Raw genomic sequence first — 72,089 nt, 5'->3', positions numbered from 1 at the left:
AGAAGTACTTCTCCAAAACAATGACATTGCTCTAAGTACTATTCATGATGCAATTGATGAGAGAACATTTGAGCAAATCAAGAATATTGAGATGGCTCATGAGGCTTGGAAGAAGTTGAAAGAATCATTTGAAGGCACTCAAGCCATGAAGGGTGCAAAGGCTTACATTCTCAAGGAGAAGTTTGCAAGCTTCAAGATGAAGGAGGATGAGAGTGTGCCGAAGATGTTTCATAGGCTTCAAGTGCTTGTCAATGATCTCAAAGCACTTGGAGAAGAGGTGAAGGACAAGAACTTCTCCCACAAGTTCTTGAGATGATTGCCTTCAAGATTTGGTATATTGGTCACTATTCTAGTGAGAAGCAGTTTGGACACCATGACACCAAACCAAGTATTGGGAGATATAATGACCGATGATACTTATAGAGATGATGATGAGAAGGAAGAAAAGAAGGAGAAGAAAGATGAGAAGAAGGATGAGAAGAAGAAGAGTATGGCATTCAAAGCCACATCATCTAAGGGCAAAGCAAAGCAAGAAACATCAAGTGGAGAAGATGAATCATGGGATGATGATGATGATGAGAAGATGGCTCTATTTGTCAAGAGATTTAGCAAGTTCATGGTGAAGAAGGGCTACCATGCTAGAAGAAAGAAGTCTTCATCCAAGAACAAAGAAGAGTCAAGAAGGTGCTTCAAGTGTGGAAGCAAAGATCATCTTGTTGCTCAATGCCCATACAATAGTGACAATGATGATGACAAGAAGAAGAACAAGAAGAAGGACAAGGAAAAGAAAGAGAAGAAGGACAAGATGGCCTTCAAGAAGAAGAAGGGTGGTTCATATGTAGTCACTTGGGATAGTGATGCTTCCTCAAGTGATGATGATGATAATAGTGATGATCATAAGACCACCAAGAAGAAGGTTCTTGCAAGCATTGCCATCAATGAGAAGCCTTCTCTCTTCGAATCTTCATTATGCTTCATGGCTAAGGCCACTAAGGTACAATCTTATGATGATGAAAGTGATGAAGAACATGTTGATGATAATGAACATGAAAATGAAAATGATAGTGATAGTGATAATGATGAACCCACTAAAGATGAATTATTTGACATGTTAGAAGATGCTAGAGAACACTTTGATATCAAGAGAAGGGAATGCAAAAGCTTGCGTAAGGAACTAAAAGACCTTAAGCAAGTCTTTGATGAGCTCAATGCATCTCATAAGAGGCTAGAGGAAGCCAATGAGAAGCTTGGCAAAGCTCACAAAAAGCTTGAAAAGGCTCATTCCTCTTTGCTTGATGAGCAAAATAAAAAGAAGCATGTTGAAACTTTCACTATAGGTTTAACTTGTGAAATAATTAATGAATCACTATCTATGCCTATCATTGTTGCTACTAACCCTTCTTGTAGCACTTTCACTTCTACCTCATCTAGTAGTGATGGTCCCACTTGTGATACCTCACTAGTGATTGAGAATGAGAACCTCAAGAAGGAGGTCACTAAGCTCACTCACACCTTAGCTAAGGCTTATGGTGGTGAGGACTGCTTGCTTATATGCTTGGGTAGCCAAAGAGCTTCTCTCTACAAAGAGGGATTGGGCTACACCCCCAAGAACGGCAAGGTGGCATTTGCTCTTCATAAGACTAGTTTTATGAAGAACAATGGTCGGTTTTGCACTAGTTGCAAGCAAGTTGGTCACAAAGAGCAAGAATGCAAAAACAAGAGCAAAAATGCTAATGTATCCTCTATTAAGCTTGATTCATGCTATATGCTTACTAGGGGTACAAATGGTATAAAGGCTAAGTTCATTGGTAAACCATGGATGGGCTCAAAGAAGAAAGCCATTTGGGTACCAAAGAGCCTAGTGACTAACCTTCAAGGACCCAAGCAAGTTTGGGTACCCAAAAAAAATTGATCTTCTTTTGTAGGTTAATTACAAAGCCGGAAGAAGGCATTAGGTTCTTGATAGTGGGTGCACTCAACATATGACCGGTGATGCAAGAATGTTCAACACAATCAACACCAATGGCAATGATGGTTATGATAGTATCACATTTGGTGACAATGGCAAAGGCAAGGTCAAAGAGCTTGGTAAGATTACAATATCCAATGACATGAGCATATCCAATGTGTTGCTAGTAGAAAGCTTGAACTTTAATTTGCTATCTATGGCACAATTGTGTGATCTTGGATTCAAATGCATATTTGGGGTAGATGATGTAGAGATCATAAGTGTAGATAGGCTCTAACTTGATCTTCAAAGGCTTTAGATATGAGAATCTATACTTGGTTGATTTCAATGCTAGTGAAGCTAAATTATCTACATGCTTGTTCACTAAGTCTAGCATGGGTTGGTTATGGCATAGAAGGCTTGGTCATGTTGGAATGAAACAATTGAATAGATTGATTAAGCATGACTTAGTTAAAGGCTTGAAAGATGTTGTGTTTGAAAAGGATAAGCTTTGTAGCTCTTGTCAAGCCGGCAAACAAGTTGGAAACACCCATCCTAAGAAAAGCATGATGAGCACTAGTAAAGCATTTGAGTTATTGCACATGGATTTGTTTGGGCCAACACAATACACTAGTATCGATGGTAACAAATATGGATTTGTGATAGTGGATGACTTACACTAGATACACATGGGTATTCTTTCTAGTGGACAAAAGTGATGTGTTTGCAACATTCAAATCATTTGTCAAGGGCATTCACAATGAGTTTGAAACAACCATCAAGAGAGTTAGAAGTGACAATGGTAGTGAGTTCAAGAATACTAGAATTGATGAGTTGTGTGATGAATTTGGAATTAGACATCAATTCTCAGCCAAGTACACACCTCAATCAAATGGCCTTGTTGAGAGGAAGAATAGAACACTTATTGATATGGCAAGGTCTATGCTTAGTGAGTACAATGTGAGTCAATCCTTTTGGGCCGAAGCTATCAACACGGCTTGCTATTGTAGCAACCGCCTCTATTGTCATCGATTGAAAGAAAAGACACCATATGAGCTCTTGAATGGTAGAAAGCCCAATATTGCATATTTTTGAGTCTTTGGTTGCAAATGCTATATCTTGAAGAAAGGCACTAAGATTGGGCAAGTTTGACAAGAAATGTGATGAAGGATTCCTACTTGGTTATTCCACTACAAGCAAAGCATATAGAGTTTGGAATTTGGATAGTGGTACTCTTGAGGAAGTTCATGATGTTGAATTTGATGAAACCTAAGGGTTCACAAGTAGAAGATGAGAACTTGGAAGATGTTAGAGGCATTCAACTTTCAAATGCCATGAAGAACATGGATATTGGTGAATTGAGGCCTAGGCAAGTGAATGATGATGAAGATGATCAAGTGCAAGTGCTCTCTAACTCAAATGTGCAAGATGATACAAATCAAGTTAGTGCAAGTGGATCTCATGACAATGAATCAAGATCAAGTGGCTAGTACATCATCTCAACCCAATGATCTAGCAAGTGCAAGCAATCAAGTTCCATTGCTCCAACCAACAAGTATTGCAAGAGATCATCCTTTGGATACAATCATTGGTGATATTTCAAGAGGTGTGCAAACAAGATCAAGATTGGCATCATTTTATGAACACTTCTCATTTGTGTCATCCATTGAACCAAAGAAGATAGATGAAGCATTAAAGGATGTTGATTGGGTGAATGCTATGCATGAAGAATTGAATAACTTCACAAGAAATCAAGTATGGGAGTTGGTAGAAAGACCAAAGGGACACAATGTGATTGGAACCAAATAGGGTCTTTAGAAACAAGCAAGATCAAGATGGGATAGTAGTAAGGAACAAAGCAAGATTGGTAGCACAAGGCTATACACAAGTTGAAGGTCTTGACTTTGGAGAAACATATGCCTCAGTTGCTAGATTGGAAGCAATAAGAATCTTGCTAGCCTATGCTTGTGCCCACAACATCAAGCTCTATCAAATGGATGTTAAGAGTGCATTTCTCAATGGTTACATCAATGAAGAAGTATATGTTGAGCAACCTCCCGGTTTTGAAGATGACTAAGAAGCCCAACCATGTATACAAGTTGAAGAAGGCATTGTATGGCTTGAAGCAAGCACCTAGAGCATGGTATGAGAGATTGAGGGATTTCCTACTCTCTAAAGGGTTCACAATGGGCAAGGTTGACACCACTCTATTCATCAAGAAGATTGGAAAAGATCTATTTGTTTGCAAATCTATGTAGATGATATCATATTTGGATCAACAAATCAAGAATTTTGTGATGAGTTTGGAAAGATGATGGCTAATGAGTTTGAAATGTCCATGATTGGAGAGTTGAGTTACTTCCTTGGTCTTCAAATCAAGCAATTAAAGAATGGTACATTTGTGAGTCAAGGCAAGTACATCAAGGACATGATCAAGAAGTTTGGCATGATTGATAGCAAAGTCATTAGCACACCAATGGGAACCAATGGCAACTTGGATAGTGATGCAAGTGGAAATATGGTGGATCAAAAGTTGTATCGGTCTATGATTGGAAGCCTACTCTATGTGACCGCATCAAGGCCGGATGTCATGTTTAGTGTATGCATGTGTGCAAGATTTCAAGCCTCACCAAGAGAAAGTCATTTGAAGGCTACAAAGAGAATATTGAGGTACTTGAAGCATACACCAAATGTTGGTTTGTGGTATCCCAAAGGAGCAAAGTTTGAGCTAGTTGGTTACTCCGACTCAGATTATGTAGGGATGCAAGGTTGAAAGGAAGAGCACCTCGGGCACATGTCAATTGTTGGGAAGATCACTTGTCTCATGGTCATCAAAGAAGCAAAATAGTGTTGCATTATCAACCGCCGAAGCCGAATACATATCCACCGGTAGTTGTTGTGCACAAGTACTTTGGATGAAGGCCACTTTGAGTGACTTTGGAATCAAGTTCAAGAAAGTGCCATTGCTATGTGACAATGAGAGTGCAATCAAGCTAACCAACAATCCAGGTTCAACATGCAAGAACAAAGCACATTGATGTCCGCCACCATTTCATAAGAGATCACCAACAAAAAGGGGACATTTGCATTGAGAGTGTAGGCACCGAAGATCAACTTGCCGATATATTCACCAAGCCATTGGATGAGAAAAGGTTTTGCAAGCTAAGGAATGAGTTGAAGCATATTGGATTTCTCAAATATGTGTTGATACACCCCCACTCATATGACATGCCTCTTCTTCGAGCAATCCAAGGTAAAAGTTGATTGGCATGGCATACATCCTTGCTAAGGACATGTTTAGTGCATCTAGTCATATTTTCAATCTTATTAGGACCTTTCAAGTGGTTCTATTTTATTAGGCTCATTCATGAAAATCATATGAATTTGATGTTTATATGGTATCACTATTGCTTCTATGCTTGACTTGATCTAGTGATAGCATATGACATGTTTATGGGCTTGTAAACCTAGTGTTTGATCTAGAAAATGAGCTCTAAGTGTTTAACTCAACATGGTACAAGATAACCCTTATTTGGAGGTGTGAAGAAGCTTGTCCTTGGATCAAACTGAGTTAAATATCTTTGGCATATATTCTAGTTTGAACCAAATTTGGGACAATGATCCTCACCCCATTGATTGACATTGATAATCTCGATCCTACAAGTAATACTATCTATATTTAGAACCTTTGTGGTCATTGATGACAAAGGGGGAGAGAAACAAAGATAGTAGTAAAAATAGTGAAAAATGGGGAGAAATATCATAAAGGGAGAGAAACATAAAGATATCTTGATATATGAGAGAAATGAACAAAGGAAAGGGATCAATTAAAATTTTGAGGACACAAGTAGGGGGAGCAAGCTCATGAACTTGTATGGTGCATTTGAATATGCATTTCATATGTTTGCTTGCATGGCACAAGTATTAAATTTAAACATCCATGCTTATGTGATGAATGTTAGTTGTAAGATTGAATGATGAAAATGAAATCACTAGATAACTTTTATTTCCAAGTAAGTCTTTACAAGTGGTATCTTTCTAAAGTATGTTTCCAAGTGATATTGAGCTAACCATGGCGCTAAGGATGGTATATTGGTGCACTCCGATTAGTATCACGCTTCAAAGGTCCATCTCTTATACCTTAGCATCATTTGGTAGACATTGACTCCTATATTTCCTATCTAAGCATATGTGCAAGCTTCAATCCAAACTCTTAGCACATATGTAGGGGGAGCAATTGCTACCATTTGGGGTTCATGAAACTTGTCCATATCCTTTTACACATGGTAAATATGCTTGGGCAAGCAACATGGATTCAATTGAATTTTAATTCATATCTTTGTATAAGGGTTGTCATCGATTACCAAAAAGGAGGAGATTGAAAGCTCTAGTTTGATTTTGGTGAATTGATGAAACCCTAAGTGCTAACCTAGTTTATCAAGTGATCATGAGATAGGTAGCACACTTCAAGTGGAGAAGCTAATGAAGATCATAGCATGATAATGGTGATGGCATGGTGATGATCAAGGGCTTAAACTTGAAAAGAAGAAGAGAAAAACAAAAAGCTCAAGGCAAAGGTATAATTTGTAGGAGCTATTTTATTTTAGTGATCAAGACACTTAGAAAGTATGATCACATTTAGGTTTGATAGCCATACTATTAAGAGGGGTGAAACTCGTATCGGAATGCGGTTATCAAAGTGCCACTAGATGCTCTAACTCATTGCATATGCATTTAGGATCTAGTGGAGTGCTAACACCCTTGAAAATGTTTGTGAAAATATGCTAACACATGTGCACAAGGTGATACACTTGGTGGTTAGCACATTTGAGCAAGAGAGAAGAAGACAGAGGAGATGCCAGCGTCGATCAAGTGACCGGACGCTAGATCTGAATGCACTGGACGCTGACTGCCTACGTCCGGTCGTGCTAACTTGGCGGTATAGTAGCTAGGGTATATCACCGGACGCTGAGCTGTGTCCGGTTAAGGTGGACCGGATGCGTCCAGATGAAGAAAAATAGATTTGGACCCTTACTATACTCGACTGGACGCTAAGACTCCAGCGTCCGGTCAGTTTTGCTAGAGCGTTCGTTCAGCACTTAGCCGTTGTGATCTGACAATTCAGTTTTAACTCAGAGTGACACGTGGCATAAATCAGTGGACCGGATGCTGAGTCTAGGGTCCAGTCAGTATGACCGGAGCATCCAGTCAGAGCACAGTGTGCCCAGTGAAGGGGTACAACGGCTCTATTTTATGGGGGCTTCTATTTAAGCCCCATGGCCAGCTATGGCCCATAACTTTGGCCATTTTCATTGATATAGCAACCTTGTGAGCTTAGCCAAAGCCCTCCCACTCATCTCCATCATTGATTCATCATCATAGTGAGATTGGGAGTGATCCAAGTGCATTACTTGAGTGATTGCATCTAGAGGCACTTGGTGTTCATGTTTCGCTGTGGATTTCACTTGTTACTCTTGGTGGTTGCCACCACCTAGATGGCTTGGAGCAGCGAGGATCATTGAGTGGAGGGTGGTGATTGTCTCCGGCTCCGATCGTGGTGATTGTGAGGGGTTCTTGACCTTTCCCCGGTGGAGAGCCAAAAGGTACTCTAGTGGATTGCTCATGGCTTGTGTGATCCTCATCTTGTGTTGGTTGTGCGGCACCCTATTGAGGGTTTGGTGTGTGAAGCCAATTAGCGCGTGAACCTCCAAGTGAGTAAATCGCCACAACGAGGACTAGCTTGCCGGCAAGCAAGTGAACCTCGGTAAAAATCATTGTGTTCATCATTGATTCTGAGGTGATTGGTCTTCATTGTTATTCATCTTTGTGATTGATTCATTCTTTCATCTACACGGAGGTATAACCTTCTTGATCACTCTCTTTACTTTACCGCAAACTAGTTGACAAGCTCTTTAGTGTAGCTAGTTGTGAGAGCTTGCTTGCTTGGTTGGTGTGGCTCTTTAGTTAGCCTTTAAGAGCACACTAACATAGAATAGTGTCATAACTTTTGTGTGAATAGACACTATCTAAACTAGAATTGTGGTAGGTGGCTTGCATTTTGAGTAGGCTAGTGCAACACTTGCTTCGCCTCATAATTGTCTAACCTTTTGTTAAGTGTTGTTGTAGAAATTTTTTATTAGGCTATTCACCCCCTCTAGCCATTAGGACCTTTCAATCACACACCATGAGGTCTATGCGACTGAACCAGCCGCACCTGCCTTTCTCCGGTGGTCAGAGTCCACCATAACCTTTGATCGGGCCGACCACCCAGAGAGCATCCCACAACCGGGGAGATATCCGCTCGTGGTTGACTCGATCATTGGTACGAAGCGCCTCACCAAGGTACTGATGGATGAGGACAGTGGCCTCAGCATTCTGTACGTCGAGATGCTCGACGCCATGGGCATCGACCGAGCGTGTGTCTGGCTGACCGAAGCGCCTTTCCATGGTGTTGTGCCTAGAAAGCAGGCCTTGCCACTTAGGTAGCTCGATCTACCCATCACCTTCAGGGGTCCATCCAACTATAGGATAGAGACCCTCACCTTTGAAGTGGTTGGGTTCCATGGAACCTACCACACCATCCTGGACGACCATGCTATGCGAAGTTCATGGCCATCCCCAACTACACCTACCTCAAACTAAAGATGATAGGCCTAGGCGGGATCATCACCGTTGGCACCTCCTTTTAGCGCGCCAATGAGTGCGAGGTTGAGTGCTGTGATCACGCCGCAGCAATCATCGCCTCTGCAGAGCTCGCGGCCCTCAGGAAGGAGGTCGCCAAAGAAGCACCCAACCCCAAGCGGTCGATTGGGTCCTTCGAGCTAGTGGAGGGCTCCAAGGAGGTCCTCGTAGACCCTAGGAGCACCAAGGGCAAAATGGTGCGCATTGGTACGACACTTTCCTTCAAATAGGAAAGCACGCTCGTTGGCTTCCTCTGTGCCAACAGAGACATATTTGCGTGGAAACCTTCAGATATGCCAGGTATTCTGAGGGAAATCACTGAGCATGCCTTGAAGATCCACCTAGGCTCCAAACTAGTGAAACAACGCCTGCATCGCTTCGACGAGGGGAAACATAGGACTATCAGCAAGGAGATCGCAAAGCTTCTGGCGACCGGATTCATCATGGAAGTGTACCACCTAGAGTGGTTAGCCAATCCCATTCTTGTGCAAAAGAAGAGTGGGAAATGGAGGATGTGTGTTGACTACACAAGTCTCAACAAAGCATGCTCAAAGGAACCATTTCCTTTGCCGCACATAGACCAAATAGTTGACTCCACCTCGAGGGCGAAACCCTCTGCTTCCTTGATGCGTACTCTGGGTACCATCAAATCATGATGAAAAAGTCCGATCAGCTCGCGATATCTTTCATCACCCCCTTTGGATCATTCTGCTATGTCACAATGTTGTTTGGTCTGAAGAACGCTGGGCCACATACCAACATTTTTTGCTCAAATGTTTCAGGGACCTCATCGGATAGACCATTGAGGCCTACATTGATGACATCATGGTCAAATCCAAATAGGCTGACCACCTCGTAACCGATCTTGAGCAGACCTTTGCAAAACTCTGAGCAAACGGCATCAAACTCAATCCCAAGAAGTGTGTTTTTTGGGGTCCCAAGGGGCATGCTACTTGGTTTCATCATCTCTGAGCATGGCATCGAATCCAACCCAGAAAAGATCTCAGCCATCACAAGGATGGGCTCGATTCAGAATATAAAGGGGGTGCAACGAGTTATGGGGTGCAGCGCGACTTCTGAAGAAGGCCGACTATTTCGAATGGACATCTAAGGCCCAGAAAGCACTTAACATGGTCAAACTACTCCCGACGAAGGCCCTGATGCTAGTTCCTCCTACCAATGGAGAACCCCTTCTACTCTACATTGCAGCCACCATGCAAGTGGTCAGCGCTGCCTTGGTAGTGGAGCGGGAAGAGGAGGGGCACACCCTCAAAGTACAACGCCCTATGTACTTCATCAGCGAGGTCCTATCCAACTCAAAGACCCGCTATCCCCAAATCTAGATGCTTCTGTATGCCATCCTCATTACCAAGAGGAAGCTACGTCACTACTTTGAGTCACATCCAATGACGGTCGTGATGTCCTTCCCCCTCAACAAGGTCGTACAAAACCAGGATGCCACTAGAAGAATCACAAAATGGGCACTTGAGCTAATGAGTTAGGGCATTGCGTATGCCTCCCGGACAGCCATCAAGTCTCAAGTGTTAGCTGATTTCATCGCAGAATGGACCAAGGTCCAAATGCCTCTAGTGGTCGTCGATCAAGAGTACTAGACGATGTACTTCGATGGATCACTGATGAAGAAGGGCGCCGACATGGGGTTGGTCTTCATATCACCCCTCGGGGTATGCATGAGGTACATGGTTTGTCTCCATTTTCCCTCCTCCAACAATGTGGCTGAATATGAGGCGCTCATCAACGGCCTATGCATTGCCATTGTGTCGGTGTTTCGAACAAACACCAACTAGTAAATTTATAATTGTTGCGCGTTAGGCTCAGATGGTGTACTAAAGGACATAAGGTTTATACTGGTTCGGGCAGAATATCCCTATGTCTAGTTTACTGCTGCTCGTGTTATTAGTACCGAAAAAAGTTCATAGTAGGGGGTACAAATGGTCTAGAGAGGGACAGGTCCCAAGTCTTCGATGGAAAGGTCAAAAGGATGCCAAGAGCTCAGTTGCTGCTTGGCTGTGTGCTGTGTGTGGAATTGATCCATCAAAAGTCGATCCCCTTAGTGGGGCACCCTACCCTCCCTTTTATAGACTAAGGGGGGAGCAGGGGTTACATATGGGAGAAAGAGGAAAAAACCAAAGGTAGAGAAGGTTCTTCGAGGGTGCTGGGTCTTCCTTTTCCCTTGAGCCTATCCTGCTGACATGGCAGACCATGCTAGGGAAAGCATGTTTCATTGATCTTAATAGGGCCAGACTCTGACTTTGTCTCAACGAGTGGGCATGTCCCATCCTCCCCTGGTGGACGGTGCAGTGTGTTAGGGCGCCGAGCCATGACTCTACGTGGAGTAGATGGGGGAAATGACTATACACCTGTTACTATAGATGATGTGAGCTCCTCCTTGGATGGTAGTGGTTGTTGTATGCCTGTGTCAGTATCCATGGCCGAGGGCCAATGGCAGCGTCTACAACACTGTAGGACAAAAGTCAGCACCTACAACATTGTTTGGGCTCTGTTAGGTCAGAAAGGGCTTAAAGGGCCCATCCCATTGTATCCTAATGGTACCTTCCTATAGAAGTGTAGGGCATGGTCCTCGGTACTATGGTTGACTCAAATGTCCTATCGTACACTGTGCTTGTCATTATGAAGGAGCAGGGTGCAGTCGTCGGGCGAGGCGGAGCCCGCCCTCTAACATTAGGCAGGGCAGAGCTAGCCCTCAGACGTCAGATGAGGTGGAGCTAGCCCTTAGATGTTGGGCGAGGTAGAGACTACCCTCAGCCATCGGGTGAGGTGGAGCCCGCCCTCGGATGTCGGGCGAGGCGAAGCCAGCCCTCAGCCATCGGGCGAGGCAGAGCCTACCCTCAGCCATCGGGCAAGGCGGAGCCCGCCCTTGGACATCGGGCGAGGTGGAGTCTAGCCCTCGGGGGTCGGGCAAGGCGGAACCAAGCTTCCATTGTTCGGGCAAGAAGCGTAGTAGCATTCTTGTATGACCGGAAGCGTCAATGTTCGATGGTTATTAGTTCCACCTCATTAGGTACCTCAGTATTAGGTCCCCGACAGTAGCCCCCAAGCCCCCAGGTGATTCGGATAGAATCATCTAGGGGTGATTTGACTTGCCAGAGGGTGTGTACGAGCGCACCTGACGGGTGTAGCCCCCGAGCCCTGGGTGATTAAGGCAGAATCACCTAGGGGGTATTTCGTTTCGCCAGAGGGTGCATGCAAGCGCACCCGATGGGTGTAGCCCCTAAGCCCCCGGGTGATTTGGGCAGAGTTGCTCAGGGGGTATTTTTGTTTTGCCAGAGGGTGCGTGCGAGCGTACCCATCGGGTGTAGCCCCTGAGCCCCCAAGTGATTCGGATAGAATCACCCGGGAGTAATTTTGGACCCTTCACGGGTATGGTTGTGAGATTTGGTTTTTGTCAACTAGACAGTTTAAAGGAAACCCTAGTATTCCATTCATGGGGATTTCATCTAGGGTTAGCCTGGTTGGGATTCGATTATGGATCGAGGCTCCCTTGATGCTCGTGCACCTGAGTTCTGGCCACTCATGGGCCCATACCTCGTTGGGATGGCCGTCGAGACTGTTGGGCCAGCCCTTGAACTCCTGGGCCTAGGCAAGCTAGAGAAATGCTTTTTGACATATATCCCCTTTGTGGGAAAAGAGTCCTGGTTTGCTTGGGAAGGAGAAACGCCTGGCACGATTTTGGTGGGAAAGGATAGGGATCACGGGTGCATATCCCGCGATGTGTCATGGTGGTGTATCATGGTGGGCTCGGAGACCGAGGTGGGTGGTTGCTCTTCTCGCATCCATCGCCCTTATAAAACCATGAGGTTCGCCCCCAGGGTTCCGTACTTTGTCTCCTCGCCTTCACATCTATAACCTCCACCGCCAATCACTTATCCTCCCACACCCGCATCACAGTGGCCATCAAGCTCGTAGCCGCCATTAAGCTTGCATCCACCCCCTCCCAATCGTTTCAATGGAGCCATGGTGCAGATCCAACGTCACCCCTCTATGCCTAGAGGGCCTCATTCACCATGGCCTCCTTCGCCCGCTGACCGCCATCGAGGAGTGGCGGCTGCTCAATAATGAGGACGAGCCATCACCACCCGAAGGGTACATCGTGTCCTTCGGGGGCTGTTGGATTACTACTAGGTGGAGTTGCAGCACCTTACTCTCAATGGGGTCTAGCACATCACGACATTCGTTGCCCTGTGTGAGGGGTTCCTGGGGACTGCTCCCCACTTCGACCTGTGGAGGTATGTCTTTGCCGTGAACCTATCGAAGAAGCGGGTTGGGAAGCAAGAGTTGAGCATGCCGATGGGATGTGCTAGCATTCATCTCCGCAACAACCGGGTGAATGAATACCCATCCATGCATCTATCAACCTCCAATAAGGGGTGGCATTCGCTTTGGTTTTACGTCAAAGATGATGTTGCCACCACCTTGCTAGTGTTCTCCGGGCGCATCATCAAAGAGGTCCTGGGGCCATGGAAGTGGGGTGTCCTATACAAAGACAAGAAGAAGATCAAGGACCATCTCACCGCCCTCCAAATTTTGAAGGAGAGGGGCGTGAAGGGATTGGGGATCATTGACGCCTATCATATGTGGAGGGTGGCACCGCTAATGAGCCACACGCTCCCCCTATACCTGATGGCGCCCGAGGCATCGCTTGAAGGGATGATGCTTGTTGATGAAGCACTCCCCCCACTGAAGTGGCGCAACGCATCAAGGAGGCGATGGAGCCTTTGAAGGATAGTGCTGGCGTTATCCTTAACTTTGTGTATCCGGTGCTAGGGCATCCCCTAATGCGGCTAGAACCGGGGTTCATTGATTTCGTAAGTTCTCTTTCCCTATGCCTCCTTTTTACTTGAATTCCTGGCCCCTTGATGCTGACCTTAGGATAGCAGGACCAGCCAAGGAGACTCATCTTTGGGGATAGCCTGGCTCCACTGCTGAAGGATCGGATCTTGGCGACGGCGAATCGCACCGTGGCCGAGTGGGATAGGAGGACGAGGGAGCTCAAGAGGAAGAAGATGCTATGGAAGTAACAAGCATGGGAGCGAGGAGAGGAGACAAGCAATGATGATGACAATGAGGAGGAGTTTGATGAGGTAGTTGCCAATGTGGAGTGGGATGTCCTGGAGGGTGAGGATACGCTGACAGGTACCCACTCATCCACGTAGGGACCCTTCCCGTTCCATGTGGGGGAAGTGAGTCCATGAGGCCGATGAAGATGGGCCAAACCATCGGCCCATCCTTAGGACCGGTAGGAGCAGGCAGATCAGCCACCGTGCCCAGGGTGCTGGTGGAGGGGGGCGGTTCTACTACCATGCCCCACGAGCTAATAGGGGTGGGTTGATCTACTGCTGCGCCCATGGTGCTGATAGAGAGGGGTGGCTCCACTGCCGCACCCTCGGAGGCAAGGGAGACGAGCCCCCCTACCCAAGAGTAGGGGGTAGGCTCAAAATGGTCCTACCTAGATGAGTTGGAGCAAGAAACTAGGGGTTCATCCCCAAAACATTCCTACCACCCAACAGCGCTAGAGTAAGTCACCGATTCCCCTGTTTTCCTATTTTTATGTTTTTCTATTTGACCTTATGCCTTTTACCTCCTGCAGACTCTTGCGATGGGGCCGTTCTTTGGTGCTGGTGCCCAAGAAGAGCATTGCTCTTCAGGCGGGAGGGACATCGTCGCTCGATGTCGCTCCTATTTCGGGCAGGAGCAGCGCCGATGTTACGGTCTCATTGGCCGGTTAGACATCACTAGCGGTAGCGCCCGTGCCCTCAGCGGGTCAAGCGGGCACCAGGGCTGATGAAGCGCCCTCAAGGGTCGCCAAGCAGATGACGGTGGAGGTGACTCTGCCACCTACGTTGGAGCAGATGGAGCTACCGCCCGTGCTTGTGGCGCCCTCTGTGGTGGGCGCGGCACCACAAGTCAAGGCCCTGGCATCGCAAGCAGAGGTGGCCATGACCATGACAAGCCCAGCACAGCTAAACGTAGCCATAGTGGTGTCCGAGGGAGCAGCGCCATCCGTGCCACCGGTGGCCCAGGCGCCGGCGCCCAAGGTGGGCCGGATCGAGGAGGATGTGGCCATAGGGTCCCCAGGCACTATGACGGTGGTGGAGAGGATTAGTAGGGGGTCATCCTCAGCCCTAATGTTGGGGGGCAGCTATTCGCCCACGTGGGGTGAGCCACCGCTCTAGTGGATGGCTCCTCAAGACCCAATGTCGACTCTCTTCTCTCTCGATGATGCTGCTGAGAGCATGGAGCGGGAGAGTCTTGACATTGGATTCTCGGCTGTGATGGATGCCTTGAGCTAGGCCAGGGGCATCCTGCGTGACATCATCGTTCCCACTGGCCGGGTATCCGCTTGATCTTTCCTCTCGCTTTTTTCTTTCTTCATGTATTTTTGTATTTTCATATTTTTAATACTAGTCTTTTCTTCAGTCCCTCATTGCTCGTAGCTGGGAGAAGTCCCAGTTCCTCCATGAGCAGAAGGTGGAATGGCACCGCCTCACCGAGGAGGCCCGGCTACGTGGAGATGTGAGCACCCAGCTTGTTGCCGCCCAACGGCGAGAAGCCAAGGTGCGTTGGGACGCTAAGATCCATGGGATGTTCTAGGATTTGTCGGCGAGGGTGCAGTAGGACGAGGAGGTGGCCACCGGGGTCTGAAAGGAGCAAGACGAGCTGCTCTAGAAGGACGCTGAGGCCAGCCAGTGGGCCATTAAGCTCCTAGAAGAGCTGGAGAGGGAGCAGGACCTCAAGCTAGAAGCCGAGGAAAGGTTCACGGCCCTACAATAGAGGGTGAATCAAGATGACGAGGTGATTGCCTGGGTACGTAGGGAACAAGACGAGCTACGCTAGACTACAGAAAGACTCCGCTTGGAGCATGGCACGATCTGCGAGGAGCATGGCTAGGCCATCCAAGATTACGACGAGGCTCGTTAGGTGGCCAGCTCCCTCTGGGAGGATCTTGGAGCCACGGTGACCCAAGGCTAGAGGCCAAGGAAATCTCTACCAGGCTAGGCACGGAGTTTGTCGAGGTGCGGGGGATTCTTCAGGCCAAGAGTGATAAGCACGATCTTCTGCGCATCGTTGTTGGGGTGGTTTTCGATGACCTAGGGGTGGTGTGGCCAGAGGAAATCATCTCACTTGTGGCCAGTGCCGTAGATATCATGGCGTGGGTGTGCCAGCTTGAGGAGAACACCTTTCATGCTGGGATCACCCAAGCTTTCGCTGTTGCTCACTCTCATTATGATCAGGAAGTTAACTTGGAGGTAATGAGCCTTGGCTTCACGCTTGGCTATGACAACTCTGAGCTGGATGAGATTGAGAAAGCGGTGACTCCCATTGCGCGGAACCTGGCGAACAGGATGAAAGACATAGTTCTCCCTCTAAGGAAGTAGTTAGTTGAATAAGTTTGATAAACATCTATCTGTAATTTGTGGACAAGTGTTGATACTTTTGTGTCCGAAAACAGATTCGTTAATTTCATTTTGCAATTTTGTTTTATTCGTTTGAGCTTACTTTCTTCCCTTTTGCATTTGATAAAAAGGTTTATGAGATCCAATCTTTCCATTCATTAAGACTGTAGGGCTTGAGGTGTATAGGGGGGAAATTTTGATTATGCTGGTGAGCAAAGTTACCATAACCGTTGGGGCATGGGCTTTTGGTAGTCTTACCAGGCATGCTCGTTTATCTGTTCCCATAATCCTTGTTGCCAGTCTCAATGCGAGAAAAAGGTCTGATGTAATAATTGTTTCAAAAAAGGAGGTATTTGTACCTTTATCAGCCCCTGAGTGAGATCCGACCCCTTGCAGTCGCTAGAGCCAGATGTTACTAGAGACCGAAGCGAGGGTAGCAAACTTACTGTATTCACACGTACCCCTTACTTAGGTTTTTGGCGATCATTCTGTGACCATGTGTTTGGTCTCATTGCTGGCTCAGCCTTCCTCGAGCCCCCACATGTGGCAGGGATTCGGTCTAGGGTCGGCTCGATTTGTGACTATTGCCCCGTCCATGGTTTTTGCAACTAGAGGGGTTGAGGCGACGTCACTTGCCTCGATGGCTTGAGTGACGTGCTTGATGAGCTCGCTAATAGGGATGTTTGAATAGAATCCGATCCTATTGCTTTGCGACATGGTCGGCAAAGACCCTAGGTGGTGTTCTGGTGCTACTTGACCTGCCTTCCAACAGATTACCCCTCAATGGGGATTCTATGGGCTCGGCTAGAGGCTAGACTGAACTAGAAGGTTGAGATGACCCTATCCACCTCAATGTGGGTTGGGCAAAGGCTGTTGAGGCTCATCTGTGTTTTCTCCCCTGGCTCTTATTTGACACGGGGCAGCCTTGGATCCTTCGTGGGCTAGCCTTCAAACCTCGGTCTCTCGATCTCGGATTGAGCAGGTCGAGCCCCTGAGCCCCTTAGGGTCTGACAGGGGTTGACCATGTTTCGTGCATGACCCTATCCTTGGTTTTTGCAATTGGAGGGGCTGAGTTGACGACACTTGCCTCGACGGCTAGAGTGTCACGCTTAATGAGCTCGCTAATGGGTATGTTTGTGTGGAATCTGGGTCCATCATTCGCTGATGGGGTTGGTAGAGCCCTCATGTGGCATTCCACTACTTATTAACCCGCCTCCCGGTAGATACCTGAGCCGTTTGATAGGCTCATGTGGCCCATTGGCCTTTCCTTGATGGAGATTCTATGGGTTTGGCTCAAGGTTAGAATCAAACAAGAAAGGTCGAGATGTCCCTATCCACTTTTGAGCGGGGTCGAGCAAGGCTATTGGGGCTCATCTTGGTTTTTCTCCCCTGGCTCTGTTTGATGTGAGGCAGCCTCGAGCCCTTCATGGGCTAGCCTTTGAACCTCGGTCATTTGCTGCTCATATCGAATGAGGCGACTGCCGCTTCATGACGCGACATGAAGCGTTGAGATACAGCGATTGCATATGCAACGTTTTGGATGTATGGGTTTAATGTATGATTTAATTGAAATGAAAGCGGGGGTCGGTAATGTTACCTTGGTGGTATGAGCGATGAGAAGCTCTTTCTGGACAAGTCCATGCGGGGTTTGGGTCCGACATTTGCGACGGGGCCAGCGTGACTTACACGAGCATCACAATTTTTTGTTTCTATCTCTTGGCGATGATCCGAGCCGTTCGATTGACTTAGGTGACCTGACAGTTTCTCCTTGAAGGAGATTCGGCAGGCGGACCTCTCCAAACCCTTCTATAGAAGGCGGATGCTAACGCTTGAGGTACGGGGAACTATGAATTCAATTATGCTGGTGAACAAAAACACCTGCACACCATGTCTCTGGTCTTAAACGTATGGAGGGGTCAGGCAAAGAGGATGTCTAGACAAGTAGACACTCTTGGCAGCCCCCGAGTGATGTCTGTGCCCCTGCCGTTGCTGGGGTCGGAAGCTCGGTATTGAAATTAACACACAAAGTAAGTAAACAGAGGTGGTTATCTTTCGATGGCCATTCGTTCATCATTTTACCTAGGCCATTCGATCGACCTAGGAGGCCCATTGGGCCCCCTTGATGGGGGTTCCATCATCGGGTCATTCCGTGATTCTGCCTGGGGAAGCAAAGAGTCACCTGCATGCGGGTGCGCCCTAATTCCTGCGCCTAACACGCGGTAGTGGTGGGCCATGCCTAGGCAATTGTCCTGTATGACTAGGTGATGTCTCATTGACCAGAGCATGTCCCATCAGTCCAGGCGCATCCCCTCAGGTTCCCGTCAGCATCGATTTCCCATCTGCATTGAACAGGGGAAGGAAGTGAGTTTTTTGTCCCAACCTTTCGCCTTTCCTCAGCTGTTGCACCTCTTCCTTAAATAGGGAGGGGGAGAGGAGTTCTCATCCCATTCCTTCGCCTATTTTTGAGCTTCTACCTCTCCTCCTTTCTCCTTCTCGCCGAGCGTGTTTGTATGTCGCGGTGATTCCTAAGTGAGAAAGGGTAATGCGAGGGAGAGGAGAACTCATAGATCCATTCATGAATCTAGAGTGCGATGTCGAGCTAGAGGTCATTCGATGTTGATGAGATGGTGCTGGCTACCTTTGTCGAGAAGGGGCCACTACTACCAAAGGAGGAGGCGCTGAGCATCGTTGGCTTTGTCGTCGTCCGTGAGGCCTTCGTCGAAATGCAGTTGTACGAGAAGCTCTTCCGGTGGATCTTCTCCGGGCAGTTTCGTTGGTGGGGAAGCCGCCTAGGACTACATCGATGGGATGCTTCGCCTTTGTGGCCACCTAGATCGACTAGTTCATGAAGCTCGATGAGATGTTAGAGACATCCATCAGCCATGACGGCCTTTCCTCGATGAAAAGCGCCCCCCATCAAGACATCGTTGTCATGGTTGCGGCTGATCACAATGGCATAATCCCTGGATGCCCTGGCAGAGGTGCCACAGCTGTCGATGTGGTGCTCGACGTTGTAGACGACGGCACGCTCGAGGGTCCCATGGAGTGGTAGGACATCACTGATGGAGAGCATGGCGCGGCGACCGTAGTAGTACTCATAGTAGAACTGGTCAGAAATTGTAATCGAATAAGTTATGGGGGAGCCCCCGAGTGAACAGTCTTTTGTATTTATGAATATATCAGTCCTTTTTGTGATGAAATCACTTTGTAAGCGATGAATTTGTGCAAAAAATGAACAAGTTCTTAACTTTTGTTATGGCAAACAACTTTCTAGCTTTTATCCCTCTTTTTGTAAAAGAGGTTTGGTGCCTTCCGACCCTTCCCATAGTTAAGGTCGCAAAAAAACTCAGAGTGTGGGCGAGTCAATTCTGATCACGCTGGTGAGCAAGGAGGCCATAGCCACTGGGGCGTGGGTTTCCTGCTGTCCTACCAGTTATACTCAGATTTGGTTCCCAAAATTCTAGCCTTTAGGACTTACCATGAGAAAAGAGGGAAAACACAGAGAATGTTTGCACGATAACACCGAGAGTGTTTGTGAGATAAACATACTTATATCAGCCCCTAAGTGAGGTCTGACCCCTCACACTTTGCAAGGGGCGGATGTCACTAAAGATTAGGGATTTTTGATGACCAAAACTGACAAGAGAAGGTATGTGTTTATTTAAGGGTAAAAACAACATAGCTGCTCAATGTTCGAGCGTTAGTGAAGACCTCGCTGTCGATGGTTTTCAACTTATAGGTGCCTAGCCGGAGTACTTCCGTGATGACGTATGGCCCCTCCTAGGGTGGGGAGAGCTTTGTGGTGATCCTTGTTGCTCTGCACGAGGCAGAGAACCAGGTCCTCGATGTTGAAGGCTCGGTCTCGCACCCATCGGCTGTGGTACCATCGCAACGCCTGCTAGTACTTGGCTGAATGGAGGAGGGCGATCTCACGAGCTTTGTCTAGCTAGTCCATGGTGTCTTTGTGGGATGTCTCAGCACCCTATTCGTCATACGCTCTGCTCCTTGGCGCTCCATAGTCAAGGTCGGTTGGGAGAACGGCCTTAGAACCGTAGGCCATGAAGAAAGGCATGTAGCTAGTGGCTCGGCTGGGAGTTATCCTTAGGCTCTAGAGCGCCACCGGGAGCTCAGCGACCCAGTGGACACTGAACTTGTTCAACTAGTTGAAGATCCTAGGCTTAAGGCCCTATAGGAGCATGCCATTTGCGCGCTCGACCTGTCCATTCATTTGGGGGTGCGCGACGGTGGCCAATCGACCCGGATGTGTTGTTCATCATAGAATCAAAGGAATTTCTTGTTGGTGAACTATGTGTCATTGTCCATGATGATGGAGTTCGGTACTCCAAAGCAATGGATGATGTCGAGGAAGAATAGCATGGCTTGCTCGGACTTGTTCATGGAGATCAGCCGAGCTTCGATCCATTTTGTGAACTTGTCTATGGTGACAAGCAAGTGGGTGAAGCCCCCAGTTGCCTTTTTGATAGGTCCAACTAGATCGAGCCCCCAGACCATGAAGGGCCACATGATGGGGATCATCTAGAGTGCCTGGGCCAAGAGGTGAGTTTGCCGAGCGTAGTACTGGCACCCTTCGCAGGTGCGTACAATTTGGTTGGCGTCGGCTACTATAGTGGGCCAGTAGAAGCCATGTCGTAATGCATTCCCAACCAAGGTTCTAGGTGTAGTGTGGTGACTATAGACCCCTCCACAGATATCGCTCAGCAGAAGCTTCCCCTGTTCGACGAGGATACAGGGCTACAGGATCCTAGTGTGGCTTCATTTGTAGAGTTCGTCCTCTATAAGAATGAAGGACTTGGCACGATGTGCGAGCCATCAAGCTTCCATCTTGTCCATTGGTAGCATGTCACAGAGGAGGTAGTTGAGGTAGAGTGTTCTCCAGTCATCTAGAGGGTTGGGCTCTATCGCCGGATCCTCTTCAAGCTCCATGACCTCGGGGCCAGATGGAGTCATCGGTTGGCTAGCCCCCGAGGCTGGATCGGATGGACCATCATCAGCCCACTCTAACCCTTCGTAGCATATCGAGGGCTTGTGTTGGTCGCTAACAAAGACACCTGTTGGCACTAGCTCTCGATCGGACGCTGCTTTTGCAAGCGCATCGACCGCTTCATTGAGGCGCCTTAGGATGTGATTGAGTTTGAGGCCGTCGAATTTGTCCTCTAGCCGTCAGACTTCTTGGTAGTATGTAGTCATCTGGCATCATGGCAGCTCAACTCCTTCATGACTTGGTTGATGATCAGCTAGGAGTCGCCCTAGATGTCAAGGTGTCGAATGCCCAACTCGATGGTGATTCATAGGCCATTGATGAGCGCTTCATACCTCATGTGGACCCCGAGGGGTGATACGGAGACCAGCCCCATGCAGGCACCCTTCTTCATCAGTGACCCATCGAAGTACATCGTCTAGTACTCTTGATCGATGACCGCCAGTGGTGTTTGGACCTCGGTCCATTCCACAATGAAGTTAGCCAACACCTGGGACTTGATCACCGTTCGGGAGGCGTACATGATGCCTTGATCCATCAACTCAAGTGCCCACTTTGTGGTCCTTCCCATGGCGTCTAGGCTCTGGATGACCTCATTGAGGGGGAACGATGTCATGACCATCATGGGGTGTGACTTGAAGTAGTGGCGTAGCTTTCTCTTGGCGATGAGGACGGTGTATAGGAGCTTCTAGATTTGGGAGTAGCGGTTCTTAGAGTCAGATAGTACCTCGCTGATAAAGTACACAGGGCACTGCACCTTGAGGGCGTGCCCCTCTTCCTCCCGCTCTACCACTAGGGTGGCGCTGACCACCTATGTGGTGGCCGCTAGGTATAGCAGGAGGGATTATCCGTCGCTTGGAGGAACTAGGATCGGGGGGCCTTGTCAGAAGCAGCTTGACCATGTCAAGTGCCTCTTGGGCCTTGGATGTCCACTTGAAGCGGTCAACTTTCTTCAAGAGTTGATAAAGGGGGAGACCTCATTTGTTGAGGCATGAGATGAATCGTCTAAGGGTGGTGAGGCACCCTGTGATTCGCTGAACCCTCTTTATGTTCTAAATCGGTCCCATCCTTGTGATGACTGAGATCTTCTCCGGGTTGGCTTTGATGCCACGCTCGGAGACGATGAAGCGGAGCAGCATGCCCCTTGGGACCCCAAAACACATTTCTTGGGATTGAGTTTGATGCCATTTGCTTGGAGTTTTGCAAAGGTTTGCTCAAGATTGGCAACGAGATGGTCAGCCCGCTTGGACTTAACCATGATGTCGTCAACGTAGGCCTCAACGGTCCGCCCGATGAGGTCCCTGAAGCATTTGAGCATACAATGCTGGTACATAGCCCCAGCGTTCTTTAGACCAAATGGCATTGAGATGTAGCAGAATGATCTGAAGGGGTGATGAAAGATGTCGTGAGCTGGTTGGACTCTTTCATTGTGATTTGATGGTAGCCAAAGTATGCATCAAGGAAGCAGAGGGTTTCGCACCCCAAGGTAGAGTCGACTATTTGGTCTATGCATGGCAAAGGGAACGGATCCTTTGGGCACACATTGTTGAGGCCCAAATAGTCAACACACATCCTCCATTTCCTGCTCTTCTTTCGTTCAAGAATGGGATTAGCTAACCACTCTGGGTGGTGTACTTCCCTGATGAATCTGGCTGCAGAGAGTTTGTCTATCTCTTCACCGATGGCCCTACGTTTCTCCTCATTGAAGCGATGTAGGCATTGCTTCACTGTCCTGGAGCCTAGATGGATCTTCAAGGTATGCTCAATGGCCTCCCTCGGAATGCCTGGCATATCCAATGGTTTCCACGCAAAGATGTCTTTGTTGCCACGGAGGAAGTCGACGAGCGCGCTTTCCTATTTAGAGGAAAGTGTGGTACCAATGCATACCATTTTACCCTCAAAGCTACTAGGATCTATGAGGACCCCCTTGGAGCCCTCTACTAATTTGAATGATCCAGATGACTTCTTTATGTCGGGCGCTTCTTCGGTGACCTCCTCCTTAAGGGCGGCGAGTTCCCCAGAGGCGACGATTGCTGTGGTGTGGCCACAGCACTCGACCTCGCACTCATAGGCTCACTGAAAGGAGGTGCCGATGGTGATGACCCCATGGGGGCCCAACATCTTCAGCTTGAGGTATATATAGTTGGGGACAGATATTAACTTCATGTAGCATGGATGTCCTAGGATGGCGTGGAAGGTGCTAGGAAACCCAATCACCTCGAAGGTGAGGGTCTCAGTCCTGTAATTGAACTGATCCCCAAAGGTAATGGGTAGATCGATCTGCCTGAGTGGCATGGCCTGCTACCTAGGCACGATGCCGTGGAAAGGCGCTCAGGTTGGGTGAAGCCGCGTCCAGTCGATGCCCATCACATCGAGTGTCCTGGCATACATGATGTTGAGGCCACTGCCTCCGTCCATCAGTACTTTGGTGAGTAGCTTTGGGCCGAAGATTGGGTCGACCACAAACAGATATCTTCTTAGGTGTGGGATAGTATCCAGATGGTTGGTCCAATCGAAGGTTATGGCAGACTCTAACCACCGGAGGAAGGGAGGTGTGGCTGGTTGGGCTATGTAGACTTGGCAGTGTGCGACCTTCTGATAATGTTTGGAGTCATAGGTCGCTGATCCTCCAAAGATCATAAGGCAGCTATCTAGTGTTGGAAAGCCATCGTCCTTCTCCTCGGTGTCATCCATAGTAGGGGCAGGTTCTTTCCCCTGCTCTCCTTTATTGGAGCCTCCAGACATGAATCGCCGCATGAGGCTACAGTCCTTGAGTAGATGCTTAACGAAAAAGGCGTGGTTCGAGCATGGCCCCTCGAGCATTTTTTCGAAGTGGTTTGGAGTGCCCTCCATGGGCTTCCAATCACCCTTGTGGTCAGCAGCGGCTATGAGCGAGTCTGAGTGACGTTGCTTCTTATTCTTCCTTTTGGCAGAACGATTGGAGGTGCCTTCGTCGGTAAGCCTGGGCGTTTGGGTTACCCGATTTTTTCGGGTCGGGTAATTCGGGTAATTCAAAATTCGGGTAATAAAAATTGCTACCCGATATTACCCCCGAAAAAACACTACCCGCAAATTCGGGTACCCGATAATTCGGGTTCGGGTTTGGGTATTACCCGATATACCCAAATTTACAGAAAACAACAAACTACACTAAATTTCAGTAGCGATCTATACATAATTTCAGCAACAATTTGTATAGAATTTCAATAGCAATTTGTAGAGAATAATATATTACAGTCACTCATTCAAATAGAGAGAATTATATTCTAATAAAGTGATAAGTTAAATGGTTCAGCTAACAACACATGATGAATACAAAGACAAAACAAATCTTTGGGTAGTTCGGGTAGTTTGGGTACCGGGGGATATTACCCGAATTACCCAAACTAATTTCGGGTAATCAAAATCGCTATCCGAATTTAGGATCGGGTACCTCGGGTTCGGGTAATTCGGGTCCGGGTTTGGGTAATTCGGGTACGGGTAATGGGTATCGGGTATTTTGCCCAGGCTTATTCGTCGGCACCCTCATCCCGCCTTGCCTTGCCCTTAAGGCGATCGAAGATCACTCCGACCGCCTCTTCTCCCAAGGCATTTCTAGTGGCGATGTCTAGGAGTTTCTTGATGGTTTGTGGGCCCTTACGTCCCAGCTTATGAACCAAGGACTCGCAAGTCGTCCCGGATAGGAAGGCTCCTATCACGTCGGCGTCAGCGACGTTAGGGAGCTCGTTGCACTGTTGGGAGAAGCGCCGGATGTACCCATGGAGGGTCTCACCAGCATTCTAATGGCAGTTCTTGAGGTCCCATGGGTTCCTAGGGTGCTTGTACATGCCCTGAAAGTTTCCCCCAAAGATCTCCTTCAGATCTGCCCAACTCTAGATTGCGTTGGACTGCAGGTGTTCCAACCATGCTCATGTCAAATTGGCCAAGAATAGTGGAAGGTTGTGGATAATGAAGTCATTATTATCCGCACCACCGGCTTAACAGGCAAGCCAATAGTCTTCAAGCCAAAGTCTGGGGTTTGTCTCCCTAGAGTACTTAGGGATATCGGTAGGTGGTCGATACCTTGGTGGGAATGCAGCATTGAGGATGTGCCGACTGAAGGCCTGAGGCCCTGGTAGGCCAAGGCTTAGGCTCTAGTCCTCGCCACTATCATAGCGTCCACTACGATGAGGATGATAGCCATGGTGGGCTCCTTCCCTTGGGTCACTGTAGGTGCATCTGCGGGCATCGAGGGTGTTGTGTGCATCGCGGTTGTGGCCGAGATGTTGGTGTATCGAGATCATAGCATGCTGTCTACTGCCTTGTGGTTCCTGGTGGACTGATACATCCCTGGCAGGACGCATCGAGGGTGTGTGCTGGCTGGTGTCGAGCTCGCATCGCCAAGACAACGAGCTTTTCGCCTACTGCGCCGCCACATGCTCGAGCAGCGTGCGAATTTCATGGTGGGCCCAATGATCCTTGGGCATTGCGGCCTCTAGAAGGCCATGGAGCAAGACCATTGTGGTGGCAATGTTCTAGCTTGCCCAAGCAAAGTGAGGAAGAGTTTCATCATCGGTGATGATCCTTCAATTCACATCATGCGCCACGACGCGTGCACGCCTACCGTCTCCGCGACGTTTGATCTCTCGATCGACCTCCATGTTTTCCCGCACAAGCGTGAGTCCGGCTTCATTGATCTCCCACTTTTGAGCTCTTAGCTGCTCCACCCCTACGTGAGGTGGGGTCATGGTCCCCCCTTCGGTTCCATCACTAGTGTTGCCTGCCGAGGTAGCCTCCTCTGTGGAGACAATTTCGACGTGTCCCTCGGGGTTTTTGCCATGAAACATTCCTAGGAGGGATGATGGCTCCCCCTGCTCAAGTCAGAGCTAGAGTCTGGCCCCGTCCCCTCTGCGAGGAGGTCATGGAGGGATTTTGTGATGCTTTCGATCATCCCCATGAACTCGTTGTTCATGGGGGACGGGATCGTGCGTTGTGCCACAAGGTGGCTAACGGTCGCCACGGCGTTGCGGAGACCAAACGAAAGCGCTGTCGGGGCACTCTGTGCGGAGTGTTCTAGAGAGAGGGTGAGGCAGCATGGGTCCTCCCTAGATGGCTAGGGTCTAAGGGAGACGCTAGGCTGGCGCTCAAGCCTCCTGTAGTTCAAGCTGACGACATGAAGAGACTGGATGGCGGTGTGGGACAACGCCAACTCTCTTCCCACCATGACAATGAAGTCCAGGTCACCAAAATGCATGTGTGCACCTAGGATCTAGCTGATTCTATGGCTAGCCTTCTGAGGCTTGATTTGGAACGCGCAAAGGCACCTATCTGGTGCGCCAGCTATCCGTGTTTTGAACAAACACCAACTAGTAAATTTATAATTGTTGCGCGTTAGGCTCGGATGGTGTACTAAAGGACATAAGGTTTATACTAGTTCGAACAGAATGTCCCTATGTCTAGTTTGCTGCTGCTCATGTTATTAGTACCGAAAAAGGTTTGTAGTAGGGGGTATAAATGGTCGAGAGAGGGACATGTCCCAAGTCTCCGAGAGAAAGGTCAAAAGGACGCCAAGAGCTCAGTTGCTACTTGGCTATGTGCTATGTGTGGAATTGATCTATCAAAAGTCAGTCCCCTTAGTGGGGCGCCCTACCCTCCCTTTTATAGACTAAGGAGGAGCAGGGGTTACATATGGGAGAAAAAGGAAAAAACTAAAGGTAGAGAAGGTCCTTCGAGGGTGCTGGGTCTTCCTTTTCCATTGAGCCTGTCCTACTGACATGGCAGACCATGCCAGGGATAACATGTTTCATTGATCTTGATAGGGCTAGGCTCTGACTTTGTCTTAGCGAGTGGTCATGTCCCATCCTCCCCTGATGGATGGTGTGGTGTGTTAGGGCACCGAGCCATGACTCTATGGGGAGTAGACGGGGAAATGACTATATGCCTATTACTTAGATGATGTGAGTTCCTCCTTGGATGGTAGTGGTTGTCATATGCCTGTGTCAGTATCCATGCCTGAGGGTCGATGGCGGCGCTTACAACACTATTTAGGCTCTGTTAGGTCTTAAAGTGCTTAAAGGGCCCATCCCATCGTATCCTGATGGTTCCTTCTTGTAGGCGTGCAAGGCATGGTCCTCGATACTGCAGTTGACTCGAATGTCCTATTGTACCCTGGCTCATCATTCTGAAGGAGCAGGGTGCAGTTGTCGGGCGAGGCGGAGCCCGCCCTCGGACATCGAGCAGGGTAGAGCCAGCCCTTAGACGTCGAGCAAGGCAGAGCCAGCCCTTAGATGTCGGGCGAGGCAAAGCCAGCCCTCAGCTGTTGGGTAAGGCAGAGCCTGCCCTCAGCCGTTGGGCGAGACAAAGCCTGCCCTCTGACATCGGGTGAGGCAGAGCCAGCCCTCAGCCATTGGGCGAGGCGGAGTATGCCCTTAGTCATCGGGTGAGGCGAAGCCTACCCTCGGACATCGGGCAAGGTGGAGTCTAGCCCTCGGGGGTCAGGCAAGGTAGAACCAAGCTTCCATCATTTGGGCAGGAAGCATAGTAGTGTTCTTGTCTAACCGAAAGCGTCAATGTTCGATGGTTATTAGTTCCACCTTATTGGGTACCCCGATATTAGGTCTCCGACACATCAAGTTGGGCATCCGATGCCTCGACATTCGAGGAGATTCCCAACTGGTCGTCAACCAAGTCATGAAAGAGTCAAGCTACCATGACACCAAGATGGCTGCATACTGCTGAGAAGTCCACCGGTTGGAGGACAAGTTCGACGGCCTCGAGCTCAATCACACCCTGAGGCGCCTCAACGAGGTGGCCGACGCACTTGAAAAAGTAGCATCTAGCCGAGAGTTGGTGCCAATGGGCATCTTCACCAGCAACCAACACAAGCCCTTGGTTCACTATGAGGGGTTGGAACAAGCTGGTGATGGTCCACCCATTCTAGGCTCAGGGGCTGACCAACCGTTGGCTCCATTCAGCTCTGAAGTCATGGAGCTTGAAGAGGACCCAGCGACGAAGCCCGACCCTCTGGTCAACTGGAGGACACCCTACCTCGACTACCTCCTCTATGACATGCTACCGAGGGACAAGATGGAGGCCCAATGGCTCACATGTCATGCCAAGTCCTTCATTCTTGTCAAGGGCAAACTCTACAAACGAAGCCACACTAGGATCCTACAGCGCTGCATCCCTATGGGATAGGGAAAGTATTTGCTGAGCGATATCCATGGTGGGATCTATGGTCACCATGTCACGCCTAGAACCCTGGTTGGAAACGCATTCCGATAGGGCTTCTACTGGCCTACCATGGTAGACGTCGCCGAATAGATCATACGCACCTACGAAGGGTGCTAGTACTATGCTCGGTAGACTCACCTACCAGCCCAAGCGCTCTAGACAATCCCCATCACTTGGCCATTCGTAGTCTGGGGGCTTGATCTGGTTGGACCTATGAAAAAAGTGCCCAGGGGCTACACCCACTTGCATGTCACCATAGACAAGTTTACAAAGTGGATAGAAGCTCGACCGATCTCTGTGATCAAGTTCGAGCAAGCTGTCCTGTTCTTCCTCTACATCGTCCATCGCTTTGGAGTCCCAAACTCCATCATCACAGACAATGACATGCAGTTCACAGGAATGAAGTTCCTCTGATTTTGTGATGAACATCACATCCGTGTTGACTGGGCCTCCGTAGCACACCCCCAAATGAATGGGCAGGTCGAGCGCGCAAATGGCATGGTTCTACAGGGCCTTAAGCCCAAGATCTTCAACCGGTTGAACAAGTTTGGTGCGAGATGGGTCACCGATCTCCCCTCAATGCTTTGGAGCCTAAGGACAACCCCCAGTCGAGCCACTAGCTACACACCCATCTTCATGGTCTATGGTTCTGATGTCGTCCTCCTAACCGACCTTGACTATGAAGCACCGAGGATCAAGGCGTACGATGAACAGGGAGTCAAGGTGATAAGGACATGACACCCATGCATATGACCATGTTTGGCACATGGTATGGAGGGGTAGGAGGCCAGCAAGGGTGTCCAAGTTAAGAAGGAGGTCCGAGGCTAATTCGGTTTGAGTCCCCGAGGTGGAGGTCCAAAGCAACTCAAGTTCGAGTCTGCCTCAGCCTCCAGGACCAGTCTACTTTAAACTGGTCACCCAGGATGCATCCGGACTCTATTTTTGATGATCCACATATGGTTGGAAAGCTAATTGGATAAGAAAGTCAATCCAAGTAGTTTCACATCAAAAGACCTTCAGAATCAACAGCAATCGTCAAAATAAGTCAGCATCCAGAATCTATTAGGGTGCTGCAACACCGTCTTTTGTTCCGTTGGACCGTGTATCATGTTTGGGCCCATTAGGGGGCACGTCCAGGGGGGTGACGCCCAAGACTCTATAAATAGCAGCTACCACTCTCCTTAGGGTTTGGGTTTTGTTTAGTTCTTGATTTTCTCATGAAACAGACATTGTTTTGCTGCAACTGTGCCGCCAAGGCTGCTTGCTGTGAACCAGGGCCCTAGTTCTTGATCTTGTTCGCCTATGGCGATTAGTCCTTTCGAATAAAGATTTGAACTCCTTATTGTTATCATAAGCCTCATATTTATTTGCAATTTTAGATTGCGTTTAACTCGTTCTTGCTTGTGTTCTCGAATTGCTTGCAGGAAAGCCTTCTCGGCGAGGTCAATCGCGTTCGCGTGGTTGATAACCAACGGAGCAGTGGTGTAACGGTTACGGGGGTCTGAATTAGTCTTGGTTCGAAGCCTAGATCGTGAATGTCGAGTCTCCACCAATCGATGCTATCTTATCTTTTGGAAGATCGAGCCTAGTCTACATCAAGTGGTATCAGAGACCTTGTTGCCCGTTATGTATAACTTTGTTTCCCCCTTTAAATTGTTACTGTTTTTGCATTACCTATAGTCCACAACAAGCCAAAAAAAATATACACTACCACATATTTACTGTCCTATAGCCTCATTGTGCCATGCAATTTCGTCTCTGTTTCGCGTTGTTGAGTTTGTGCCCTAGGTCAAGTTCTGGTTGCTGGTTTTAGATCGTTTTTTAGTTCAGTTTGTGTTTTCCCCTTTATTTTTCATCATAATCCGTGAACATCTCTAAGTCTTGTTGAGTTTTCTTTGTATCCATCAAACCCTAGTCCACGCCATCTAATTTCCTACACTTGTCTTCACTGTTTTCATCAAATCATTGCTGTCGTGACCAATTTTACACGCACTGTTCCCGTTTTGTTCTCTAATTCGGAGTCCGTTCTTAAAACTGGTCTAGTTTTCACAAACGAACTCAGATTTCGACGTTCCATATATCAAAATCGATTAGAAAAAAAATTCAGATCTGTCCATCCCTCGCTCTATTGGGGTTAGAGATTTTTATTTTGGTCAAAAAGTGGTCACAATGTTTTTGTCGATTTCGAGCATGTCTTCTAGAAATTCCACAGGCCACGTCTTTCACTTGTTTAAGCTCATATTTTCTGTGGTTACTTCTTTTGTGCTCCTAAGTGAAGAAAAAATATAAAAAAAAATAAAAAGAAAAAGTCAAAATTTCTCAAAAAAAACAATGACAGCCCAAAAAAATAGAAAAAAAGAGAGGAGCAAAAGTGAAACAATATCTAGAGGAGCACATAGAGAGCGTCATTTGAGCTGTGTTTGCGTGTGCTGATTTCTGCCTTGTTCCTAATCATATTCTTGCTATTCACATCACTTGATACATCTCGTACTTGGAACGTGAGTAGGCCAGCAACTAAGATAAGTACTTGGGATACTTATTCAGCTTTGCTATTTGGTTGCGAATTTTGCTATTTTTTGCTACTATATTGTGTCTGTCCAAGATCCACTTTCTTCTAACCAAGTACATGTTCACCTTGCAACCGTTACACTCAAGCTACAATGGTATCACAGTCACCGACCGATTGCACCGCCAGTTGCTTTGGTAAGAACACTTGTAAGACACTTGAGAGTGTGCGACTTTATTCCTTGACCACATCCTATAGTAGTTCATAGGAAAATACATACTTGTGTGTTTTCTTGTTTGATTCTAACAATGACAGGTTGTTCATATTCACCGACTTATGATGGTATAGGTGCTGATGAGTACATAAAGTGGGAAATTGCTATAGATAACATATTTGCTACTCACTTTATGTGTCCAAGGAGAAAGGTAACAAATGCAGCTAGTGTTTTACGATATTCTGCTTTATCTTGGTGGGAGTCTTTAGATCCTTCTGATAAACCTCAAACTTGGAATGATATAAAACTTCTTATGCGAGAAACCTTTGTTAATCTATCTCCTGTTTTGACTTCATATGCTGAGGTGCACCATTTAGAGGATGAGTCTGTTGTTATTCCTCTTGCTATGACTAACCTTCTGCAGGATAATGTACATAAGCGAGAGGATGACATGGAAGAAAATGAGGAACTCACAACCTCATATGCAAATTCAGAACCATCACTTCACAATGCACCTATTACTCCTGCTGAGAACACAGGTAATGCCCATGGTGCTACACTTACGAAAGGTGAGAATAGTTTTAATGTACTAAATTCTTCCACAAACCATGCTATCATAGAGCAATTGTTAGTGGAACCCTCTCTTGATTTATCTCCATCCCATGATAATTTGCTTGAAGTTCCTTATGATAAAGATGAATTGATCGATGATGCCTCAGTTTTACATATTTTGGAACCAGTCACTTGTTTTGAAAATAAACATGTTATTCATATTGCTACTAAAACTGATGAGTTCAAACTGTTGTCTTCTTTACATACTTTGGGTTACATTAAATTTGATGTTTTGTGTAACCTAGATGTTTGGAGGAGAGCCTATTTATATATATTGATTTGCCTTGGTTTTATAAACATACATATCATGTTATTGGCAAATATAACAACAAGGAACAATATATGATACATTGAGTATACATTCGTAGTAATATGAATTCTCCTTTTATTGTACAAGATTATGATCATTTAGAGAGTAGCCATAATAATACAAACATTTTCTCATGTTCTTCAAACAAACAAGTTCATTTCCAAGAAGGGGAGCATTATTGGTTGCTACCTATGTCTGCTAGATTATCTATTCCTGCATTGTCTTTAGTTAGTTCTAATCTTTTGTAGGATAGTGTTGACATACATCGTGTGCATTTGGATCATGGAGTCTACATGCTTGCTGAAATTTTTATGTGAGATGACATGCTACAAACTTAGAAATATGGTCACGTTCTTTCTCACAATTATTTCAGTTCCCTTTGTTTTCACAACCCCATTCTCCTTTATGTTGTGCAGGATCAGTTTCAAGCACAATCGACGCCGAGGACGACTTTTCATCAAGAAGGGGAGGATAATGAGGACATGACACCCATGCATATGACCATGTTTGGCACATGGTATGGAGGGGTAGGAGGCCAGCAAGGGTGTCCAAGTCAAGAAGGAGGTCCGAGGCTAATTCGGTTTGAGTCCCCGAGGTGGAGGCCCAAAGCAACTCAAGTTCGAGTCTGCCTCGGCCTCCAGGACCAGTCTGCCTTAAACTGGTCACCCAGGATGCATCCGAACTCCGTTTTCGACAATCCACATATGGTTGGAAAGCTAATTTGATAAGGAAGCCAATACAAGTGATTTCATGTCAAAAGACCTTCAGAATCAATAGGAATCATCAAAACAAGTTAGCATCCAGAATCTATTAGGGTGCTGCAACACCGTCTTTTGTTCTGTTAGACCGTGTATCATGTTTGGGCCCATTAGGGGGCACGTCTAGGGGGTGATGCCCAAGACTCTATAAATAGCAGTTGTCGCTCTCCTTAGGGTTTGAGTTTTGTTTAGTTCTTAATTTCCTCATGAAACAGACATCGTTTTGCTGCAACTATGCCGCCAAGGCTGCTTGCTGTGAACCAGGGCCCTAGTTCTTGATCTTGTTCGCCTATGGCGATTAGTCCTTTCGAATAAAGACTTGAACTCCTTATTGTTATCATAAGCCTCATATTTATTTGCAATTTTAGATTGTGTTTATCTCGTTCTTGCTTGTGTTCTCGATTTGCTTGCAGGAAAGCCTTCTCGGCGAGGTCAATCGTGTTTGCGTAGTTGATAACCAATGGAGCAGTGGTGTAACGGTTGCAGGGGTCCGAATCAGTCTTGGTTCAAAGCCCAGATTGTGAATGTTGAGTCTCCACCAATCGACGCTACCTTACCTTTTGGAAGATCGGGCCTAGTCTACATCACAAGGCGTCCCACGAGGATGCCATGGACCAGCTGGATGAAGCGTGCGATGTTGTCCTCCTTCGCTCGGCCAAGTACCAACAGGTGTTGTGATGGTACCATAGCCGACGAGTGTGGGGTCGAGCCTTCAACATCGAGGACTTGGTCCTCCACCTCATACAGAGCAACAAGGGCTGCCACAACCTCTCCCCACTGTGGGAGGGACCGTACGTAGTTGTGGAGATACTCCGTCTAGGCGCCTACAAGCTCAAGACCATCGATGGCGAAGTCTTCACCAATGCCTAGAACATTGAATAGCTATGTTGCTTTTACCCTTAATAAACACACACTTTCTCTTATCAGTTTTGTTATCTGACTCCCTGATTGTTTAGTGACACCCGACCCCAGCAATGGCAAGGGGTCGAATCTCACTCAGGGGCTAATATAACCATTTCTATCTAGCAAACATTTTCTATACTCTACCCCACTTTTATGTTAGGACTTAGGAGGTAGGTTTATAGGAACAAGCTCTGAGTATAACTGGTCGGATTATGGGATACCTACGTCCCAGCGGCTACGGTGTCTTTGCTCACCAGCATGATCAGAATGGGCTCACCCGCACTCTGAGATTTTATGACCTCAACAAACGAAAAGGGTTAGAATGCACTAACTCTTTATGCAAAAGGGGAGAAGAGCTAAGAGACCGTTTGCTAGACCAAAATTCAATAGCTTGTCCAAGTTGCGACAAGTTTTCTCCACTTGGCTTACCTGCTTAACTAAATTCTTGCGCTGGATGTCCTCATTCTCTATTTCCGTGGGGAAAACTTATCACAACAGGTAACACGAGTCGATCGGACGGCTTGTCCACTAACAAGAAATGGGTAAGGAGCAGACTGGATCACACTTGTATTCGGTGGAAGTTTTCCAAACCCATCACTCTTACCATCGAGGTAATACCGGTGCCTAGGTCGATCGAATGGCTCCAAGCCACCACCGAGAGACAAGCATCCTTACTTACTTTACGTATTAATTTCGATATCGAGCCTCTAACCCCCAGCAACAGTAGGGGATCGGACATCGCTTGGGGGCTAGTGGGAGTGTCTATTTGTGAGACATTTCTCTTTGCCTGACCCCTCCTTATGTTTAAAAACTAGAGACACGATGTGCAGGCACAAAACTATGAGTAAACCTGGTCGGACCGCTAGGACCCTATGCCCTAGCGGCTATGGCATTTTTGCCCACCAACATGATCAGAGTCTTTGTCTTTGCACTCCAAACCTTAACCTCCACCTTCTCGAGAAGGGTACGGAGGGGCCTACCTATGGAATCTCCACCAAGGAGAGGCTGTCGGGTCACCCAAGTCGATCGAACAGCTCAGGCCGCTGCCGAATGATAGATATAGAAGAATGGGAAGCTTGTGCAGGTTACACTGGCCACGCCATGAACGTCAGACCCAAACCCCGCATGGACATATCCGGTAAGAACTCCCAGAACCCGTCACTCATGCCATCAAGGTAACATTACCGACCCCCGCTATTTCTTTATATGATCATTCAATCAATCATTCGTACATTCATCTCATACATCTAAGCATCGCATATGCGATTGCTGCATCACAATGCTTCACGTCGTGTCACGAAGCGATAGTCGTCTCATTCGATATGAGCGGCAACCAATCGAGGTTTGAAGGCCAGCCCACGAAGGGTTCGAGGCCGCCTCATGTCAAATAGAGCCAGGGGAGAAAAACTAAGATGAGCCCCAACAGCCTTGCCTGACCCCGCTCAGAAGTGGACAGGGACCTCTCGACCTCTCTTGTTCGATTCTAACCTCGAGCCAAGCCCATAGAATCTCTATTGAGGAGAGGCCAACAGGCCACCCAAGTCTATTGAATGGCTCAGGCATCTACCGGGAGGTGGGTTAAGTAGTGGAATGCCACATGAGGCTCTACCGACCTCGTCAGCGGATGACGAACTCGGATTCCACTCAAACATGCCCATTAGCGAGCTCACTAAGCATGACACTCGAGCCATCGAGGCAAGTATCATTAGCTCAAACCCTCTAGATGTGGAAACCAAGGACAAAGTGACGCATGAATCATGGAAGACCCCTACCAAACCCCATGGGGCTTAGGGGCTCAAGCCGCTCGATCCTAGATCGAAAGACCGAGGTTTGAAGGCTGGCTCATGGAGGGTCCAAGACCGCCTCATGTCAAACAAAGAGCCAGGGGGAAAACACAGATGAGCCTTAGTGGCCTGTGCCCGTCCCACTTAGAAGTGGACAAGGTCATCTCAACCTTATCGTTTGATCCTAGCCTCTAGCTGAGCCCATAGAATCCCTATTAAGGGGGAATCTATTAGAAGGCGGGTTAAGGAGCAACAGAATGCCACACGAGGGCTTTGTCGACCCAGTCATAAATGACAAAATCGGATTCCGTTTGACCATGCCCATTAGCAAGCTCACCGAGCATGTCACTCGAGCCACCAAGGCAAGTAACGTTAACTCAACCCCTCCAGTTGTGGAAACCATGGACGAGGCGATAGTCACAAACATGAGCCGACCCTTGACCGAATCCCCACCACATGTGGGGGCTCGAGAAAGGTTGGACTTACAAGGAGACCTAATGCACGATCGTAGAATGATAGCTAAGATCCTAGGGAGGGGGTACGTGCGAATACAAGAGATGCTTTTTTCCTACTAAGTTTCTCTATCCTCTCCTCGATTTTTAGTGACATCTGACCCTAGCAACGACAAAGGATTGGATCTCACTCGGGGGCTGATAAAGGTATAAGTATACCTTTTCTGAAATAGTCGCCATGTCAGACCTCTTGTTCACGCTAAGCCTAGTGGCAAGGTTTGTGGAAACGAATAATTGATCATGTCTGGTTGGACTGCAAAACACCTACGCCTCGGTGGCTTTGGTGTCTTTCACTCACCAGCATGATCAAAGTTCTCCCCTTACACCTCAGGCCTTACGGTCTTAACAAACGGAAGGGTTAGAATACGTGAGCTTTCTCTTTTTGTATACAAAAAGGGAAGAAAACAAATTCAATCAAACAAAACAAAATGATGAAATTGTTTTTAAGATACAAAAGGGTCGGCACTTGTCCATAGATTACAATAATGCTCATCCAACCTATTTGACTAACTATCCCCTCTGAGGGAGAACTATGTCTTCAACTTTGTCCGCCAGGTTCTACGCGAGAGGAACCACTGCCCTTCTCTATCTCATCCAGCTCGAAGGCTTCATAACAAGACGCAAAGCCAAGGCTTATTGTCTCCAAGCCAATATTGTCCGTGTAATGAGAGCGGATGATGGCGAAGGCTTGGTGATCCTAGAGCGAAGAGCTTCCCTCTTGAGTTAGTGCACCCACGCCATGATATCTATGGCACGGGCTGCAAGCGAGCTGGTCCCCTCCGACCGCGCCACCTCTAGGTCATCATAGACCACCCCAAGGGCAGTGCGCAGGAGATCGTGCTCATCGCTCTCCGCCTAAAGGCTCATCCACTCCACGGTGAGCTCCGTGGCTAGCCCAGTGAAAATGCTCTTGGCCTCCAACCTCTAGGTCATCATGGTCCCAAGCTTGGCCTAGAGGGAGCCGATCCTCTACTGTGCCTCGTCGCGCGCTCGAACAGCCTAGTCACGCTCATCTAGCTCCTTGCGCAGCTAGGTTCCCGCCTCGGCATCTAGGTTTGCCCTCTACTGTAGGGCCATGAACCTCTCCTCGGCTCCTAGCTTGAGCTCCCACTCCTTCTCTGCCTTAGCCAGGAGGTCAATGATCCACTGGCGGGCCTTGGCATCCCTCTGGAGCAGCTCGTTCTACTCCTTCCAGACTCTGGTGGCCTCCTCCTCATCCTGCCGTGCCCTTGCCGATAGTTCCTCAAATGCCTTCTTGGCCTCCTTTGCATCCCGATGGGCCTTGGCCTCCTATAGCCAGAGACTGGCCACCTCCTCGGCCTAGGGAGTCAGCTTGGCCACCCTCTATTGGGCGGCAACAAGCTAGGCAGACACATTCCCATGCATCTAGGCCTCTTCGACGAGGTGGTCCCAGCTTTCCTTTTGCTCGCGATGGAACCGGGATTTCTCCTGGCTGCGAGCGATAAGGGACTAAAAAAAGATGATGGTCAAAACACAAAAACACATAAAGAAAGAAGAGGGCGAAAAGCAAGATTAAGTGAATACCCGACTAGTGGGAATGATGATGTCGCACAGGGCACCCCTGGCCTGGTTTAAAGCTTCTAGCATGGCCGAGATCCCCTTGTTGAGACTCTCTAGCTCTATGCTCTCAGTAGCATCATCGAGCGAGAAGAGTGTCGACGTTGGGTCCTGTGGATCTACCCACTAGAGCATACGCTCGCCCCATGCGGGTGAGTGGCTACCTCTCGACGCTAGGGCCAAGGGCGACCCCACTGGTCCTCTCCACCACTACCACAACGCCCGAGAACTCCTCGACCATGACCCTCTCCATCCAGCCCATGTTGAGAGCTGTCATTTGGGCTATCGGAGATGCGGGTCACGCCGCTGCCTCAGGCACCGCCATGGTGGCATCCAGTCATGGCTCACTTGTCACAGCCGCCACCACCTCCGCCTACCTCAGTGGGGCCTCGTCCGGCTACATTGTGCCCGCTGAGGTCGGCCGACCTGTTGTTGGCAGCAGCACCGCCTCTATCATTGGTCCTTTAGCAACCTCCGAGGGCATCCTATGAGCCCCTACGCCTGCTTGTCCCACCAAGGGCATGGCACCACCGTAGGCAGCGCCTGGCTGGCCAACGATGTAGTAACACCACCACTGTGCCTACCCGAAATGGGTGCGACATCGGCCGACGGCCGCTGCCTCACCTAAATGGCGACACTCTTCTTGGGCACCAATGCCAAAAAGTTGCCCCGTCTCAGGATGCTACAAGAAACAAAAGGCGTAAGTCACACCAAAAATAGAGAAAAATAGAGGAGTCAATGACTTACATTGGCGCTATTGGGCGAAGGATACATTTGGGGGACGAACCCCTAGGTCCTTGCTCCACCTTGTCGGGACAGGGCCGTTTTGAGCCTACCTCCTGCTCTTGAGCAGACGGCCTCGCCTCCCTTGCATCCTGAGGCACGGCAGCAGAGCCAACCCCCTCCATCGGCACCTCGAACGTGGCGGTAGGCCCGCTCACTCCTATTGTCTCTTGGGAGCCACCCTCCTCCGTCGACACCTCGGGCACGGTGGTAGATCCACTCGCCCCTGCTGACTCCTGAGGCATGGCGGTGGAGCCACCCCCCTCCGTCGGCACCTTAGGAGCGGCGATAGATCCACCCACCCCTACTAGTTCTGAGGATGGGTCGACGGTTCGGCCCGTCTCTATCGGCCACATGGGCGTACTTCCCCCTGCATGAAATGAGAAGGGTCCCTGCAAGGATGAGTGGATACCTGTCAGCGTATCCTTGCCCTCTAGGTCATCCCACTCGGTGTCGGCAACTACCTCATCATCTTCCTCATCATCATCGTCATCATCACTATTTGTGTCCTCCCCTCGCTCCCATGCCCACAGCTTCTGCTGTTTCTTCCTCCTCTCATCCTCCTTTGCCTTCCTTTGCAACTTGGCCTCGCCGCGGTTGGCCACCATCATGGATAGGTCCTTCGGCAACGGAGCCGGGTGATCCATAAGGACGAGTTTCTTTGGCTGGTCCCCCTATCTCAATATCAGCATCAAGAGGTCGGGAGTTCAATAAAAAAGGAGGCACGAGGAAAGAAAACTTACAAAGACGATGTACCCCGGTTCTAGCCGCATTGGGGGTGCCCCGACATTGGATACACAAACTTGAGGATAGCACCTGCGTTGTCCCGTCGAGGCTCCATCGCCTCCTTGATGCATTGTGCCACTCTGAAGGGGGAGAGCGCTCCCTTGGCGAGCGTCGTCCCGTCGAGTGACGCCCCGGGTACCATCGTGTGTAGGGGAAGTGAACACCTCATCAGCGGTGCCACCCTCCATGTGTGGTAGGCGCCAATGATCCCCGACCCCTTCACGCCCCTCTCCTTTAGGATTCGGATGGCGATGAGATGGTCCTGGATTCTCTTCTTGTCTTTCTCTGGGACTCCTCACTTCCTCCATGAGTCCGAGACCTCTTCGATGAGGCGCTCGATGAACTCTGGCAAGGGGGTGACTGTGTTGTTCTTGATGTAGAACCAATGCGAATGCCACCCCTTATTGGAGGTCGATAAACGCATCAGCGGGTACTCGCTGACCTGGTTGTTGTGGAGCTGAATGTTGGCGCATCCCATTGGCATGTTCAGCTCCTGCTTCTTCTCCTGCTTCTTCAGGTGGGTGATGGCGAAGAAGTACCGCCACAGGTCAAAGTGGGGACTAATCCCCAAGAATCCCTTACATAGGGCAACGAACTCCGCAATGTGCTGGATTCCATTGGGATTAAGGTGCTACAGCTCTACCTTGTAGTAGTGCAGTAATCCCCAAAGAAACTTGTGGGCGAGGGTGGTGAATCCCCACTGTGGAAGTGAGCGAAGGACACGACGTAGCTGTCGGGCGGCGATGATGTGTCCTCAACACTGGGCAGCCGCCACTCCTCGGTGGTGGTCCACGCGCAAAGAAGACCACGGCGAACAAGGCCCTCCAGGCACTGGAGGGTGATATTGAAGCGGCACCATAGCTCCATTAGAGGATTAGAGTGGGTGGATGCGAATTCGACGATGGCTGAGACGTGGATGTGGGAGGCTTAGGCGATTGGCGGCAAAGGTTGTAGATGCAAAGGCAAGGAGACGAAGTACGAAACCCTAGGGGCGAACCCTTTGGTTATATAGGGACAATGGACGCGAGGAAGGCAACCGTCCGCCTATATCTCCATGCCTACCACGATCTGCCACCACGTCACATCGCGGGATATGCGCCCATAATGTCTATCCTTTCCCTCCGAAGACGCGTCGGACGTTTCGCCTCCCCGGGCGGACCATGACTCTTTACCAGTAAAAGGGATACGGGTCAAAAAGCATTCCTCCGGCCTGCCTAGGCCTAGGAGTTCGAGGGCTAGCCCATCAACGGTTTCGACGGTCGTCCCAAGGCACCCTTACGACAAAGGATGGGCCCACGAGTGGCCAAAACTCAGGCGCACGAGCTTCACGAGAGTCTCGGCCCACAATCGAGTCTCAGCTGAGCTGACCCTGGCCGGATCCCCATGAACAGAATACCAGGGTCCCAATTGAGCTATCCGGCTAAACAACCACCAAATCTCACGACCATACCCGCGAAGGGTCCGACCTCGACGAAGGAGAAATCGCCATCTTCAGGGCACACCGTGGGCAACAATAGATGGCCAGGGCTCTCAGAATCCTCTCTTTTGGAAAACCCTTCGAAGGAGTATCCTACTCCTCCATAGGCTCGGGGGCAACACCCACCGGGTGCGCTCGCGCGCACCCGCTGGCAAGTCAAAAAATCCCCCAGGCAATTCTACTCGAATCGTCCGGGGGCTCGGGGCTACTGTCGGGGACCAATATTAGGGTACCCGAAGAGGAGGAGCTAATGACCGTCAACGTTGATTCACCCGCACGATCAAGAGCGCGACTACACCGCATGCCGGGTCACTCCTCGTCCGTCCACCGAGACCATGGGCCCACCTCAAGCTGACTCCTGAGGACTGGCTCCGCCTCGCACGACGTCTAAGGGTAGGCTTCGCCTCACCCAAGCCCCGAGGGCTGGCTCTGCCTCGCCCAACGTTTGAGGAAAGACTCTATCTCGCTCAACCCCTGAGGGTTGGCTCCGCCTCGCCCGACGTTTGGGGGCTGGCTTCGCCTCGCCCAACGTCTAGGGGATGGCTCCGCCTCACCCGACGTCTGGGGGTGGCTCTGCCTCGCCCGACGTCCAGGGGCTAGCTCTGCCTCGCCCGACGTCTAAGGGCAGACTCCGCCATGCTCGACCCCCGAAGGTTGGCTCCGCCTCACCCGACGTCCGGGGGCTGGCTCCGCCTTGCCCGACGTCTGCGGCTGCTCCTTCATAACTACGCGCGCAGATAAGGCAGGACACTCAAGTCAATCGCAATATCGAGGACCATACCCTGCACACCTGCAAGAAAGTACCGCCAGGATATGACAAGACAGGCGCTTTAAGCCTTTCCAGGCATGTCAGAGCCCGAACAATGTTGTAGGCACCAACAATTGTCTTACAGTGTTGTGAGCGCCGCCATTTGCCCTCAGGCGCGGATCCTGATGGAAGCATACAACAACCACTACGGTCCAAGAGAAAACTCGCATCATCTACAGTAACAGACGTGTGGTCATTGCGTCGTCTGCTCCCCATAGGGTCGCGGATCAGCACCCTGGTCCGTCACGCCGCCTGCCGGGGCGGGATGGGACGTGACCACTTGCTGACAAAGCCAGAACATGGCATCATCAGTGGACAGACGCCCAACACGGTCCTATCAAGATCAGCAGACATGCACCCAGCATAGAACTATCCCTGGTACCGTCTGCCATGTCAGCGGGGCTCGCTTAGAGGAAAAGAAAGACCCGTCATCTTTGAAGGACCTCTTTGACCTATGGTTTCTCTTCTTTCTCCCATCTGTAATCCCTGCTTTCCCTTGGTCTATAAAAGGAAAGATAGAGCACCCCACTAAGGGGACCGATCAATTCAACACATCACGCCTCACATCACACATAGCTAAGCAGCAACCAAGCTCTCAGCATCCATTCGACCTTTTCATCAGAGACTTGGGACATGTTCCTCTCTCGCCCGTTTGTAACCCCTACTACGAACTTTTTAGTGCTAATAACACGAGCAGCAGCCACGAACTGGACGTAGGGATATTCTGCCCGAACCAGTATAAACCTTGTGTCTTCTAGCACACCATCCGGGTCAGACGCGTAATTCAGCCTGTTCGCTTGCTCGTAAACGATCGTAAATTTCCAGTCAGGAATAGTGTTTTTCTCTCACACCAAATCAGTCAGCAGTAAATAATCCACGATACGATACGGCCTCCCGAACAGGCTGTTACTCATTGGTATTTATTCAAAACACCGACAATACTTACTTTCATTGGAGCTCCCAATACCTCTGAAAATAAATTAAGTGGCTATAGAATGTAAGAGCGAAAGAATGGTCAGTAAAATTTATGTTAGATTCCAGCCAAGTGACAGTCCCACCCACAAGTAGCATGGCTATTTTGTGCGACCTCTAAGAATCAAGGACATACACATATGCCATCTGAAACTAGATTTGAATAAACAGTGAGTTTCTTACCATAGGGAATCACTGTAACTGGCCTGTTGACGTGGAGAAGAACCAATGACATCTGTGGTGGGATGAAGCTCAGAGCCCATTGCAGAGAAAGCTCACACTGCTTAGCATCATCCCCCACGGCCAGGTACACCTTCTTCCATGCAGGTCGTGATACAGTTGCCTAATGCATCAGATCAGATGTCCTTTGTCTCCTCTATCCCTATTTCATTAGATCACATTCTTGAAGTAACTAGCTTGACCTGTGTTCCCGCAATCCCGCCCCATAAATAGCCTGCATTCTCTTGTTCGTGTTCCCCAATGCCTTTCTCGATGCCAGATTCTTGTAGCAAAGGAATGATTCTGTAAGAATGGAGTGCAGACGAAGTTTCTGCCAGGTCACTAAGAGACGAAGGATAACAAAGTTTTGTCACTCAGTATCATATCACTATGCCCTTGTTTAGTTGGACCCCAAAATCCAAAAAGTTGCTATAGGACCTGTCACATCGAATATTTACGGCCCGTGCATGGAGCATTAAATGTAGACGAAAAAAAAAACTAATTGCACAGTTTGGTGGGAAATTGCAAGACGAACATTTTAAGCCTAATTAGTCAATGTTTGGACACTATTTGCCAAATAAAAATGAAGGTGCTACAGTAGCCCCAAAATCTAAATTTCGCGAACTAAACAAGGGCTATATGTTTTTGGTATATTCCATGCATCCTAGTCAGCTTGGACTATAAATGCACTAGGAGTAATAATATAAATGCACAATGATAGCCAAATGAATAAACAAACTGCAGTAGGGTTGGGGACAAACTCTTGCTACCACTACCTAACAAAAGCCAACCTTGGCGTCTCACGCCATGCACATAACCACTTATGTCAGTTATGTGTGACAACTGACAAGTGCCAATACCTTCTATCGAGAGTGCCAACAATCCGATAAAGCATGAGCTCACACATGCTCTCTTAGCCAGGTATCTTGTACTGCTCTTCAGTTTGTGTCATCAGCTTCAGGTAATCAGGTTCCAGGTTCTTAATCAAGCCTTAGTCCGGTTAATACCGATTTCTCTTCTCACCCCCGTATTTAAGATTCTCTGGATCCACATTGAGTTTAGCTGCCTGAGGGGAATTTACATGTAGTATATACATACAGTATGATTTGGCGATTGTGTTCGGTTCCCATCTAATTAAGGTTGTCTTGCACCCTGTTCCCCGTGGTGCAAGTGTTGGATCAATACACAGTGACCAAAGTAATAAATAATACCTTTCAGTACTAACAACAACAAAAAGGACGTATCCAGTGCAGAGAGCTCCCGTCCTGTGTGGGGTCTGAGGAAGGGTGTCAGTGGCAAGCCTTACCCTCGCCTGTGCAATGCGAGAAGACCGCGACTCGAATCCAGAACCTTCCGGTCATAGGCAGTAAGACTCTACCGCTTGCACCAGGCCCGCCCTTCTACTACTAACAACAACAACTAATTTTAAACATTTATACATATATATAGGATTCAGATTTATTCTGGGAGAAAATACAACATACAGGGAGGACAAATCATGCCCTGTGAAATCCATAGTTAATTTGGCAAGATAAGTAATGAGTATAAACAGTCCTCATCTCACACAAGGACTCTGATCTGCTCACTGTTCAAACACTTCCTGATCCTAGAGTATACATTCCAAAACTACTGCATGTTCTGGACTAACTAAAACACTGAAGCAAAGCAACCTTAAGAGAGGTTTTTTTCAACAAACTGGCACCAGTGTACCAAATCCTATTAAAGAAGGAAGAGTGTGCCAAATCCTATTAATAAAGGCAGAGGGCTAGGTACAACCGTACAAGGACTTAGAAAAACGTATAGAGAAAAACAGTACGAAAAAAGGAGAGAGAAAATACAAAATGTACAGGAGTCAGCAAAGAAAAAGGCACCAAAACCAAAGAAAAACCTTAAGAGAAGTGAAATTGATGATTAAGGCATAGACGCTTCAGTTTCCCTTATCAGTGGATATTACATTCTGCTTGAGCGGGCAGACGATGCATTGACGCGAGGTGGGGTGAACTAACTCCCTATTTGACACTAGGAAAAATGTTACTTCCCTATACTGACACTAGAGAGGTTTGCCTCTCTTATTTGTTTCCTCGAGAAGCTCTGAAGAGAAGTCTCAGACCTTGTTTATTGACATCCTATTGCAAATGTATAGAGGATCCTAATCACCAATTTCATGTCCAAAATCCAGATCTCTGTTCTGCCAACTCACTTCCATTCAGCAAGACAAGCACCTAAAAGAGGCACACTGAAGCCCAATTATGAGAAATGTCAAGGTTCAAAAACTATAAATCTTAACAATACTAGTTAATGATGTGACATAAAACCATGACTTGAGGTTTGAGGCTCTGTGGTAACATTGCAAGATCATTACCAGAAGGGAGAGAAGAACTGTGGCTAAATGAACATTTCTGCTAGACTGCTACCATTTTCTAATGGAACTACAGGGAACTAATTTTTTGAAATATAAAATGATGAAACCAAGAGTGCCTTCTACATAAGCAACTGTTTTATTTACCAATGAGCCATGATCTCCAAGTCAATAATGGAGATATCAGATATCAAGCAGTGGTGGAGACAAACAAGCTAAACAAGGGGTGATGGATTAAGTGAAAAATGGATTGAATTGCAAGTTTTTGGCTCATTTTTCTCTTAGGATTAATTTTTAGACTTATATTTCACTTAGAGATTCTACCGGCATGGCTGGTGCTGCAGCCCCGGCAACACCGGCCCTTCTTCCGACCCTGATACAAAGGACAAGGAACTGGTAAGCTGGGGCTGCACTCTTCATGGTCACGGCGCTACCTAGATTTTAGCTAAGCAGTATTCGAGATGGCAATGTCAAAAGGATACTAGTGGGGTGTTTGAGAAAAAAAACTAGTGGGCACCAATGCATTATGGAACATTATTCAGTGCCCAGGTGGGATGCCCACAAGAAAAGGGGAAAGTGTAGTTCGCCGAGTTCGTCAGTTGAAGTCATTTCATGAGACAATATTCTTAGATCTTTATACTCTATGGGGTTTTCTAAAATTAGTCGAGTATGAAGCTGATATAATGGTATATACTAGTAAGTGATGACAGATGGTATAGCCATTTTTAGGAAAAGAAAACAATCGCTGGAAATATTCAAAGAAAGAGAAACATCCTATCCCTTAAACCAGTGGACTCTAATCGCAATTAAACAACAAAATCAAGTTAGATATATTAAAAACCTAACACAAGTATAACAAATACTAGGTTATAGTCGAGAAAGATTAGGACCCTTTATTGTATACTAGACCATGCCATGTGATTGTATAAGCCAATTGACCTAGTTATAATAATCATTTAATGCAGCCAACAAGCCCAGAACTATTCTACAGTTGTCACACCATTGCCCTAGAGTTAAAATAAATTGAACTCATGTGCACAGTTGTACTAACATACTGAAACCATCACGCGCAATAAGAGTAAAAGGCGATCCAATATTATAGGGTAAGAACTAAGAACATACCATGCAACAACAGAAGGCGTCACTTTAGTATTACTTTGATTTGAGAGAAAGGGGCAATCTTCTCCCACTCTGGACCTTGCTTCTCAAGGAGCCCTTGAATCAACACTGGATGGCACCCAGTCAAATGAAGAAATTCCAGGGACAATGGAATGTTGCTCGGTAGTGTTTGAAACCCTGGGCAGTGCAAGATGCTAAGTTTGTTAAGGGATCTCATTCCCTCCAGCTTAGCTGGTAAAGACTCTGTCTTTACTCTTATGCACCTCTCAATGATCAAACTTTTTAGGAAAACAAAGCTATCCAGGTTAGCCAAGGAAGAAAGCATCTGGCAATCCTGAAAGCACAAATGCTGGAGTGTTTCAAAATGCCTTGAACCTGCTGGCAAGAGAAAAGATGTGATATTCTGGCAGTAAACTATGTCTAATGAGGCAAGACAAGTTAAGTGCTGCAAACACAAACTCAGCTGTTCACCATCCATGTTGCACTGAGATAATCGCAATTTTCTTAATGATGATAATAACCGGAATCCTCCAGCATGCTCCAAACCCCAACAACCTCTAATGTTTAGAACCTCAGTAGCTTCAAGGTGTTTCTGGTGTAAGAACCCTTCGTTCAATATGTGTCCAGAAGAAATTTCCAAAATGAATTTGCGTGATTTTGATGAACAGTATGGGGTCAATTTGAGATCATAAATCTTTTGAGTTCTTTCTACTGTCACACTTTTTGTTGTAGGAGGAAGCAAGGGCACTTCAATCAATTTCGGACAGTTTAAAATCTTCAGTTTCTGCAGGCAAGGAAAAAATGAGGCACCATTTTCTCCAACCCAACTAACTAAGTTTGGCATATCATCAAACTCAAGATACTTCAGTGATGAAAATGACTCAGGGCCACCACCATAGAATTTAGGGCTGATTTCAGTAACTGAGCACATCTCCTTAAGGTGCAACACCTTCAGAAGTGGAAGCTGTCCAAGTGAAGGAAGTAGCTTCCACCTCCTGCAGTTTGTCAGATACAAGGACTTAAGCTGGGACAGAATTTTCACCTCCCACCAGCTTGGTGATGATTCCCCCTTGTACCTTTTAATATGAAGCTCTTCCAAGTTTGGATTAGGTTCTAAGCCTTCTAATACTTCAGCATCCCTGGTGGGACCAAAAGCTGAACTCGCAGAGTTCCATTCAAGTTTCAGAATTTTAAGATATCGCTTATTGGATAATTCAGCATTGCAAGCTTCCTCCTTGCATTGAACGTTTTCCAGGTACTTGATGTGAAGTAGACCATGAAGGTCGTTCATATCCTTCAACTCCACTAAGCTCTGCCCTTGTTCTTTTTTAACATGGAATTCAATAGACCCTTGAAGATTAACTAGAGTACCAATACCCCTTATCATTGACATGTATGTTAAATCTACGCCAAGATGGCGCAAGTTGACCAACAGGTGCATGCCCTTAGGAAAACCATCGAGCTGACACTTCTTTGGAATATCAAGAGTCTGAAGATGCAGTAACATGCTCACAGATTCAGGTAGCATCTTGATAGTACCAGGAAGTGCTATGTAACGCAGATGAATTAGATAACCAATTGCTTCAGGTACCTCTGATATAAGACATCCTGTGAGATCTAACGTGCGTACATTCTTTACCTCAGCAAGAAAATCATGTGGAATAGTACTTGAGGTCATCGATGAATCTTTAAATACAACTAATGTCCGTAATCTTCTCAAGTCAAATTGCTCCTTCAGCCATGGTAGAGAGCTGCTTGAAACAGATACATGTCTAACAGTCGACGGTATGGTTTTAGACTTGTTGCCTTCCATCCTTGCACAATCACAGCGGGAAACGATTTGTGCCAAATCGTGAATCAGGTCATGCATGACATAGTGCGTTCTGTTTCCCTGCCTAAGAGTATGAAAGAATGATCTTGCCAACAGTTGTTTGAAATATTCTATACCTGCATCCTCCATGCTTCCATTTTCCATATGAACAAAACCCTGTGCTATCCACATTCTGATCAATTTCTTACGCTCAAACTTCCAGTTCTTTGGAAATATGCTGCAATATGCAAAGCAATGTTGCAAGTGTTGCGGGAGATGATAATAGCTCGACAGAAGTGTCGAGACAATGTCACCATGAATATCTGTCTCCGAGATATTGTTCCATTCCCTTGCAATTCGAGTATTACTGAGCCTCCCACCAATAACTCTGGCTGCAAGAGGGGATCCATTAAGATTCGATGCAATTTTCCTCCCAATATCCTGCAAACGTGGGTGTTCGCGACTATTCTCGCTACCTAGTGCACACTTCTTAAGCAGCAACCAATTCTCTTTAGTTTCCAACCCACCTAACATCACTGGCATCCTCACGCCTAGCATGTCAGCAACCATCTTCATGCGTGTCGTGACAATGATCCTGCTTTCTTGATTCCCATTCTGCAGAGGAGCTAGTAGCTTCCTCCACCTCTCCCCGTTATCCCACATGCTCATCTCGTTGTCATCCCAAACATCATCTAGGACAAGCAAGAACCTCCTCCCTGCAACAGCAGAGACAAGCAATTTTTGCAGCCTATCAAAATTCACTATCCCATCATAATCCACCTTCCAATCCGTAGCAGCCTGCAGTATCTCCCTAGTAATCCTCATATCATCCAGATGGCTGGAGACGCACACCCACATGAGGGGATCAAAGTGCTCCTGAATGTTGGCATGATTAAATGCCGTCTGAGCCAGCTTCGTCTTGCCGATCCCACCATCCCCAACAATGGCGACAACCGGGACACTCTGGCTCTGTAGTTGAGCAGAGCCGTTGCCACCAACTAACATTTCGACCAGAACGTGGAGCTCGCGTTGGCGGCCGAAGAAGGCGTCGTCGGCCGGGATGATGGAGCTAGAATTCCTGGAGAGCCGGTTCCCACGCTGCGGCGACTTGGGGGCATCGATCCCCACGAGGGAGGCGATCCCGGCGTAGTCCGCACACGCGTTGGCGAGCTTGTCGAGGACGGAGGGCAATCGTTTGAAGGGGTGGTCGGAGCATACTGACACCAGGCGGCTGCAAAGCTGGCCGGGGGTGTCGAGGATGCTGCAGAGGTCGGGGCGGGGTCCGATGAGGGCATCCGCAAGGCGCCTGTAGCTGATCTCGTCGAGGATGTCGTCGGCGTCGTGCGCGGCGTCCTGGAGGCGGTTGAACCAGGCGAGGAGCGTGGGGTGGGGCGGGCGGCGCTGGGCGCGCTCCACGGTGGAGGCGTACGCGTGCAGGCGGAGGAGGTAGTCCTTGAGACGCTCGAGGTCGGCGGAGGCGGACTCCGAGAGGGGGAGGTAGCGAAGGAGGTCGTCGGCGTAGGAGCGGAGCCGGCTGCTCAGGTTGTCGAGGAACGGCGACACCAGCCACCCCGCGGCGGCCGCCGCGGCCGAACACGCCATTGGAGTCTCCGTCCGGGGCTCGACGGGGAGTTCGATGCGGGCGGGGCGGCGCGATTCGCTGGCTGGTTGGAGTGGTGTGGGGGAGGCGGAGGCGCCATCGCCGCGTCGGGGAAGAGAAATCGCGAGGCCGTGGCGTTGGAAACGTCGAATTTTTTCGTCTTGTTCGGGAGGAAGGACCAAGGTTTCCAGGACAAAATATGAATTTTCGTTTGTTAGAATGGGCTAATAGTACAAATTTTAATAAAAGATAGTCAAAATTAAAAAATCTCAGTGGAAATTATACTAATTTAAGCCTCGTTCGGTTATACGAGAATGATTCCCGGTCGTACAATTTATTCCCAAATTTGTAATAGACAAAAACGGTTACGCGCCATGATTAGAACCGAACGGGGCTTAGTGGGTTTTGTCCCTCTCCTCCACCTCTAGCCAATGTAGAACCATAAAATATGCCAAAATTTCTTACAATCTTGTGTAGGACATATGGATCCATCTATCGCTAGTAATCTAAGGTATTTTAAGTATCAAAAGAGAGAGAGCATAGAGTCTCGTTTATAGATGAAAGTCACCATGAATATTATAGAGCAAACAATATGCAAATTAGCCATATGATCTAGCAAATAATATCATTAAAGTATATAAATTAAAGGTTATTAAAGTATGTGCCGCCCCTATGCTGTCAATGGGTAAGAAAAATTTGTGTAAATACACTAGTGATTCATGCACTTTGTCATAACGTGTTATTTAGGTCCATAATAAACACTGAAAATATATCATCTTATCGGTGCTTCCTGCTGACGTGCCAATGTTAGGTTTTGCAGTTTACAGAGAAAACTAGGACTATAAGGATTGCATGAGAGGTAAGTAAATAGTTTTGTATTATAACAAAAAAGTTTGTGTCCATATTTTTCCGTTTTATTCTGGCCTCCGCTCTGCATATGCGTGCTGAGTTCGTGCATTTGTGGGCTGAGCTGTATCAAGTTGACGCCTGCACACCACTTGGAGGCCCAGAGAGATGGGACATTGGGCCCGTCCATTCATTTGCAAATGTGCCGGTTCACAACTCATTTACGCTTCCTTTCTCGTCTGGGCTCGATCCGGCCGCAGCTAACCTACATTTTTCTCACGAGAATATGCTAGAATACCCATCCATGTAATATTAAACGTTGAACTAAGGGTATGTTTAAACTGCAGCAAAATATTGTCACAACTAAAGATACTTTATCTTGGTACTGTGGTAGAATAGCATCCAATAATAAATTAACACTATAAGAAAATTGTGTATGAATTGTAATGTTAGAGAATTTAGAATTTATATTTTCAAATAATTTATGATGTCTGCTATCACGTCACTTCAGTTTGAAGTTAAAGCTCAACTTATACATGGAAAAATGAAACTTGTTAAGCGGTAAACATGACTAACCAAAACAGTTGGAGAAAGTAAATCGAAGCAAATATTAGTCAAGGGGATTATCCGAACATAGGATGAATTTTGGAGGAATGATTTGGGGTTCTTTCTAGTTTTTGTAGATGTTGCCGCAACATAGTCTGCCTAACTTCTTACACGCTGAGCTCACATTTTCTTTTGTTTGCCTAGTTTTATCCCAGGTTAGGTGGTTAACTTTCTTCTTAGGTGTCATTTGAGTCCCATCGGATTATAAGAATCCTAATAAAGAATCACAACAGTTTTATTTGATTTTGAGATTCTAAAAATCTGTGTGTTGAAATCTCTCTAAAATATAGACCGTTTGGATGAGATACTAAAATTCTAGGATTATTTTTACTCGGATTTTCTTGAAAATCCAATGGATTCAAACGAGCCCTCAGAATTCAATGGATTCTAGGGTAGTCAGTGTTTCTTTTGTCACGTAAGTGTGGCAAAAGTAAAATTGATAGCATTAGGAAAGGTTGCGTAGCCAGCATAGTTCCCAAGCAACCATGATCCCAACACACACACACACTCAGAACAAATTTATATTGGAAATAGGTAGCGTCGAAGTCGCCAAATACGTCCAGGGCTAGTACAAAACCAAAGCAACGAGACAATTAAAGATACGAAGGCACGTCGAATCGGCGGCCTCTCAGGGTGTCCACGTACGTTCTTTTTATTTGGTACGTTAGATAGAAATTCCACGGCTCAGATGAGATAGATGAAGCAAATGCACCCATTAAATGAAGTACGGCTTCCTGTTGATTATACGCGGCACGCAAATGGACTGTGGCGCGTAGCAGAGGACGGTGGATTCTCGACATGTATGGTCGGTGTCTAACTAGCATGGTGGTCAGCACGCATCCTCGCATGCGCTGGGGCCTTGCTTGCATGCATGCAAAAGCTGCGGACACTTGCTTGCTTGTTTACTTCACTTGCTTGCTTCACGGGATAACTGGTTGCTCGTATCTCGTCCCCTCCAATCGCCATCCCATCGTCTCCTCCGTCGCTGTCACCCTGCCCTCTTCCTTCCCCTGCGCCGCTGCTCCGCCTCTCACAGCGCCGCTCCTCCCCATCGCCTGCACCGGTGGTGCGCCCTCTCCGGCGCCTGCTCCGCCCCTTCTTGCGGTGGGGAGACGGCGACCCCCTGCGCGGCGCACCGGCGCGAGCACGCCCGAGCGGTTGGTGCCCCTCGGCACGGCGCGGTGCCGGCGGCGCAGCGTGGCCGGTCTGGTTCCTCGGCGAAACCCAGCAATGCTCTTGCCCAAGGGTACCACGTTGGAGGTCCGCTCCTCCTCCCGCTCGCCTTCCACGCCTCCGTCCAACTCCTCCAGCTTCCTACCCCGCGGCTGTCCGCCGCCGCCGCCGGCCAACCCAGCCCCACCCTGACTCCTTTACGACTTTGTGAGATTTCTCCATTCCCCTCTAATTCATGCCTATATATCTTTGTGAGTAATCGTTTGCCGTTTATGGCGGTGGCCTGCGAGGGCCGTGCCTATGGCTGCGGCGGCACCTGGCCGGCGGGGGGGCGTCATCTACGGCGGCCGGCTGGGCTCACGCGCACCCGTGGTCGGGCCCAGCGGCGGCGGGCGAGCTCCATCTGTTTTAAGTCTGGCAGTGTTCTGCTCAATAAATTTGCTTAACATATCAGCGACAATACCATCTGGAACACAGCTTCTGCTAATGCCAACTTTTTCATCCCCCAGCCGTCTGACCTTAGATGCATTTAAAATTTCTCTATGCACTGATACGCTACTTATGATAATCCATTGTTGTAGTTGCAGGAGCATGCCAATATCTGCTGCCTTTGATGTTATTGCAAAGAATTTGAATCTCAAGTTCTTTGAGGTAAAGTGTTGAGACCTTGGTTTGCAAGATTTTTTGAATGCCAGATAAATCTAACATAAACAACCATGTTTCAGGTGCCTAACTGGGTGGAAGTTTTTTGGGAATTTGATGGATGCTGGAATGTGCTCAATCTGTGGTGAAGAAAGCTTTGGCACTGGTAATATTTGGCTTCTGGCTATCATTTATATACATGCGAATCGCAGTAGTAAACATGCTAGCACCTCTTGTATCGTCATGTTAGATGGATAAATTGTGTTAACATGAATGGGGCAAATCACTTGTTGTGTTCTGATAGTGAGCTCTCTCGCCCTTTTATTGAGTTGGTCGTGAATCCAACCCATAGTAAAGTGAAGGACTTGTTGGTATTTGGTATAAACAATATTGAGATGTTTATATGTACTACTTTGGCCAGGGTCTGACCACATTCGTGAGAAGGATGGCATCTGGGCTGTGCTTGCATGGCTTTCTATTATTGCTTTCAAGAATAAGGACAACCTTGGAGGAGATAAGGTTGTCAGTGTTGAAGATATTGTCCGTCAGCACTGGGCCACATATGGTCGCCATTATTACACATGCTATGACTATGAGGTACTAACTTTTTTTTGACATGCGCCTTGCATATATGTACCACCTATTTCAGATATCATTCTAAATGCACAAGTTTGTTTGTGAAGAATGTTGACGCGGGGGCTGCTAAGGAGCTTATGGCAAACCTAGTAAGCATGCAGTCATCACTTTCTGATGTCAACAAGTAAGTGGAACTTTTTAAAATGTAAAGGAATCAGTACCTCCAAAAAATTATGCTCGTACTCCCGTATATACATATATCAACTTAAGCAATCTTGAACATTTTAGTGCCATATCTAAATTATCTCTATCAGGCTGATCAAGGAGATCCGGTCTGATGTTTCTGAAGTAGTTGTAGCTGACGAGTTTGAGTACAAGGATCCTGTTGATGGCTCTGTGTCCAAGCACCAGGGCATCCGATACCTCTTCGGAGATGGATCATGACTGGTATGTAGACCTGTGTTGTTTCAGATATCCTCTATTTCATGTCTTGAACCAAAACAAAGGGAGTGGTGTGAAAACCTTGTTCCAATCAGCAACACATTTCCTTTTTTGCAATATTATCAGTCGGTACATGATAAGTCTGAGTTGGATTCATCCTTGGTCAGATGGATATATTTGAGATCTCTGACTATATCATGCTGGTGAGCTAACATGGATTTTCGGCACTCTAGGTGTTCCGCCTCTCTGGAACCGGTTCTGTTGGTGCCACCATCCGTGTCTACATCGAGCAGTACGAGAAGGGTTCCTCCAAGACCGGTAGGGATTCATAGGATGCCCTTGCTCCGTTGGTAAGATACTATCCCGTCCTTTCAATTCACAGAGCTGAATATACATTGGGTTTCTATGAAATTGCATTTACTAATTTTGTGTTTCATCTCAAGGTTGTTGTTGCGCTCAAGCTCTCCAAGATGCAAGAGTACACTGGCCGCTCTGCCCCGACCGTTATGACATAAAAATTTTGAACAGTGTCTTAGAATGAGTTGAGGCGGTTACACAAACTCTCATTCTGGCCTCTTGTTCCATAGTTTTTCTTTCATGTTGCATCTCACCGATGAATAAAATGTATGTATCAGACTGTCTTGTTTTTTTGCCCATACTGCAGAGTAAGCCGTTGGCACGGCATGCAGTAATAATCTTGTTACAGTGTTGTAATTGGGAGCATGTTTCTTCTAATCTTGTTTTCCTTTGAAAAGCTTCTTCTAATCTTGTTAGAAGTGTTTCTGGTTTGTTCGAGCATTTGCGTATCATTTTTTCCTTTCTGAAGAGAACAAAAATATTTTACTTGCCTGTATAACCTGTCACTAATATTTTGATGGCTGTTTGGTGAAGCTTGGTTATCACCCGTCCGAGAATTAACTATTCCTGTGTGATCTGGTTGTAGACCCTGTCTTCTTAAGTTCCTTGTAATTGCGAATCACGAGTGGCATTATGGCAGGGGATTGTGGTTGTGGGTTGGGATATATTTGCATCGGTGTTGGTCTTGTTTGATGTGATTAGCACAGCTGTGTTGGTTCAGCTCCATGATTTACAGGCTCGAGTGACCGGTGGTTCTAAACTTCTGATACATGTTCTGTTCTTGTAATAGATGGCCCTCTGAACTCCATTCACCGAATTTTTGATGTTTTGAGATTGGAAACGAGTTGATGTTTTGAAAGTGGAAATGAATCGAGTTCTTTTGAATGTTAATGAGAGCGGTGGCATAAACCAATCCACGATCTGTGCAAGTACGCCAAGACAAGCCGATTGAAGGAAAAAACCAGAAACCTATAACCCACGCATTTCGACACGTATCAGCGATCACAAGCACACGACAAGCTAGGGAACCAGATAGGGCCGGACGAACTCGTTTTTCTTTTAAAATGAAAAAAAAGATTTAGAATGACTTTGACTTCGTCTCGGCTCATTCAACTCGGTTTGAAGTTGATAATTCAGGAGACTATAAATAAAATTATGCTAATTTCGAAGAAAGCTCAAAAGAAGTGTTCTTGGTTCGTTATCCAACACTAGAACCAGCATACTGCAGCTATTATTATGGGCATCTCAAGTTTCTGACAGCGTCAGTCTCATTTGCCATCTACGCAGCCCGCCTCTCACACAGAGGTAGGTCAGTCCCCGCCTGAGAATCAAGGAGCCGCGGCACCCTTGCTGCTGCCGTTGGAGTGCCTGGGCTCCCACAGGATGGTTGTCTCCGCGATCAGCGAGGTCACCACGTACGGGTCCATGTTGCACGCTGGCCTCCTGTCCTCCAAGTAGCCTGAGGCAAACCAAGAAACCTCACAGGGTTCAGTTCAGCCGCAAGAACCAACCGAAGCAGCAGAAGGCCGCACTGGAAAGAAAGAAGAGACTTTTCCCTGTGTGCCATTATAAAAGATCGTAATCTTCTGTGTGCCCCTGAAAAAATTTAGCGATCTTCAGCGCCACTACTCCAACTTTTTCGTGTCCTCCATGCCACTTCCGTCGGTTTAGGCTATAACGCCGTCAAACTACAGTTGTGAAAAGACGAAAATGCCCTTAAGTTCAAATATGTTATTAATTTTTTTGAGCATCTTAACAACTTCAAATGAAAAAACTCAAAACTAGAAAGTTGTAGATCTCGTCGAGATCTATAATTTTCATATAAATTTTTTTTCATTTAATTCCGCAAAAAAATAATATGATTTCTCTAAGATATATTAATCATATCAAATCATTTTTTTTTTTGCGGAATTAAATGAAAATAATTTTTATATGAAAATTATAGATCTCAACGAGATCTACAACTTTCTAGTTTTGAGTTTTTTCATTTGAAGTCGTTAAGATGCTAAAAAAATTAATAACATATTTGAACTTAAGGGCATTTTCGTCTTTTCACACCTGCAATTTGACGGCGTTAGAGTCCAAACTGACGGAAGTGGCATGGAGGACACGAAAAAGTTGGAGTAGTGGCGTTGAAGACCGCTGAATTTTTTCAGGGACACACAGGGGATTACGATCTTTTATAATGACACATTGGGAAAAGTCTCAAGAAAGAAACCAGTTCCGCTGCCTCTCACCTTTGCCTTCCTTCTCGGTGTCGCGGCCCACCCGCACCGACGCCCCGCGGTTCGCGACGCCCTTACGAGACAGACAAGAACATGACACGAACACACGGCCAATTAGAACATGAAAGATCGTTAGCATATATAGATGCATGCATTCTGCTTGCATATATAGATGCACATTCACCAAGAATCCAAGATTGTATCAAGGGATCTTTCGGGTACATTAATTAAATTTAACCTTGATACTTGTAGCTAGGAGTGCCATTGGTTATAGTTTATTTCATGCCTAACCTTGCCACGCAGTGGCGAATCTAGGATTTTAGGTTAGGGTATGCCGCTCAAAAATTTTCATACACAATTCGTTAAATCCATTTTAGCAATTTGATAATAATTGTAAATTTTACAATATGATTCGATAAATTCAAGGATTAGATTCAGACCATCCACTAAATACAATATAAATAGTTCAAATATAGGCATAAAAGAGTACCAGAGACTTACAATGCTATTTTTCTCACCGGTTTATTTGACACTTACAAAGGGACATGAATGTCTTGACTATATCATTTCCATCAACTTTTAAAAAATATTCCGCTCAACGAAAGTGACTAGACAATCATTCAAAAGGCTAAACAATAATTTTCTATAAAAACCTGAAGAGCAAAGATTAAATTACCATAAATATTGCAGACGAGACGTGCGAGAAATAGACGACGATCCTCCAATTCAGAGCAGGATGGAGGGCGACGAGAAACTAAAACGTCGTGTACAGAGTCGGAGACTCAGAGCGCGCATACCGTATTGGTTCACTTGCCGAGTGGACCGCGTTACATGGGCCTCCCGTCATCAAGCAATGGTGTCCAGGTATGCTTTTTCATTTTTATTTTTTATAAATACAGCGTATACACTATATTATATAGTATATATATACTACTTGCCGCCGGTTTTGCAGGGTATGCCGGTGCATACCCGGCATACCCTGCGGCTCCGCCACTATTGCCACGGCTAAGCTTAGTCAAGTCATCAAGTGTAACGAGCCACACTTCTTGTGGCGGAGAATTTGGACTCCACAAAAGTGAAGTGTAACATGCCACACTTTTTGTGACGAAAACTTTGGACTCCACAATAGTAAGAAGTTGTGGCTATAAAATAAATCTACAGCATGTGAGACAGTGCTAAGAAAACATGACAGCTAAAGTGGTCAAACAGTTCAAAGAATCAAAGACTAAAGATTGCTCGGCGAGTTTGCCCATGAGCCCATGAAGCAAACAAGTCCATTTAGGGGCTGCAAAACTCTTATCCAATTATTTTACTTGTAGAAAACGAAGAGAGAACATCCAACCGTGCAACCCAAATGTTAAATGACTACTAGAATTGCTCAAAAAGAGTTGACCACTGCTCCCTCCAATCCAAATTATAGTTTATTTTGCTTTTTTTCTAAGTCAAACTTCTCTACCGTGAACAAATTTATTTTGCTTTTTTTTCTAAGTCAAACTTCTCTACCGCTACAAATAGTTATGCATGCATAGGTTCATGCAGCGGGCGAGGTGATTGATGGCAGCGGGTGACCCTGGTCTGGTCTACCACACCACAGCACGCCATGCATGCACCTGCAACTGGTCGGTGCAGAGGCGGACCAGACCATGCACCTCGGGGCGACACGCGTGGGACTCCGGAGCACGCGTCATGCATAGGCGCGGGCGGCTGTCCGTGCTGGATTGGTTCTGGATCGTACCCGTAGGAAATCGAGTGCTCACCACTCGAGAAACACTCGAGTACGGCATAGTTTTATCGAAAAAGGTAAAAAAGATGTGGGTATCAGGGTGTGGTATAGATAGACAATAGAGCAAAGCAAAGGGAGCCATGCCTGAACAGAGGTCACTGGCATCCTCATGGTTCAGATAATTCTAAAAAGATGTTGCGATCTCACTTCATATAAAGTTTGGCGTATATTGTGGACAAGGAAGGGAAGGAAAGAAGAACATCTAGAAAAAGTTAGCCTTGAGTAGTAGGGAGTGCTTAGAAAAGTCTGAGTGGATGTCAAGTCCCAAGCACTGTGCCCAGCTCGACCACACTACGCACGTCGGGTCACTGTCACCGCGTGCCCCGCGGATGCCGTCGGTGTCGGGCCCGTTAGCACCTTGTCCTCGCATGGCCACGACATCATGCCGCACTCGTCGTCCTCGTGCACTGTGCGCCTCTACTTTTTCCGTCCTCCGGTCCGCTTTTGATACTCGCCCTCGTCCCTGTACCGGACCCCCTCCCTTCTTTCTTCTTTTAGGGACAAGGCCGCCCGCACGTCTCCCTCATCGAGCGAACCCTCTCCCCTCTCCTTTACCCCCCCCCTTCCGCTCGCTTGCGCAGGAAGCACACCATGGCCGACTGTATCCCCATATCGTGAACCGGCAGTGTATCCCATCCATATCGTCTTCACTTTCGGTGCGCTGCGCCCTATCTACGTTCGCCACTATAAGATGGCCTTGGTCCTTCCTCTTCTCCTTCATCCTCGTCCCTCTCGAATCCGAAGCAGAGCTAAGAGATCCCGTCGTCATTGTGGAATTAGGTTCGTCTAACAGAGGTGATGGTGTAATCTGAGAAGAAAGGATCTGGTTTTCAAAGAAGTTCAAGTCTACCATTGGTTAGTTTGGTCTTAGGGTTAACGATGTTTTACTTCTCAGTCTCCTGTTTCTGGATCTGTTGGTCATACGTCATGTTTTGGATAATCATTATCTTGTTGTTTCTCTATTGTCCTCGTCTATCCCGACTTCTGGACTAAGCCTTGGTTGTACTAGGTTGCTCTTAACCATATAACTTTAAATCCCGGTGTAATTTAGTGTTCGACGCCGTGTAATCTTTCGTGTGATTCCAGATTTACGAAATGTGTTGTAGTTTCGCCTAAGGGGAGTGGATCCTAATTCACTCTTTTATAAACCCTCACGTTAAGAGACATACTTGTATTGTAGTTTTTGCTCTTTCCACCTATAATGCAATCATAGCCAATGTTGTGCTTTGAATCTAAGTGTCTTAGTTGCTTGAGTCCAACTCCATCAAATACTTCTTTCCACTAACATGTCATTGATTTGCTGGCCTACAATAGGCACCATGTAATGACAACCAATCTCTATGTTCGTTTACAATATTATAATGAAAAAAAACCATATTACATTTCATTCTCATATTTACCCGTTTAATGTACCAAATAGACCAACCTTTCGTACCAACGCGATGAGAAAACATATTAGACATATAAACCACCTATACGAGCACATCACCCACAGCGAAGCACGGACTGCCGTGGCTAGTACAAGATGAATGTGGCGGAACGAGAGGTAGGTAGATCGTTAGTCAGTGTCACACGCACGCCCACGCCACCGGATCGACAGCACGCACGTTCGATTCAGCTGAGTGAGCTTGTGGCCACACAAGCTACACACCGCGCGCGCTGGCTACTACACGGCCCGCTCGCATCAGACTACCAGAGGGCCGGACGGCTTCCGCCGTGCCGCTGCCGCGGCCCTGCCTCATCATCAAAAGCTGTACGTACTAGCGCGCTAAGCTGGCAGTCGCGTCAGGGACTCAGGGGAGACGAGAGCGACGGGAGTCAAGTCGGGCGCAGGGAGCTACTAGGACGGAACAGTCACGGGGGGGATCGATTGGGATCGGAGACCTTTTGCAGTTGCAGGCCCAGCCGTCCAGCCCAGGCCGTTGTGTCCTGCTCTGCGTGTCCCTGTTCCCGCATCGCCCGGCACATTACTACTACGCGCCGCGCAGGGCACAGGCGCACAGCACAGCTACATCATCAGTCCCCGCCCCACGCGTCTAGTGCACGTACAGCAGATCCAACGTGCCGTTGGGCACCGTGCTCGTGCTCCCCGGCCGGACGATCGACCCCGGGCCGGCCGGGAGGACACGCTAGCTAGCTAGTGTGACGACCGTGTCCGTGTGTGTGTGAAAGAGTACTGTGGAGTGGTGCTGATGATCTGCTGGACTTCTACTCCTAGTTTGTGGTGCACAGCGCGCTTCTGCTGTTGTCCACAGGCCTTCGCCGCTACGTGGTCTTATGTGCGTCACGTTGCCCCACCGAGAAGGTAGTGGTAGTAGGAGTACACGTACACGTACAGTATGTGGGAGAGATCGACATCGAGTGGTACGTGTGCGTGCGCGGCAGGGCCCGGTACGTACGTCGGGCTCAGCGCACCAATCATGACTCACGTCTCGTTCGCTTCGTTTATAAATTGTATTTTTTTAATCAACGAATAATATTTTTCTCTTACCATAAATTAGTTAACAGTACTTTCAGTCATATCTTACCAGTCAAACCACCGGGGCATCTGTCGATCCGTCGTCCTGTCCTGGCCTCCGGGATCTTTCGATACGGCGGCAGCTCGACGGTGGGCAGATATACGCCCGTCCGTCTCGTATGCAGGCGGCTAAGCTAGGAGTTGAAGAGTCCATCATCCATGATTCATGGGCGTGTCGTATTGATCCATACATATGTCCGGTACAGCTAGTGTCTGCTCAGTTCAATGCCAGAATGCACCTTTATAGTTTGCTGCCCTGGCTTCAACCGGATCGCCTGTGCGAGGACAAGTTGACAAAACAACACCTTCCCGTTCCAGCATCCATCGGCTGCGGCTGCTACTATTCCTACAGTCTACAGCAAGTACACCGCGTGCGCTGCAGGTAGGACAGGCATGCGCGTGTGCACCGGACAGGCGGACACGTGGCAACAAGATGCTACTCATCCGTGCAACTGTTCTACTCCTACAGTAGTTCTGTACGTAGTTGTAGTCCTGCCTGCGGGATTTGGACGTGCTGCTCCCGTAGTCCCGTGTCGAGGATGAGCACACATCATGTCACATCGCATGAGCCCACGCAAACATGGAACATGGTTTGCCTGCCCTCAGCTAGCTAGCTAGCGAGAGATAAATACTAATAGGTCCATCCCAAATTACAACACTGTTTGACTTTTTTGACACTAAATTTAATCACTCGTCTTATATAAAAATTTGTGCAAAATATTGTTTTTTGTCGTGGCTTGTTTTATTAGTAAAAGATCTTCAAGAATGACTTAAATTTAACTACGTTTAAATGAATTTTTTTAATAAGACGAGTGGTTAAACTTAGAGTAAAAAAAAAAGACAAACGTTCTGTAATTTGGGATCGAGGGAGTAGATTGCTGTGTGGTAGATGCAACGGAAGTGACGGTTACTCGAAGCAATCGCGGCCCCCACTTGTCATCCCGTGTAAGGAGATGAAGATCCATTGCGCGCGAGTCATCCATGTGCCGATAGCTAGCCCGGTACCCGTGCGCGTTCATCGATGCAGTAATGCACGTACTCCATGTACTCCTACGTACGTTCACACCGACAAATCGAACCTAAAGGCAGCGAGGCATTGGATGCTACTTATAGTTACAGTACGTAGTCTAGGCTAGTATATAGGTGTAGGTTAGCGAGGACCTCGTATATGTGTACATGCAGCCCGCGGCCCGATGGCCCGGCCCATGGCCCGGCGTTTTGGCCCGGCCCGAGCACGGCGCGGCCCGGTGGTCACCGTGCCCGTGCCGGCCCGGCCCGAGGCACCAGGCCATGCCTGGGCCGCCCTCCAGGGCCGCGGCATGGCACGGGCACGGCCCGGTCCAAGAGGCGGCCCGGTAATGGCCCGGGCAGCCGGCCTGCTAAGAGGCCCAGCCCCCCACACCTATACCCCCTCCCAAACCCTAACACCCCACGCCCCACGCCCCCCACACGGCCACACCCACCCCACCCGCCGCACCCCGACGCGGCGACGGCGCGACGCAGCGTCGTAGGCTCGCAGCCCCCTCCCCAGCCCCCCCACCCGCTGCACCGGTAGCTGCCGGCCGGCCGGCCGGGCACCTCCCCAACGCCAGATCCGGCCCCGAGGCCCCGAGCTCCGCCTTTGGAGTGAGCTCGACACGTCGGCCCCAGCCCCAGGGACGCCGGACCTAGGAGTGAGCTCGGCGGGCGACGGCCCCAGCGCCCCGAGCTCTGTGTTCCCGCGCCGGCCCCAGCCCCCAGGGACTCGTCGTGGCCTGCGAGGTCACCTCCTCTCTCTCTCTCTCTCGTTTCTGCGGCCGTCACCCGTCGGCTTCTCCAATCTCCATACGCCGTCATCGTCTCGAGCTCGGCAGCTAGCTTCGAGCATGCCAGCGGGCGGCACGGCACGGCCAAACGGCCCACGGGCCGTGCCTTGGGCCGGAGGCCAGGCACGAGCACGCCAGCGGCACGGCACGACCGGCACGGTGGCCCGGTGAGGCACGACACCGCGTCGGGCAGGCACGGCCCGATGGCCATCTATAGGACCGCGCATCGGTGCATAATAATTAACAGCGAAAAAACGAAGGAAGAAGACCACGCGGTGCTCAATCCATGGCAGATTAAAAATATAATATTACAGGAGGAAGTCGTCTTTTCTTTTCCCTACACTTTTCACTGGAGTCGTAACGCTTAACACGCATCTCTATCACTGAAAGTCTGAAACAGAGGATGTTTAACAGAACCCTGCTTGGCTGTAAGTGTTCACGGCGGAGCCGGATGAATAGATCCGGGTTTTCCTGCACTGTACGTACTGGTACTACGTACGTACTAGTACTACGAAATAATGTGCTCAGCCCCAGCTCGATTCCTCAGCTACAGAAACCCAAAAACTTATCCATCATTCAAAAAGACTAACTACTACAATCACTCAGGATCCATCTATATAGATTCAAAGACAACTACACAAAAAGGACATGGTTTTAGCAACCTATGACTAAACATAAAACTGGATCTATGAAAATTGAAAAACAAATACTATAATCATTCAGGATCCATCTATATAGATTCAAAAACAACTACAGAAAGATCGCATGGTTTTAGCAACCAATGACTAAATATAAACCAAAACTGCAAAAAATTAGAAAACAAACTGAACAAACAACTCACCGCACAAACTAATGAGCAACACAGAAGAGCTACGACTCCAACTCAGGCCCGGACTCCGCCTCTGCCTCCACCTCTGAATCAGGCACGGGCAACTCAGGATCAGCCACGGGGTCGACCTCCCTACTACACTTCAACTTCAACTAGCACCTCTGCCTATATGCAAATAACAGAGAAAAAACAAAAAAATAAGAACAAATAACAGGGGAAAACTAATCGAACAGGTCAACATCTAAATCATTAACAAAGCGCAAAAAGTAGTCACCAACGACGGCAAAAAAGACGACGACAAGCAAATCCGACGCGGGTCTTCACAGAGAGGGTGAATCGCCGAAACACCGATGAAAATCCAGTCAGAAACAAGTAGAGAACGAGGAGATCTACAACCTCAGATCAAAAACTACAACCAAAACTCACAAAAGATGACGAATCGCCGGCGAAGAGCCCCTCCATGTAGGGCTCCGCCTCAGCCATCGCCACTGAACAAGAGAGACGAAATGGGATGGGAAAGGCGGTGAACAGTTCAAAAGAGATAAATGTGCGTGTTTCCCCAAAATGAGCTGACATGTGGGCTAGGCTGAGTAGAGAGCAAACAGCAAAGGACAAACGCGGCGCGCGGGAGAAGAAGGGGCCAGATCGATCCAGGTCCAGATCTGACGGCCAAAAAAAATAATGTGAGGCAAATCAATAAATCACACAGGCATGATATAGCTTTTATGCTCGTTTAGGTGTACTGGTTTCCATTCCACCGCGGGTGCCGTGCCTGTGTCGTACCACCACCACCACCACTGTCTAGATTTACTGTCGTCATTACCGGCTGTGGTTACTGGTAACACCACAGCTCGCTCGATGTCGATCCCGGCCCATTCCCATGGCATTGTAGGTAGATGATGGCTTGCAAATCTGCTGGTCGCAGGCTTGGGAGGCACGGGTGAGGCGTAGCGCAGCGCGTGGTCAAGGACTCCAGGCCCGTGGCTGGCAACGGAACAGATAAGACCAGACCTAGCAGGATCGAGTGGGTGGCTCTCGGCTGGCGCAGGGAGGGCGAGCGAATGTCGCCGCCACCCCTCCCCACTGAACGACTAGCGGCAATGTAGCATGGGCAACGACACGGGGGGAGCCATAGAATAATGTGGCACATGCGCGTGCGATGCGCGCGGCAGGCGTGCGTCGACCGGCCCATGGCCGTGGGTGGCGTGGACGTGCTCGGTGTCACGCGCTCATTGCCATGGCCACTCTGGCGAGCGCACATGCCCCTCCCATCTCGGCTCCTGCGGCCGCTGCTTGTTCCATAGCGAGTGGCCACTGTTAGGATTGATCTCCACCAACTTGGCACAACAGCCAATTGGACCCTTGATCCACGCCCTGATCGGGGGCACCCAGCCATTCCTCTGGTTGATGGACCCCCATCGTGCAGCGCAATAAATAGGAGGTGGGGACTAGGGCTCAAGACACGAGGTTCATCACAGCCACCAGCCCCACCGAGGTTTCTATCCCTAGATCGATCGTGAGGGTGCGCTGTGAGCGACGGAAAACGCCATCGCCCTCACCACCATCACTAGACCGGGCCCGCACCGCTGCTACTTTGTCGCCAGCGCCATGGTCACGACTAGAGACTCAAGATGAGGTACATCATCATCAAGTTTCCTATCTAAGTTAAGTCATTACCTGCTAGATCTACACCTAGAGGTCCTACAAATTCCATCAATGGTATCAGAGCCAGGTTAGTGTGCGGATCTATTTTGGGTAGTCTAAGTTTTAGCATTTAGAAGGAGATGAATCGGAACGAACGAATCTAGTCGAGTTAAACCCTAACTCTAACCCTAACCCTAGAAGAAGACAAAGGAAAGGAAGGGTTTTTTATATTTCCGTTGCATAGTTTAATGTTTATTACCTTCTAATTAAATTCGAACCAACGGAAGAATTTAATTTGAAGAGCATTTATATTTATTTAGTAAATTATGATTATGTTTATCATCTAATTAAATTGGAACCAACGGGAAAATTTAAATTAGAGGAGTAGTCTGATTTGTTTATGTTAAATTACGGTATTGTTATTTTCTAACCAACGTTGATGATAACAATATTATAATGAGTTTAAGTTTGAAGTTTAAATCTCTGATAAATCTTACACCAAGGTTGTTGGTGCAAAAAGTGACCAACACGTAAATATTTATAATTTTGTCGTACGTTGTGATCGGATGTGGCCTAGCACTCAACAACACAGGGTTTATACTGGTTCAGGCAACATGCCCTACATCCAATTTGAGTTGGTCGGTAACTTTATTCCTGAGCCCAGGTGCTCAAAGTTTGCTGTGGGGTTACAAATGGAAGGGAGTAAGATGAGGGTGCAAGAGGTCCGGTTGGACTCTAGACCGAAGGGCCGAGAGTGACGGGAGCTCCTGCGTGCGCTAAAATATTCGAGCACGTGCTCTGTGTAGCTTTAGAGTGTCTAAAGCTAGCGGAGGGTGAATCGATCGTTGGTCGTTCAAATCATTTGAGTGTGTCGTTGGAGTTGGGAGAGAGCTCATCTCCTTTTCTAGACGAAGGGGGCGGCCTTACAAGTGAGAGAGAGAGTATGCATGCTACTAAGACCTATTACCCATGCCGTTGGGTATAAGATGATTGTAGGCGCCCACAACACTGTTGATGCCCAGACACATGTGGGAGGTTTCACCATGTTCACCATGTGTGGCAAATCACGGTGCCCACAATATTGTTGATGCCTAAAGGCATGTAGGGGCTTTTACCGTGTCCACCTGGTATGGGAATTGATGGCACCCACAACACTGTAGGGCAAACGCCGGCGCCCACAACACTGCTTGGGTTCTGACATGCCTGGAAGGTGGCAGGGCAGCCTTCTGACATGTCCTGTTGGTACTGTCCTGTAGGTGTACAGGGTATGGTCCTTGGTATTACGGTTGACTTGAGCGCCCTACCTTACTTGCTCTGCACGTTTCCTAGGTCCTCACCGAGGGGGCGTCCTCGGTCGGTTTGTCCCAGTCGGCTCCGACTGCGCCAGTCGGAGAAGAGATGTAAGCAGAGGTTCAGTGCATCCCCGATCAGAGACATGGGTCAGAGTCAGAAGCAACGTTGGCCAGGCCTTCCGATCAGAGAGGCGGGCCAGAGTCAGAAGCAAGTGCCGTTCCTTCTTGGCCAGGCCTTCCGAACAGAGAGACGGACTGGAGTCAGAAGCGAGCGTCGTTCCTCCTTGGCCATGCCTTCTGGTCGGAGAGGCGGGCCAGAGTCGGAGGCTGGCCAGAGTTTGGAGCGAGCGTCGTTCCTCCCTGGCCAGGCCTTCCGGTCGGAGAGGCAGGCCTGAGTTAGAACCGAGCACCGTTCCTCCTTGGCCAGTCCTTCTGGTCGGATATTGGATCACCCTTCTAGCCTGTTGTTAGGTTTTTGGGCTGGCCTAGGAGTTATGCATCATTCGCAACATCGCCTACTAGGCTGATATTTTGCTGGGAAGCAGGTCCATATGGGACCCTGGGTTTATAAACCCGACAGGAGTCCCCGAGCGATTCGGGTAGAATCGTCTAGGAGATTTTTGTCTTGACAGTGAGTGTGCGTGAGCGCACCCACAGGTGTAGCCCCCGAGCCCCTGGGTGATTCGGGTAGAATCATCTGTTTTTTTTTGTTTCAACAATGGGTGCGCACGAGAGCACCACCGGGTGTAGCCCCCAGGCGATTCGGGCAGAATCGCCTAGGGGGTTTTGTCAGCGAGCGTGAGTGTGTGCACCTTGGTGGGCGTAGCCTCCTCTTTCTAGTTTTTGACCTAGCATTTCTAGGAGCGTGGTCCCAGGCATTTTAGTCGTGGCCGAGGGACTAGGCGAGACGGGATTGTCAACTAGGGCATTGGGTGTGACGAGGGCTCAAGCGAGTCAGAGTCATGGATCCAGGGATTGGGCAAGTTGGAGTCACCAATCAAGGCATCAAGCGTGCCAAGGGATCGGACGAGGCGGACTCATAGATTCATGGATCCAGGCATCAGGCGCATCGAGGGATCAGGTGAATCGGAGTCATAGATCCAGACATCGGGCGTGCTGAGGGATCGGGTGAGTCAGAGTCACGGATCTAGGGGCTGGGTGCATCGAGGGATCAGGTGAGTCAAAGTCGCAGATCCAAGCGTCGGGCGTGCCAAGGGATTGGGCGAGTCAAAGTCACGGATCTAGATGCTGGGTACGCCAAGGGATTAGGCGAGCTAGAGTCATGGATCTAGGCATCGGGTGCATCGAGGGATCGGGCGAGTCAGAGTCACAGATCTAGGCATTGGGCATGTCGAGGGATCAAGTGAGTCAGAGTCATAGATCTAGGCGCTGGGTGCGCCGAGGGATCAAGCGAGTCAGAGTCGTGGATCCAGGCGACGGGCGCGCCAAGGGATCGATCGTCCCGAGCCCCTGAGCCTCGTTGGGCTCAAAAGGGGTTGGTTGAGTTTTGTGTGTTACCCCATCCACGGTTTCCGCAACTAGAGGGGCTGAGCTAACATCGCTTGCCTCGATGGCTCGAGTGACGCGCTAGGTGAGCTCGCTAATGGGCATGTTCGACTGAAATTCGGGTCCGTCGTTCATAACTGGGTCGATATAGCTCTCATGTGGCATTCCACTGCTCCTTAACCCACTTCCTGGTAGATGCCCATGTTGTTCTGGAGATCGACCTAGGTGGTCCACTGGCCTCCCCTCGATGGAGATTCTATGGGCATGGCTCGAGGTTAGGATCAAATGAGAAGGTTGAGATTACCCTGTCTGCTTCGGAGCAAACTGGGCGAGGGCCACTGGGGCTCATCTGCATTTTCTCCCCTAGCTTTGTTTGACGTGAGGCGGCCTTGAGCCCTTCGTGGGCCAGCCTTCATGATGCAATTGCCGCTTCATGATGCAACATAGAGCATTGTGATGCATTTAACTCCATATGCGATGCTTCGGATGTATGGGATGAATGAATGATTTGTATGAATGAATGTGTGAATGCATGTATGAATGTATGAATGATAGCAGATGATCATATAAAGAAATAGTGGGGGTTGGTAATGTTACCTTGATGACTCAAGTGATGGGGTTTGAGGAGCTCCTATCGTATATGTCCGATCAGGATCTGTGCTCGTTGTTCATGACAGAGTTGGCATGGCCCACATGGGGCGTCCCTCTGCTCCTTACCTATCTCTCAGCGTTTGCCTGAGCTGTCCGATCGACTCAGGAAGCCTGTTGGCTCTCCTAGGAGGAGATCCGGTTGTTGGGGCCTTCCAAGTCTTACCTAGGAAGGCAGAGGGCCACCTGCGTGCGATTGTGCCTTATTTCCTGCGCCCAACGTGCGATAGTGGTGGGCCATGCCCAGGCCACGTGCTGTCTGACCAGGCACCGTCTCATCGGGTGAGGCGCATCCCATTAGTCAAGGCACATCCCGCTACATCCCATCCTCATTGAATGGGGTAAGAGAGAGAGAGTTTTTTGCCCCAATCCCTCACCTTTCTCCAACTGTTGCGCCTTCTCCTTAAATAGGGGAAGGGAGGGGGCTTTCGTCCTGTTCCTTTGCTTATTCCCCATCTGCTACCTCTTCTCCTTCTTCCTTTTCGCCAAGAGCGTTTGAGTGCTGTGGCGGTTTCTAGGAGAAAAAGGGTAGAGCGAGGGAGAGGAGAAACTCAGATCCGTTCATAAATCTAGAGCGTAATGTTGAGCTAGAGGCCATCCATTGTGAGTGAGTCGGTGTTGGCCGCCTTCGCCAAGAAGGGGGTGCTGCCGCTGAAGGAGGTGGCGCACTAGATCCTGCATGGGCTCCTTAATGAGTGGGGCCTAGAGCTACAGCACGTCGCCGGCTTCATCACCGTCTACGAGGCCTTCCTCGGGATGGAGCTGCACATGGATTTTTTCCAGCGGATCTTCACCAGGCGAGCTTTGTCAGAGGGGAAGCCGCTCAGGACCACGCTGGTGGGGGGGTTTCACCCCTACAGCTGCTCGGGTTGGCCAGTTCATAAAGTTTGATGAGATGTCAAAGACATCCTCTAGCCATGGCGGCCATACTTCGGTAGGCAGCGTCCCCATCCAGGAGTTGCCCCATCTATATGGGAAAGTCTAGAGCTCCATGTTCTTCTACTGAGCATCTATAGCTTGTTGCTTCAGCATTTGCGTGTGGCACATGCCGTGGCCTTACTTTTGGTGGATGGTTGGGTCTGAACCCCGGTGGTAGTTATGTCTGGTGGCAGCAAACACTCTTGGAGGATGCCCGTGAACTTATGAACTTGTTGTGGCACTTGGTGCCCGCTTCTGGAAGACACCTGGACCTAGACTTTGCCACCATCTGTAGAGGGTACGCCGATGACTAGAACGCGGATGCCATCCATGCACCTGGGGAAAGCTTGCAGCCACACGCATAGTTTGGTGGCGAAGCAAGTCTCCACGTAGTGGGTGATGGAGGCTCACCGTGCGAGTGAGGCTGAAGGCGTGCGTCAAGAAGACATCGCCCATCCTGTGGATGGAGTGGAGGCTGGGTCAGAAGCTCCGTCCGAGCCGAGCGTCGCCCCATTAGAGGGCGAGCAGCCTTTATCTTCGCCGCTCATGTCATCAACCGATGCCGCCGGGCGACGACAGTAGAAGTAGCCAACAGATGTAATAGGTTAAGTTCATGGGGGAGACCCCGTGTAAACGTTTTTGTGTATTAATGAATACAATCAGTTTCATTTTTGTGATGGAATCACTTTGTTCAAGGAAGCTTGTCCCATTCGTTCCTTATTTTTACCCTAGCATAGCTTTATTTTTTATTCTTTTTTTTGGTACCTGCCCGTTCGTTCCGTAGGCTACAACCTTAAGAGCCTGAGCGTGGCCTGCGAGACTCAGCTGCTCATAACCATATGTAGTGGCAGGGTGCGATCGATCGGAATGTTAAAAGCAAAGTTACGTAAGGTAATTAAGGAACGGACTACCCTTTCGTTTGGGTAAAAAAGTTTTTACCATAAGATAGTAAAATAGAGAGGTGTTATCGCACCCTCATGGAGCCCCTGAGTGACCTGGGCTAGGGTGCTTTGCAGGAGCGAACGTTGAATAAAAAAATGGTAAGACTAAATTTTTAAGGGAAGAAACGACTTAACTGTTCGATGTTCCAAGTGGTGGTGAGAACGTCGCTGTTGTCGTCCTTTAGTCGGTAGGTGCCCGGTCAGATAACTTTGGTCACCATATAGGGTCCTTCCTAAGGCCGAGAGAGTTTGTGCTTCTCCTTGGTCGATTGGGTCCTTCAAAGCATGAGGCCTCCGACCTCGAGGATCCTTCCTCTAATTTTCCTCTTGTGGTGCCTGTGGAGCGTTTGCTGGTAGCGAGCAGAGCGGATGACCATCGTTTCATGGGTCTCCTCGAGTAGGTCGACTGTGTCTTGCTGAGCCTCCATGGCTCAGTTGTGGTCGAAGGCCTTCACTCTTGGGGCACCGTGGTCGATGTCAGAGGGCAGCACTACTTCAGCTCTGTAGGCCAGGAAGAAGGGTGTGAACCTTGTGGATTGGTTTGGGGTCATTCTCAGGCTCTAGAGGATCGTTGAGACCTCTGTAACTCATCGCCCAACGTACTTGTTGAGTTGGTCGAAGATGCATGGTTTAAGTCCTTGGAGGACCATGCCATTGGCACGCTCGACCTGACCGTTAGTACCTAGATGTTCGACCGAGGCCCAGTCGATCCTAATGCTATATTCATCACTGAAGTCTAGGAACTTCTTCTCGGTGAAGTTAGTTCCATGGTCAGTGATGATACAGTTAGGAATGCTGAACCGGTAGATGATGTTGAGGAAGAATTTGACCGCCTCTTCTGAGCATATGTTGGTGATGGGCTTCGCCTCTATCCACTTGGTGAATTTGTCCACTGCTATGAGTAGGTGAGTGAAGCCGCCCAGGCCCTTTTTGGAAGTCCTACCAAGTTGAGGCCATAGACCATGAATGGCTAGGTGATGGGGATGGTTTGGAGCTCCTATGCCGGCAAATGAGTTTGTCGAGCATAGAACTGGCATCCCTCACACCTACGGATGACCTCCTCTACATCTCATAGTGTGGTGGGCTAGTAAAAACCTTAGCGAAAGGCTTTTCTGACTAGCGACCTCAGGGTCGCGTGATGTCCGTAGATTTCGGCATGGACCTCGAGGAGTTTTTGCCTTGGTTGGTAGGGATGCACTTCATGAGTACCCCCAATGGACTTTGCTTGTAGAGTTCATCACCGATGGTGATGAACATCTTGGTGCATCGAGCGATCCATCGAGCTTTAAGTCCTTTTAGGTGGGAGAACCACCTCGAGGAGGTAGGCGAGTAGTGGCGCTTGCTAGTCGGTTTGATCGAGTGCCAACACGGCGACGTCGACGGGTGACGTCGTCATGGAGGCACTGGGGTCGGAGCCCCCAAGCATCAGGTTGGCGTCGGGGTGTGTCTAGATTGGAACTTCTAGGATGCAGGTGGATGGCTCATGGAGGTCATTACTAAACACCCCGCTCGGAGATGGATCCCTCCTGGTGGCCAATTTTGCGAGAAAGTCGGTGGCATCGTTGTCCTTTCGGGGGACGTGATGCAGCTCGATCTCCTAGAATTTGTCATCGAGCTTGCATACCTCTTGGCAGTATGCTGCCATGAGGGGGCTTTTGTAAGAGGACTTCTTCATCACTTGGTCGACGACCAACTCTAAGTTGTCATGGACGTAGAGCCGCGTAGCGCCGAGCTCGATGGTGATGGTAGTCCATTAATGAGGGCCTCGTATTCTATGGTGTTGTTTGAGGCCAAAAAGTGGAGGTGGATTGCGTAGCAGAGTCTACTCCCGTCTGAGGAGATCAGAACCACTCCAGCCCTCGAGCTAGGCATCATTATAGATGTGTCAAAGTACATTGTCTAGTACTCGTGGGTGACGTCCAGGGTCGGGAGCTGGACCTTCATCCATTCGGC

General features: G+C 48.3%; 1 protein-coding gene and 1 pseudogene across 3 annotated transcripts; one reads left to right on the top strand and one right to left on the bottom strand.

The window, feature by feature from the left end:
• Positions 1–44,184: 44,184 nt before the first annotated feature.
• Positions 44,185–49,528, bottom strand: LOC136459734 (putative disease resistance protein RGA3). 3 transcript variants are annotated; one of them, XM_066459576.1, is made up of 2 exons: positions 45,980–49,528; positions 44,185–44,734 (listed from the first exon to the last, which is right to left on the bottom strand). In XM_066459576.1, exon 1 carries the CDS (start codon positions 49,386–49,388, stop codon positions 45,999–46,001), a length of 3,390 nt encoding a protein of 1,129 aa, XP_066315673.1. In that variant the 5' UTR covers positions 49,389–49,528; the 3' UTR covers positions 44,185–44,734; positions 45,980–45,998. The 3 variants fall into 3 exon arrangements, with proteins under 3 accessions (XP_066315673.1, XP_066315671.1, XP_066315672.1); XM_066459574.1 differs by having other exon boundaries at positions 44,185–44,720; XM_066459575.1 differs by lacking the exon at positions 44,185–44,734 and adding an exon at positions 45,107–45,230.
• A 3,074-nt stretch (positions 49,529–52,602) lies between these two features.
• LOC136459733 (phosphoglucomutase, cytoplasmic 2-like) lies at positions 52,603–54,185 on the top strand (annotated as a pseudogene).
• The last annotated feature ends 17,904 nt before the right edge of the window (positions 54,186–72,089 follow it).

This window comes from Miscanthus floridulus, chromosome 6 (genome assembly GCF_019320115.1).
Source record: "Miscanthus floridulus cultivar M001 chromosome 6, ASM1932011v1, whole genome shotgun sequence".
NCBI lineage: Eukaryota > Viridiplantae > Streptophyta > Magnoliopsida > Poales > Poaceae > Miscanthus > Miscanthus floridulus.
Note: the sequence above shows the minus strand (reverse complement) of the source record. Positions and strands in the feature narration are given on the sequence as shown.

What these genes read in the sequence shown, in the direction of transcription:
- LOC136459734 (XM_066459576.1), bottom strand. Translation starts at nt 49,388, where the DNA reads ATGGCGTGTTCGGCCGCGGCGGCCGCCGCGGGGTGGCTGGTGTCGCCG.